The sequence below is a fragment of the Triticum aestivum genome, chromosome 7A, assembly GCF_018294505.1.
Source record: "Triticum aestivum cultivar Chinese Spring chromosome 7A, IWGSC CS RefSeq v2.1, whole genome shotgun sequence".
Classification (NCBI taxonomy): domain Eukaryota; kingdom Viridiplantae; phylum Streptophyta; class Magnoliopsida; order Poales; family Poaceae; genus Triticum; species Triticum aestivum.
The window spans coordinates 463,971,447-464,043,535 of record NC_057812.1 but is presented as its reverse complement, the minus strand read 5'-3'; the positions used below and the strand labels follow the sequence as shown (position 1 = coordinate 464,043,535).

The window sequence follows — 72,089 nt, the reverse complement described above, 5'->3', positions numbered from 1 at the left end:
GACTCAATGCCCGACCACTGCAGAAGATAGAGAGAAAATGAAAGGTGTTCCCTATGCTTCGGCCATAGGCTCTATCATGTATGCAATGTTGTGTACCAGACCTGATGTGTGCCTTGCTATAAGTTTAGCAGGGAGGTACCAAAGTAATCCAGGAGTGGATCACTGGACAGCGGTCAAGAACATCCTGAAATACCTGAAAAGGACTAAGGATATGTTTCTTGTATACGGAGGTGACAAAGAGCTCGTCATAAACGGTTACGTTGATGCAAGCTTTGACACTGATCCGGATGACTCTAAGTCACAAACCGGATACATGTTTTTATTAAATGGTGGAGCTGTCAGTTGGTGCAATTCCAAGAAGAGCATCGTGGCAAGATCTATGTGTGAAGTGGAATACATAGCTGCTTCGGAAGCAGCAAATGAAGGAGTCTGGATGAAGGAATTCATATCCGATCTAGGTGTCATACCTAGTGCATCGGGTCCAATGAAAATCTTTTGTGACAATACTAGAGTAATTGCCTTGGCAAAGGAATCCAGATTTCACAAGAGAACCAAGCACATCAAGAGACGCTTCAATTCCATCCGCGATCAAGTCAAGGAGGGAGACATAGAGATTTGCAAGATACATACGGATCTGAATGTTGCAGACCCATTGACTAAGCCTCTCTCACGAGCAAAACATGATTAGCACCATGATACGTCTCCGTCGTATCTACTTTTCCAAACACTTTTGCCCTTGTTTTGGACTCTAACTTGTATGATTTGAATGGAACTAACCCGGACTGACGCTGTTTTCAGCAGAATTGCCATGGTGTTGTTTTATGTGTAGAAAACAAATATTCTTGGAATGACCTGAAACTCCACGGAACATCTTAGAAAAAAATAAAAAATCCTCGCCAAAGATGAAGACCAGGGGGCCCACACCCTGTCCACGAGGGTGGGGGCGCCCCCCCCCCTCTAGGGCGCGCCCCCCTACCTCGTGGGCCCCCTGGATGCCCTTCGACGCCAACTCCAACTCTATATATTTGCTTTCGGAGAGAAAAAAATCAGAGAGAAGAAATCATCGCGTTTTACAATACGGAGCCGCCGCCAAGCCCTAAAACCTCTCGGGAGGGCTGATCTGGAGTCCGTTTGGGGCTCCGGAGAGGGGGATTCGTCGCCGTCGTCATCATCAACCATCCCCCATCACCAATTTCATGATGCTCACCGCCGTGCGTGAGTAATTCCATCGTAGGCTTGCTGGACGGTGATGGGTTGGATGAGATTTATCATGCAATCGAGTTAGTTTTGTTAGGGTTTGATCCCTAGTATCCACTATGTTCTGAGATTGATGTTGCTATGACTTTCCTATGCTTAATGCTTGTCACTAGGGCCCGAGTGCCATGATTTCAGATCTGAACCTATTATGTTTTCATGAATATATGTGAGTTCTTGATCCTATCTTGCAAGTCTATAGTCACCTACTATGTGTTATGATCCCGCAACCCCAAAGTGACAATAATCGGGACCACTCCCGGTGATGACCATAGTTTGAGGAGTTCATGTATTCACTATGTGCTAATGCTTTGTTCCGGTTCTCCATTAAAAGGAGGCCTTAATATCCCTTAGTTTCCAATAGGACCCCGCTGCCATGGGAGGGTATGACAAAAGATGCCATGCAAGTTCTTTTCCATAAGCACGTATGACTATATACGGAATACATGCCTACATTACATTGATGAATTGGAGCTAGTTCTATGTCACCCTATGTTATGACTGTTACATGATGAACCGCATCCGGCATAATTATCCATCACTGTTCCGGTGCCTACGAGTTTTCCATATACTGGTTCTCGCTTATTTACTTTCCCGCTGCTACTGTTACAATCACTATAAAATACCAAAAACATTACTTTTGTTGTCTTTACTTTTGTTGCTGCTACCACCACTATCATATTATTGTGCTACTAAACACTTCGCCGCAGATACTAAGTTTCTAGGTGTGGTTGAATTGACAACTCAGCTGCTAATACTTGAGAATATTCTTTGGTTCCCCTTGTGTCGAATCAATAAATTTGGGTTGAGTACTCTACCCTCGAAAGCTGTTGCGATCCCCTATACTTGTGGGTTATCAAGACAAATTTCTGGCGCCGTTGCCGGGGAGCATAGCTCTATTCTTTGAGTCACTTGGGATTTATATCTGCTGGACACTATGAAGAACTTGAAAGACGCTAAGACAACAATTTATCCCTCAACTACGAGGGGAGGTAAGGAACTACCATCTAGCTCTACACTTGATTCACCTTCTGTTATGAGTAAGCTAGCGACACCTAAACCTGCTTCCGCTATTCGTTCTGATATGTCGCATGTTATTGATGATGCCACTTCTGCTATGCATGATACTTATGATGAAACTGCTTCTATGCCTGATACTACTGTGCCCCTTGGTGAATTTCTTGATGAACAAATTGCTAGGGCTAGAGAAAAAGAAATTATTGAATCTGAATACGATGATGATAGTGACGATGAAAATATGCTTGTTATTCCTGAGGGTTATGTTTTTGATAAAGAATCTTCTTTAGCTATTTTAGCTTGCAGGGATAGATATGAGCTTAAGAGGTTATTAGTTAAATGGAACAAAGAATCACTTGGAGATAAAATGAAACCCGACCCTACTTTTGCTACTTCACCTATATGTGTTCCTGATAAGGATTATGAATTCTCTGTTGATCCTGATATAATTACTTTGGTTGAATCTGATCCGTTTTATGGCTATGAATCTAAAATTGTTGTGGCACATCTTACTAAGTTAAATGATATAGCCGCCCTGTTTACTAATGATGAGAGATCGCGTTACTTTTATATACTCAAAATATTTCCGTTCTCATTAAAGGGTGATGCTAAGATATGGTTTAATTCTCTTGATCCTGGTTGTGTGCGTAGTCCCCAGGATATGATTTATTACTTCTCTGCTAAATATTTCCCTGCTCATAAGAAACAAGCTGCTTTGAGGGAAATATACAACTTTGTGCAAATTAAAGAAGAGAGTCTCCCACAAGCTTGGGGGAGGCTTCTCAAGTTACTTAATGCTTTGCCTGATCATCCTCTTAAGAAACCTGAAATGCTTGATATCTTTTATAATGGACTAACCGATGCTTCCAGAGATTACCTGGATAGTTGTGCTAGTTCTCTTTTCAGGGAAAGAACACCGGATGAAGCTGAAATTTTATTGAATAATATGTTGACAAATGAAAATAATTGGGCACCTCCCGAGCCAGCTCCTGAGCCAGCTCCTGCTCCAATTACTGAGTCTATTCCTAAACCAACTCCGAAGAAGAGAGGTGTTCTATTCCTCAGTCCCGAAGATATGCAAGAGGCAAAGAAATCTATGAAAGAAAAAGGTATTAAAGCTGAAGATGTTAAGAATTTACCTCCTATTAAAGAAATACATGGTCTTAATATACCGCCTATTGAAGAAACATATGATGTCAATTCTTTATTTATTGAAGAACCTCCTGATCCCGATATCCCGACACAGGTGGTAAAGGTAAATTCTCTCTATAGATATGATAAAGCTGAAGTTCCTCCTACTAAAATTGCTCGTCAGTGCTTGGATGAGTTTGATAACTTTATGTTTAAGCAAGACGACTTCAATGCTTATTTTGGTAGACAATTAAAAGAAAATGCTTATATGATTAGACGCTTGGGTCATTATATGGTTAATATTAAAGGTTAACTTAAACTTGTTAGCAAACGTGCTTCTATGGTTACCACTCAAGTAGAACAAGTACTTAAGGCTCAAAAAGAAGTGCTTGATGAAATGAATAGTAAGAAAAATGATTATGCTGTTAGATTGGCTACTAGAACTGGTAGAATGACTCAGGAACCTTTGTATCCTGAAGGCCACCCTAAGAGAATCGAACAAAATTCTGAAAGAAATAGTATTGATGTTCCTGGTTCTTCTAAAAAGAAGAAGAAGAAAAATGATAGAACTGTGCAAACTTCTAGTGAACCTATTGCTGAACCACCTGATAATCCAAATGATATCTCTATATCTGATGCTGAAACACAATCTGGTAATGAACATGAACCTAATGAAAATATTGATGATGATGTTCATGATGATGCTCAACCTAGTAATGATAATGATGTAGAAATAGAACCTGCTGTTCATCTTGATAACCCACAATCAAAGAATCAATGTTATGATAAAAGAGACTTTGTTGCTAGGAAACATGGTAAAGAAAGGGAACCTTGGGTTCAGAAACCCATGTCTTTTCCTCCGAAACCATCCAAGAAAAAGGAAGATGAGGATTTTGAGCGCTTTGCTGAAATGATTAGGCCTATCTTTTTGCATATGCGATTAACTGATGTGCTCAAAACAAATCCTTATGCTAAATATATGAAGGATATCATTACTAATAAAAGAAAGATACCGGAAGCTGAGATTTCCACCATGCTTGCTAATTATACTTTTAAGGGTGGAATACCAAAGAAACTTGGAGACCCCGGAGTACCTACTATACCTTGCTCCATTAAAAGAAATTATATCAAAACTGCTTTATGTGATCTTGGAGACGGTGTTAGTGTTATGCCTCTCTCTTTATATCGTAGACTTGACTTGAATAAGCTGACACCTACTGAAATATCTTTGCAAATGGCTGATAAATCAACTGCTATACCTGTCGGTATCTGTGAGGATGTGCCTGTTGTGGTTGCAAACGTTACTATTTTAACGGACTTTGTTATACTTGATATTCCTGAGGATGATAGTATGTCTATTATTCTTGGAAGACCTTTTCTTAATACTGCAGGGGCTGTTATTGATTGCAACAAAGGCAATGTCACTTTTCATGTTAATGGTAATGAGCATACAGTACACTTTCCAAGGAAACAACCTCAAGTTCATAGTATCAACTCCATTGGAAAAATTCCATCGATTATAATTGGAGGTTTTGAATTTCCTCTTCCTACTGTCAAAAAGAAATATGATATATTTATTATAGGGGATGTGCATATCCCCGTTGAGGTAACTTAGTGTTATTCGAAATTTCTCCGGTTTCATGATTATCGGAATGAGTTTGTTAACAAGACTTGATCAACCTTGTTAGTGGATTCTTTTTGATGAGCATGAGATGGATGAAACTAGAAGCACCACCTTCTGTACCTTCTCTTTATTTTCTGTTAATTTGTAGAAATAAAGTAAAAATAGTTTTTTTGTCTGTTTCCTGGCTTATCCGTGTAATATAAAAATATCCCAAAAATAAAAGTCCTCGGAATGCCACGCCAATTTAATATGATTTTTTTGAGAATATTTGAGGATTTACTATGCAAAAATTACCGCGGAAGGAGCTGCCACCTGGCCACGAGGGTGGTGGGCGCCCCCCTTAGGGCGTGCCCCCTGCCTCGTTGGCCCACAGTGGCCCTCCTCCACTTATCCCAGCACCCATCTTCTTCCTCTGTCTCACACAAACCCGAAAAACCAACTCAAGCACGAGTTCCAGCCACTTTTGTTGTGATTTTCGATCTCCTTGCTCAAAGCACCTCTCGCAAAACTGCTTGGGGAGATTGTTCCTTGGTATGTGACTCCTCCATTGGTCCAGTTAGTTTTTGCTCTAGTGCTTTATTCTTTGCAAATTTGTGCTGCATAGGTGACCATGTTCTTGAGCTTGCATGTCAAATTTATATGGTTCTAAGTAGTTCTAATGCTTGATTTAGGCTCTAGGCACTTGTAGGAGTAGTTGCTATCAGTTTTATTGAAGTTGGTTCACTTTTGTTTGAAGTTACTAAAAAATTTAGATTATTTCAGAAAAATAATGAGGAGACTTTTGAGGGGTTCATCGAGCCGAAGCTCAAAGGATAAACAAAATGAAGAAGCTCAGAGGCCCAAATATAATTTGCCTCGTACCGCGGAGATCCGGCCGTGTGAATGGCCTTCTGATAATTTCTTGAGAGAGGCCGAGATTTATGAGGATTTCTATTCATTGATTAAGAATGCTGGCCTCACCGACTTCGTCCGTGACCAACGTCCACAGTATCTCTTACTCACAAATACTTTTGTGCAAAACTTCTACTTTTTCCCTAAAGAGTCACCTCCTTCAGTAGAGTTTCATTTATATGACGTTGTGAAGAAAATGCCATTGTCTAAATTTTGCGCAGTCTGCAACATACCTCCTGATGGTATCTTAGAGGAACCACCTCATAAAGAGTTGGAACCATTTATTAACCTTATCTCTGTGGGAGAAACCAGGAAGGTTTCTGATGCAAGAATCACTAGCATACACTTTCCTGTGTTACGCTATTTTGCTTTATTTGCTAGTCGATGCTTGATTGGTCGTGGGAACTGTGGGAACCTTAGTGTTCCTGATATTATTATTTTGTTCCATGGTTTATACCATAACAACACTGTCAGTATGGGCGGAATTATTGCTAGGCGGTTGAGTCTGAACTGTACTAAAGGCCCCATCTTTGGAGGCATTTATGCGTCTCGCCTTGCTACACACTTTAACATAGCTATTAGGCATTATGAGAAAGAAGAAAAATTGTTGCCTAATGCTTATGTAGACTATAATAGCATGATAGCCCATGATTTTCTTGTTAAGGACAGGAATGGAGAGCTCAAATATAAGTTATACTTTGATAAACATTATCCTGAAACTATTATGTTGCCCGCTCCTTCTTTGTTTAATTTTGTAGGACCCTACCTCGTTACGTGGGCTGCCGTCCAAGCTTACAAGAATCCTGCACTAGCCCCGAAACACGAACCACAAAATGAGCCTCCACGACAATCTGTTTATTCTTGGGATCCAGAGATGACTGTCAGCCAGTGGCAGTCAGAGTCTTCTTCTTCATCACAGTATGATCCCAACTATTCTTCATCGCAGTACGACCCCAGCTACACTTACGGGTATCCGCCAGGCTATCCCTGGCAATAGACCAACTTAGGCCAAAAGCCTAAGCTTGGGGGAGTACGTATTTCTCACCGACATTACATTTATGCTCACACACACTTTTCTATGCTTAATGCTTGTCACTAGGGCCCGAGTGCCATGATTTCAGATCTGAACCTATTATGTTTTCATGAATATATGTGAGTTCTTGATCCTATCTTGCAAGTATATAGTCACCTACTATGTGTTATGATCCGGCAACCCCAAAGTGACAATAATCGGGACCACTCCCGGTGATGACCATAGTTTGAGGAGTTCATGTATTCAGTATGTGCTAATGCTTTGTTCCCGTTCTCTATTAAAAGGAGGCCTTAATATCCCTTAGTTTCCAATAGGACCCCGCTGCCACGGGTGGGTAGGACAAAAGATGTCATGCAAGTTCTTTTCCATAAGCACGTATGACTATATACGGAATACATGCCTACATTACATTGATGAATTGGAGCTAGTTCTGTGTCACCCTATGTTATGACTGTTACATGATGAACCGCATCCGGCATAATTATCCATCACTGATCCGGTGCCTACGAGTTTTCCATATACTGGTTCTCGCTTATTTACTTTCCCACTGCTACTGTTACAATCACTACAAAATACCAAAAACATTGCTTTTGTTGTCTTTACTTGTGTTGCTGCTACCACCACTATCATATTACTGTGCTACTAAACACTTTGCCGCAGATACTAAGTTTCCAGGTGTGGTTGAATTGACAACTCAGCTGCTAATACTTGAGAATATTCTTTGGCTCCCCTTGTGTCGAATCAATAAATTTGGGTTGAATACTCTACCCTCAAAAGCTGTTGCGATCCCCTATACTTGTGGGTTATCACACCAAGACTCCATCGGTGTTAGAATCATTACAATGTAATCTAGATTATTGACTCTAGTGCAAGTGGGAAACTAAAGGAAGTATGCCCTAGAGGCAATAATAAAGTTGTTATTTATATTTCCTTATATCATGATAAATGTCTATTATTCATGCTAGAATTGTATTAACTGGAAACTTAGTACATGTGTGAATACATAGACAAACAGAGTGTCACTAGTTTGCCTATACTTAACTAGCTCGTTGAATCAATGATGGTTATGTTTCCTAACCATAGACATGAGTTGTCATTTGATTAACATGATCACATCATTAGAGAATGATGTGATTGACTTGACCCATCCGTTAGCATAGCACGATGATCATTTAGTTTGTTGCAATTGCTTTCTCCATAACTATACATGTTCCTATGACTATGAGATCATGCAACTCCCGAATACCAGAGGAACACTTTGTGTGCTACCAAACGTCACAACGTAACTGGGTGATTATAAAGGTGCTCTATAGGTGTCTCCGATGATGTTTGTTTAGTTGGCATGGATCAAGATTAGGATTTGTCACTCCGATTGTCGGAGAGGTATCTCTGGGCCCTCTCGGTAATGTACATCACTATAAGCCTTGCAAGCAATGTAGCTAATGAGTTAGTTACGGGATGTAGCATTACGGAACGAGTAAAGAGACTTGTCGGTAACGAGATTGAACTAGGTATTGGGATACCGACGCTCGAATCTCGGGCAAGTAACATACCATTGACAAAGGGGACAACGTATATCGTTATGCGGTTTGACCGATAAAGATCTTTGTAGAATATGTAGGAGCCAATATGAGCATCCAGGTTCCGCTATTGGTTATTGACCGAAGACATGTCTCGGTCATGTCTACATAGTTCTCGAACCCGTAGGGTCCGCACGCTTAACGTTCGGTGACGATCGGTATTACGAGTTTATGTATTTTGATGTATCGAAGGTAGTTCGGAGTCCCAGATTTGATCACGGACATGACGAGGAGTCTTGAAATGGTCGGGATGTAAAGATCGATATATTGGAAGCCTATGTTTGGACATGGAATGGTTCCGGGTGAAATCGGGAGTATACCGGAGCACCGGGAGGTTACCGGAACCCCCCGGGAGGTGTATGGGCCTTATTGGGCCTTAGTGGAAGAGAGGGAGAAGAAGCAAAGGAAGGGGACGCCCCCCCAAGCCCAATCCGAATTGGGAGGGGGGCGCCCCCCTTTCCTTCCTTCCTCCTCCTTCCTTCCTCCTCCTTCCTTCTCTCGTAAAACCAAACAAAGGAAGGGGGAATCCTACTCCCGGTGGGAGTAGGACTCCCTTGGGCGCGCCTAGAGAGGCCGGCCCCCAACCCCTCCTCCACTCCTTTATATACGGGGGAGGGGGCACCTCATGGACACACAAGTTGATCATTGATCTTTAGCCATGTGCGGTGCCCCCCACCACCATAATCCACCTCGGTAATATCGTAGCGGTGCTTAGGCGAAGCCCTGTTCCGGTAGCAACATCATCACCGTCATCATGTCGTCGTGCTGACGAAACTCTCCCTCGAAGCTCTACTGGATCGTGAGTTCGTGGGACATCACCGAGCTGAACGTGTGCAGATCACGGAGGTGTCGTACCTTCGGTGCTAGATCGGTCAATCGTAAAGACGTACGACTACATCAACCACGTTGTCATAACGCTTCCGCTTACGGTCTACGAGGGTATGTAGACGATACTCTTCCCTCTCGTTGATATGCGTCACCATGATCTTGCGTGTGCATAGGATTTTTTTTGAAATTATTGCGTTCCCCAACAATCTTTTGTCCTACCCTCCCGTGGCAGCGGGGTCCTATCAGAAACTAAGGGACATTAAGGCCTCCTTTTAATAGATTACTGGAACAAAGCATTAGCACTTAGTGAATACATGAACTCCTCAAACTATAGTCATCACCGGGAGTGGTCTCGATTATTGTCACTTCGGGGTTACCGGATCATAACACATAATAGGTGACTATTGACTTGCAAAATAGGATCAAAAACTCACATATATTCATGAAAACATAATAGGTTCAGATCTAAAATCATGGCACTCGGGCCCTAGTGACAAGCATTAACCATAGCAAAGTCATAGCAACATCAATCTCAGAACATAATGGATACTAGGGATCAAACCCTAACAAAACTAACTCGATTACATGATAAATCTCATCCAACTCATCACCGTCTAGCAAGCCTACAATGGAATTACTCATGCACGGTGGTGAGCATCATGAAATTGGTGACGGAGGAAGGTTGATGATGATGATGGCGAAGGATTCCCCTCTCCGGAGCCTTGAACGGACTCCAGATCAGCCCTCCCGAGAGAGATTAGGGCTTGGTGCCGGGTCCATATTGTAAAACGCGATGAATCCTTCTCTCTGATTTTTTTGTCCCTGAACGTGAATATATGGAGTCGGAGTTGAGGTTGGTGGAGCCTTAGGGGGCCCACGAGATAGGGGACGCGCCCCCCACCCTCGTGGACAGGGTGTGGGCCCCCTGACGTTGATTATTTCGCCAGTATCTTTTATATATTTCAAAAATATTCTCCGTGAAGTTTCAGGTCATTCCGAAAACTTTTGTTTCCACACAAAAATAACACCATGGCAATTCTGCTGAAAACAGCATCAGTCCGGGTTAGTTCCATTCAAATCATGCAAGTTAGAGTCCAAAACAAGGTCAAAAGTGTTTGGAAAAGAAGATATGATGGAGACGTATTAGGGGGCCGCGCCCCCACCCCTTGTCCAAGTCAGTTTGGGCAGGGGGAGGCACGTGCCACCTCTTGGCCCTTCTCCCTTCTCTCCACTAAAGCCCAATAAGGCCCATTACTTCTCCCGGTGAATTCCCGTAACTCCTCGGTACTCCGAAAAATACCCGAATCACTCGGAACCTTCCCGATGTCCGAATATAGCCTTCCAATATATCGATCTTTACGTCTCAAACATTTCGAGACACCTCGACATGTCCGTGATCTCATCCGGGACTCTGAACAATCTTCGGTACATCAAATCACATAACTCATAATACCAATCGTCATCGAACGTTAAGCGTGCAGACCCTACAGGTTTGAGAACTATGTAGACATGACCGAGACTCTTCTCCGGTCAATAACCAATAGCGGAACCTGGATGCTCATATTGGTTCCTACATATTCTATGAAAATCTTTATTGGTCAAATCGCATAACAACATACGTTGTTCCCTTTGCCATCGGTATGTTACTTGCCCGAGATTCGATCGTCGGTATCATCATACCTAGTTCAATCTCGTTACTGGCAAGTCTATTTACTCATTCCGTAATGCAACATCCCGCAACTAACTCATTAGTCACATTGCTTGCAAGGCTTATAGTGATGTGCATTATCGAGAGGGCCCAGAGATACCTCTCCAACAATCGGAGTGAAAAATCCTAATCTCGATCTATGCCAACTCAACAAACACCATCGGAGACACCTGTAGAGCATCTTTATAATCACCCAGTTACGTTGTGCCGTTTGATAGCACACAAGGTGTTCCTCCGGTATTCGGGAATTGCACAATCTCATAGTCAGAGGAACATGTATAAGTCATAATGAAAGCAATAGCAATAAAACTAAATGATCATTTATGCTAAGCTAACGGATGGGTCTTGTCCATCACATCATTCTCTAATGATGTGATCCCGTTCATCAAATGACAACACATGTCTATGGTCAAGAAACTTAACCATCTTTGATTAACGAGCTAGTCAATTAGAGGCATACTAGGGACACTCTGTTTTGTCTATGTATTCACACATGCACTAAGTTTCCAGTTAATACAATTCTAGCATGAATAATAAACATTTATCATGATATAAGGAAATATAAATAACAACTTTACTATTGCCTCTAGGGCATATTTCCTTCACCTACCCGTACCGATCCACTGCTTCCACCCTGATTGTGCCGCCTGCGTGAAATTTTTATATGCAAGTTCAGTGTGCTATGATGTTCTATATGATTGTGTCAACTATATAAGTTTTTACTGAGCATCAACAATGCATATGGATGAAAGATGTATTTATGAGCATCGACCCATGGGTCTCTCTATCTCTCTCACACACACACAAGTGGGACCCGTTGAATTAATTCTTCGCTCGTGACAGCTTTTAATTAGGTTCCACTGTACTCTAACTTTTTTCTTAAGTTATTAATTGAGCTCAGTGACTTCAAAAAGTTGTATAAAAGCCTTGTTTGAGCCTTTCCAAGGTCATTGAATGTGGACTAAGTAGCCATGTAAAGTTGTACTGTACTACACAAGCCTTTTTTTAACATGAGCAATGCAACTGGGCCGACAGTTGTACACATTATCCTAAAATAAGCGCAGCCTAGCCTATCTTTCTTTTAATAAAATTCACAGCCCAGTTCATTTTTTATATAATAAGATTACCAAGCCCAACTTAATTTTTTAATAATATTCGTATCTCAATATTATTTTCATACGAAATGCTCAGTCCAGACCATCATTGTTTTTTCACCCATCCCAGAAAATGGGTCCATTTCTACTAAAATCAAATGGCTTCTAAATTATCAGAAATGATAAATGTGCTACATGTACGCAATATTATTTTTTACCCAGCTCAATAAATAGGTGTATTCGAATAAATGATAAAATGCATTGTAAATTATCATAAATAGTATTTTTTTAGAAACAATTATCATAAATAGTAAATCGGCTATTATTTTTATTTTTAACCAACCCAGGAAATAGATTATTTTTCGAGTCAAAGCCCAGGAAATAGATGTGTTGGCAAACAAAATGAAATGAGCTGTAAAACCTAAATAAATGGGCTACATTCCGCCACAACTTTTGAAGCTAACTTTGTTGGCCCACTAGATGAAGCTTGCGCAAGGTGTTGTCCATTTAGTGAACAAAAAAATTTAATAGTCTAAAACAAAGAGTCAACAAATTATTCTGACATCTGTAGTCGTTGGATTGACATCCAACGACGATCCTGCTTTTTCAATCTTTGATCTAGTTGCTCTCGCGCCAGCCACAAAAACCATCGTCGGCTGGAGCACCTGCATCTGCCTCCCGTGGCCGGCTGTGCTGCTGCGCAGGCCTCACCGCCCACTCTACTCCCAACTATGGCCAAGTCATTCATGTACTCACCCACACCTTTTGTTATTCTCCAGCGAAGGCAGCCTCACCCGGTAGCCAAACCAGTCCCTCGTACTCCCCTCCGCCAGGGACTCCAGTGCCCCTTGTTCCATGACTCCAGATCGTTCCCATCTTAGGCCTCGCCGTCGTCCATCGCCTTGGTGCTCTCAGCGCAGTGTGGTCAATATGGTCAGGGAACGCCTTCCATTGAAGGAGGACTATATGTGGAGAGGCTAACAGTTGGGTCCACGGCTGCAGCAAGGAAGTGCCTCCTTATTACGCACAAAATAATGGTTCCTCCACCTAACAGCGGGACCTATCGGAAGGGCCTAAAAAACGTTTCCCCACTGATAGTCGGGACCCACCAGCTACATCTTCGTATGCAAGAAAGTGCGTCCGTATTACGGGCAAAAAATTGATTCTTCCCCCTAACAGCTAGGACCCACCAGCTATATCTTCGCGTGGAAGGAAGTACCTCCTTATCCTTCCTAGCAGCTAGGACCCACCAGCTATATCTTCGCACAGAAGTAAGTGCCTCCTTATTGTCCCTGACAGCTGGGACCCACCGGGTGGAACCGTACATCAGGTTGTCCGTCTGGTCGCGATCATGTACATACATATTGGTCGATCGGTCTCTCTGCAGCGATGAACCGTGTCCGAGTAAGGAGATGCACGTGTCGTAGTAGAGCACATGGACGTAGCATGTCACGCAGTCCCGTCTATATATATCGTGTACACATATGTACAGCCATGCTGCAAGAAATTAAATACAGCTACGTAAGTACATATGGGCGAGGTCTCGAACGACTACTCGCGCATACGTATGATTCAGGGCTCGTGTACATGGAGAGGCAACGGATAGCAGTGATGTTGTCCTGTTCATCGGCAGCTAACCGGCTGGGTCGGAACAGAGGAAACAGCGTCGTCTTCACTGAGATCCAAGTGACTGGGTCGGAACGTGTCCTTTTCATCGGGAGCGTAGCCACTAGGTTGGAACGCGTCCTGTTCATCGGGAGCCAACCGGCTTGGACAAAACAGCCGAAACGAGGTCTGGCATACCGAAGAATGGAGGAAACGGGCCTTCTGTTCGACCGCGTACGGTCGAAACGGGGTCCTGTTCATCAGGAAGGGTCTGGCGTACCGCAAAACAGTGGAAACGGACTTTTGTTCGAGCTCCAACGGTCGAAACGGGGTCCTGTTGATCAGGAGGGGTGTGGCCTACCGCAAAACGGAGGAAACGAACTTCTCTTCGACCTCCTACGGTCGAAATGGGGGTCCTGTTCATCAGGAGGGGTGTGGCGTACCGCAAAATGGGACTCCATGGGCTACTGTTCATCCACCGTCGACTTCCTCCAGCCTCCACCTGCTACTATTCATCCACCGTCTCCAGCCTCCACCAGACACTGTTCATCCAAGGGCTACTGTTCATCCAGCCTCCACGGGGTCCTGTTCATCCACCCCCAACCGGCTAGGGTGTGTGGCGGCCTGCTTGGGCTCCTGTTCATCCAACGGCAACCGCGTACTATATACCACGGGGTCCTATTCATCCAACGGCAACCGCGTACTATATACCACGGGGTCCTGTTCATCCAACGACAACTGCCTATACACACGGCTGGGGTCCTGTTCATCCAACCCCCACCGGGAACTGTTCATCCACGGCCAACCCAACCGGCTCGACTCACACCACGTCTCGACTTGTTCTACGTATCGCGCACGCAGCAGCAACGGACACTGTTCATCCCGAGGCAACCCAACCGGCTAGCTATTTCTCGCATGGGGGTTTGATCGGCTTCAGTAAGTATGCAGCAGCAGTGATCGATCGGGTTCAGTTAACAGCGTAGGAGTCTCGGCCAGGTTCAGTTAGGAGCGAAGGGATTGATCGATCGGCTTCAGTACGTAGCAGCAAGAGATCGCTCGGGTTCAGTTACAGCGACACGGATCGCACCACGCGCGCGTACGAGAGAAACGCGCAAATCACACTGCATCGCTCGGCCTCGACAACCCACCGTAACCAGGAACTCCCCGATTTTTTTCCTCGCCCGCGCTTCTACCACGATTTTCTCCGTCATGGACGGCCCAAAGAATGTCATGCAGGTGCGTCTCTGGCCCGCCCAGGACGAAAAGCCTATTTTCTGTCATATTTTTTTATCATAGAAGTAGGAGCCCACCACATCTATCATGATACCGGGTTTTGTCATAATTATCGTCATAGTCTCATAGAAGTTTCATAAGCATGACAGAAAAAAATTCGTTCGGCCCAAAATGTCACAGATGTGTCTTTTTTTGTAGTGAGACGCTCCAGGCGCCGGATAGTCACCCAGTGATTGATCCAGCACATATTCTTTCTTAGCACTCTTGAGAACATCTCTCGAAGTATGGATCCAATCCTTAGTTATGATTTGTAGTCAACTTTTCTTTCTCAAACAAGGGTGCTAAATTTAAACTATTGCAAGCCATTAATCTAGAATAATAAACAGAAGATTCAACTTAGACATTTTCATAATTAAATTTGCGCTAGTGTTTAAACAAAAATTAATATAAAGTGCACTCAAATCAATATCTCTCATAATTGAAAGTGGGTGATTTAAGATCCAAATCTAGTTCTTAGTCATTGATGTGGACATCACTGATGACGAGAATTTCGACCGATGGGCAAACTAGTGTTTTTGCCACTCTATCTTTTGCCTACTTTGCTTATGCCACTCTAGAATTTGACATGTCACTTTTTCCACTCTTAGAGCGTGTTCTGATCTCCTCCCACTCCACGCTTCACAAATTCCTGGAGCGGAGTCCAGCCAAAAGAAATAGCACCAAGAAGTTGGCTTCGGGAAGCTGTGATCGCTAGTAGTGCAAAAATCTAGAGCAGCTTCGGCCCAGCTTCACCGAAACAAGAATCTGAGTTCACCCATATTACAACCAATATGCCACCGCCTAAGAAAACGTTTCAGTTGAGCTCCTCCACGTACAGAAAAGAATCACTCGATTGAATCATTTTCCTCTCCTCTCACCCTCGTTTGCTGAGTTGGGCTTCCTGTTCACTGAGTTGGGCTGCCTCCGGCCAGCCCAAAGGGGCGCCCGACAGGCCTGTTGCCTACCAGTTGGGTTGCAATGCTACGAGAAGCTGCCGATGGAGCCGGATGTTTATGCGATCGCTGCGTGGAGTTAGAAGTGAGGAGGAGAAGCTGGTTATGAGAAGTTTTGAGAAGCTAGAGGAGATCCAAACACGCCCTTAGTTTTTGACAATACATCACAAATGTCATTTTGTGGCAAAAGCAATAACTTTTCATTTCACTTTGGTCACTCTTAGATTTTGACAATGTTTCACAATGTCCACTCTAACATTATTGCTTTTGCCATGGAATGGCAATTGTGGTGTATTGTCAAAAACTACAAGTGGCAAAAGTGAAATGTCAAATTCTAGAGTCGCATAAGCAAAGTGGTCAAAAGCTACAGTGGCAAAAATAAAGTTTTCCCTTCTTTTTTGCTGCCCCCCCCCCCCGTTATTTACATGGTCTAGGTAAGGGTGAAAGACTGCCAAGTGGCACTAGGCCCATGGGCTAGTGACCATAGCAGGTGCCTACGGACGAGTGACCATAGCAGGGGTATAAGCGGGTGTGTGCATGAGAGTTGAAGAAAATGTGTGGCTATTTAAACTGAACTCATTGTACTCGTTTGACATTGATAACGAATGAAAATGTTTAAATCCCTCCTACATCTCTCGTCTTTCCCTTGGTTCTTTACGTGCTCATCCCTAATTTACCGATTTCCAATTCAATCATGAGACCCAACTTGTGGCCTCACACTTCTGTCCCTTCTATGATATGCATCCATCAACTCCTGCAACACCGATTTCGGGCATCATTGTATTCACGTTAGGCATTCCTCTAAACTCGATCGCATGCTTATTACCCATCAACATCTCGTGTGATCCTTGATACGTCCATTTTACATCATGTTTTCCTACTGTTATTTACAATGTTTTTATGCATAATAATGCTTTATGGAGTAATTCTAATATCTTTTCTCTCATAATATGCAAGGTTTACACAAAGAGGGAGAATACCGGCAGCTGAAACTCTGGACCTAAAAAAGCTATGTTAGAGATACATATTCTGCACATCTCCAAATTAATGAGCTGAAATTTTACGAAAAATTATTTTGGATTATTTAATAATTATTGGAGAAAAGAACTACCAGAAGGGGTCCACCTGGTGCCCACAAGACACCAGGCGCGCCCTGGTGGGTTGTGGGCAGCCCAGCCCACCTTCGGTGCCCATCTTTTGGTACATAAGGTCTTTTGACCTAGAAAAAAATAAGGAGAGGACTTTCGGGACGGAGCGCCACCATCTTGAGGCGGAACTTGGGCAGAAGCACTTTTGCCCTCCGGCAGAGCAATTCCGCCGAGGGAACTTCCCTCCCAAAGGGGGAAATTGAAGCTATCGTCATCACCAACATCCCTCTCATCTTTGGGAGGCCAATCTTCATCAACATCTTCAACATCACCATCTCATCTCAAACCCTAGTTCATTTCTTGTATTCAATCTTTCTACCAGAACCTCAGCTTGGTACCTGTGGGTGACTAGTAGTGTTGATTACATCTTGTAGTTGATTGCTATATGGTTTATTTGGTGGAAGATTATATGTTCAAGTCCATTATGCTATTTAGTAGCCCTCTGATCTTGAGCATGAATATCATTTGTGAGTAGTTACTTTCATTCTTGAGGTCACGAGAGAAGTCATGTTGCAATTAATCATGTGAATTTGATATGTGTTTGATATTTTAATGATATGTATGTTGTGATTCCCTTAGTGGTGTCATGTGAACGTCTACTACATAACACTTCACCATCTTTGGCCCTAAGGGAATGCATTGTGGAGTAGTTATTAGATGATGGGTTCCTAGAGTGACAGAAGTTTAAACCCTAGTTTATGCGCTACTTCGTAAGTGACTGATTTGGATCCATATGTTTAATGCTATGGTTAGATTTTATCTTAATACTTTTCTCGTAGTTGCGGATGCTTGTGAGGAGGTTAATCATAAGTGGGAGGCTTGTTCAAGCAAGAACAGGACCCAAGCATCGGTCCACCCACATATTAAATTATCAAAGTAGTGAACGTGAATCAAACCAACATGATGAAAGTGACTAGATGAAATTTCCATGTGTCCTTAAGAACGCTTTGCTTATTATAAGAGACCGTTTTGTCCAGTCCTTTGCTACAAAAAGGATTGGGCTACCTTGCTGCACTTTATTTACCGTTATCATTATTTGTCCGTTACAAATTATCTTGCTATCAAACTACCTGTTACTGATAATTTCAGTGCTTTTAGAAATCGCCTTGCTGAAAACTACTTGTCATTTCCTTCTGCTCCTTGTTGGGTTCGACACTCTTACTTATCGAAAGGACTATGATTGATCCCCTATACTTGTGAGTTCTTTAAACATGTTCCAAGTGAGTAAAATTTGGTCAATAATCAATATAAGATACATATGTCATAACTTGGTTACTGGGGGAGGGGGGCTGTTGGAGTGGCCGGACCTTACCCTAAGGTTCGGCTGGGAGTCAAGAGTGGTTTTGGGGTGAAAGCTTTAGTGATCGAGGGGGTCTATGTCGGCAACGATGGCGCCCACAAGTGTCGTTTTTCCTTCATGGAGGCGTCCCTGAAGATCTCGCACAGTTCTCTCCGTGTTGTGGACATGTAGGCGATGGAGGTCAAAATTGGTCGGCGTCGGCTATGTTGTTTCATTGTTCCTTTCTGGTCTTAGTTGGATTTTGTTTGGTTGTCACTTAATCGATCAAGCCATTGTGTGGTTTCGTCCTAGTGTTTTTAATAAATAATGGTCATCTTTATTCTTTTTCATGAAATCACATGGAAATTGTACAAACCACCAACTATTGGTGTCAATTTTGCACAGAACACCTACTTTAAGGGTTTGTTGCATGAAACACCACGTATTGATGCCATCCATTGGAGAGAGGTCTAATCAAGAGTTTAGATACATTGATGTGATTTCGAACGGTTGGGTCCCACCCGTAAGTGCACGCATTACGAAGAAACCCGGGCACATCAACAACAGGTCAAACCGAGGACTTCCAATTGCAGTTTCAATTGGCCCATTCAAAAATTTGGCATGAAATTCAACATTAAAAAATGCAAATATGCAGCAATTCACACATGTATCCGGTATTATTCTTGGAAAAACGCAGCTCATTCGGACCAAAGTTTTGATAGATATTGAGAGTTTTAATTGTTTAATTCAAATTTGGTTCAAAATTCAACTTTTTTAGAAAACTAAAATTTTAGTAAACCATAAATGTATAGAGCATTGCTCTAGAAAAATCTCAACTCATTTGGACTAGAAGTTTGGAAGATATTGACAATTTTAGTTCGATCGTTCAATTTTTTCTTTTGAAATTTTAACATTTTGAAAAAAAAAAGTAAAAAGATTGCAGTAAACCTTACATGTACTCGATACTAGAATCCGTCCCCCCCCCCTCTCCTCCCTCCCCCGGCCCCGTTCGCTCGCTCGCCTCCCCTCCCCCCTCACGGGCGACGGGCGAACCCTCGACTTCGCCCCTCTCCTCCGCCCCCCGTCCTTCTCCCCTCCCCCCCCCCCCCGCCGCCGGCTTGGTCCGACGGGCCCTGCCCGTGCGGTGCTGGCGAGTCGTTCCTTCCTCGTGCGAGCGTTTGGGGGCGCGGGGGCCCCCTGACGGTGGCGGTGCTGCTCGGCGGCGGCGATTCCGTGGGCCACGGGTGCCCTTGACGCGGTGACGCGGCCGTTGGTTGCGGGCGGCACGGTGGCGCTGGCGGCTGGCAGCGCCTGCTCGGCCCAGATCTGGACCCTTTTGGGCCCGATCTGAGCTGGCGTGGGCTGGTGGCTCGGCGTGCAGCAGCGTTGCTCCGTGGTGGTGGCGAGTCATCGGTGGTCTATGGGCGGTGTTGGCTTCATGGGCCGGCGTGCTGCAGGGTGGGGATAGAGACTGTCCGGACCCATTTGAGTCCGACCGGGCCGTCAGGGCCTGGCAAGTCCTTGTCATCGCGTCCGATCGGCTTCACGAGAGCGATGGAGGTTGTCCTCTCCCGCCGGTCAATACATGGTATTCTGTGTAAAACCCGTAAAGTGTTCACCGACACCGATAGCCGATGGCTTGTGCAATTTCCTAGTGGACATGGACGTGTATGTGCTCGATATAAGAAGCGACAGAAAGAGAAAACGACATCAAGTTTTATATCAGTGACACGGTTACAACGCGGAAAACCTAGCATCGCCAGGTGACGGCCCGCTGTACAAGCTCCGCAGGACCGTTCAAAATGGCTCGATAAAAATACATGTATGCCATGTATGTCGTGAGCAAAGCATCCAATGCGACCAAAGGTGCACATGTCACTAGATTGAGCTGATGGCAACGTCCTCTCACATTCCAACGCGTCAATCTCCTGTGGATTTCCACCGGAGAAACAAAAGAGGGAGTCAAAGATGGCAGGCCATTTGCAAATATCTATTTCTGAGTCTGGGCTTATCTGCACCTGTTAAAAGAAAATTCTAAATAAGTATTAAAAAGTTCAAAAAAATCGTTTTTTGCTTGGAAGATGATTTAGTTATGAGGTCCGTATCAAATTTCAGCTCATCCGAACATATGAGTAGCTCTAAAAAAAAGGTCAAAACAGTACATGAACAGTAAATTGTTTCACGGACCCCAAATTTATCTTTTTACCGATAACTACTCAGATATTCAAATGAGCTAAAATCTGAAGCGGATCTCACACACCTAAGCATCTTCATGAAAAAAATGATTTTTTTATATTTTTCTAGTAATTTAAAAAAATTACTGTCCACCATGGGAGTGGATGAGCTCGGGAGCCAAACAAACAGCCACACTCGGCCATTTGCCCATTTGTAAAACGATCTACGTACCAGTCAGATGCAGCATATAGGAGTGTTGCTGGAATTCAGGTTTAGCTTGATCCCCACTTTTTTTTCACGGTGCAACCGGATAAACTTCTTTGTTTCGTTTTCCTTCCTTAGGTGGCTAGGCCAAACTCACCCCACCAGATTTCACCGGTGAGCCCGTGAATTCGCCTCCCCTCTGTCTGCCGCTCGGGTGTTCGGTGGCGGGGAGGGGAACCCCGGTGTCTCAGCTCTGATTAGTAGTTTAGGTTAGGGTTTTTTAAGTCCTCACATGTGCAGTGCTCGGGCGGATGACGACGATATTTCGTCGAGTTTGTCTTCTGAGCTCCAATCCTCCCGAGTTCGTTTGTCTGGACGTAGTTGACGGAGCTTTGGCGTAGATTCATGTTGTCTCCTTGGAGTGGTAGGTTAGGGTTTCTCGTCATGCGGCAAGATTTGATGTCAGGTGCTTCAGATTTATGTAAGGGTTCAACAACGACGACTGTGGCTTCAGAACACTATTTCTTGAAGACTTCCTGACAGTCATCGACAAGGTCAAGTCAGCTCCGGTGTGAGAGCAGCCATAGGGGTCCGGCGACGGCTCGTTCTTGTGGCATCAATGGTTGTTCAATGGTCATGGAATCTTGATGTAATTTTTATTATGCTTAAGGTGCTTTGTACTTTTGATGAAGTTTGATAATAGATCTAGATCATTTTTAGAAAGTTTGTAAATATAGATCCACCATGTACATGTACGTGGGGTCCACATGCGTGTATCGGGGACATTGGCATGTACACAAGTGCAATTCAACACCACCTTCTTAACGCGAACCAACATGTGATTGGATTGTTAGGACGGTAGTGCTTGGATTTAGTCTAGGTTTTTCGGCGTTGTGCGTTTAGTGGGAGTAGACGTTTCCGTTTACTATGAAGGTGTTTATGAGAATTTCGCCAATCTCAAGATAATGTGTCGGCTCAGTCTCTTCGAGATGTTCATATGAATGGGATGTGCGTGCGTGCGCATTCACAGAGGTGAGTGTATTTACGTAATTATGAGCGTCTGCGTCCGTATCGTGTTAAAAAAACAGCACCTTATTGCCAATCGCCTCAGTTTTGATTGTAAATTTGCACGGGCACCAAGGTGCGGGGCACACACCTGCCTAGTCATGTCCGACCATCCCATTGCTTTAATATTCGTACACTTGTTTAGTTTGAGGTCTTTGATTACTGTAGAGGTAATATCATCGGAAGTCATAAAACTTGCGCTCGATGTTCAGTTTAGTGCTAAAACTTTAAAAATACGGATTTGGAGTCATCCAACTTGCGTTCTCGTGCAAATACGGTCACATCACTCGTATTCAGACATATTCGTGCTTATGTGGCACGCCAACGTGGCTATGGCCCACCTGTCAGTGACGGGAACGGCTTTTTTTGCAAGATAGTGACTGGAACAGCTTGACGCGTATCTTTTTTGCAGAAACACCCCTTGGTCTGTATTTAAATAAGCAGAAGCCCCTCAATAACATGGTGGGTCCCACTTAAAAAATGAGAATAAAAAGTGCATGCGGGCATTTGAAATCACGCTAGCAAACCACTGCAGTACCTACATAGTCGTGCCTATAAAGAGGTGCACTTGTTTTTACATTAGTAGACACGGTTTCTTTTCCCCACACAAAAAAGACATAATTGTTTTTTTAGATACCTTTTTTTTCAGGGTTCGGTCAAAAGCCGGATACAGGACAATCTCGGCCTTTTTCATAAAAAATTAAAATTTAAAAGCCACATCAAAATGTATAATGTTTAACCCATAACATACAAAACTTTTTCATGAGCGAGTTTTTCTTTTTTATTCCTTTTTTTCCGGAAGGCGCCGGAAAATCTGGGTTCCAAAATATCTTGCCAATTCCATTTTTTTAGCCCGAAATTTCAAAATGAACTAACATATAAATATATTTGGTTTAACAAAAAAATGTCAGAGAGAAAAAGAACCTGAATACGAGTAGTTGTCGTGGGCCATATATAAAACTTAGCGTTTCTCTTTATGGGGACTAATAGCTACTGGCGAGGGCATGACTAACGGGGGCGCGCGGAGGAATATGGGGGCGTGGTGGCGGGTTCGACTCCGAGCAGAGCGAGGACGAGGACGAGGACTACGAGGTGGATCTCGGCCAGAGCTCGCGAGCGCGGTGAATGTCGAGCGCGCGGGAAGACGCAGTTGCGGCCTCTGTGCCGGCGAGCGCAGCACGGGTGAGCGGGCGGGCGGGCTGGCAGGCGCGGGCGCGCGGGCAAGCTCGGCTACTACTGCTGCACCCCGGTGAGCATTGATGCGGCGCGGCTAGAGCGCGAGCTCGCGAGCGAGGGAGGCGCAGGCATGGGCGCGCAATCGTAGTTCAGACGAACGTTTTGGGGATGGTCGGCCGTGTTGGGCGCCTCCAACAAAAGCCGGACGCAACCACCCATTATCACTTCAGACGAAATCCGGATAAAACGAACGTTCATTTGGGATTGTGCGATGGAGTTGCCTAAGAACACCCAGTGGGTCAATTTATCTTATTGATCGAGACAAACTTGATAGCACTGACGGCAGGTTGAATCAATTTGTCACTCACTATGCGCTGGGGCTTTTATTTTCTAACTAAAGCAGTTTAGTTTTACATGTTCATCGTCAATCCGCACTAGTGCGATGGACGTACGTAGGACAATTTTACTAACAGGTCGCCAGTTCCAACCCATCTGCGCCAGCATTTTCTCATTATATGTGATGGCTTTTGCAAAATTAAATAAATTGTGAGGGTGTTTTCTGCATAAAAAACTGGCATGACCCAACGCGTTGCACACTCTCAACCATTGACATGTGGACCTTCATCGGGCTAGTGCGCCACGTGGCAAGCCCATACTGCGATATACGAGAGGAGGCACCGTATTTGCACGCCGAGACAAGTTATGTGATCACAAATTCGTATTTTCAAAGTTTTAGCACCAAACTGAACATCGAGCGCAAGTTCTATGACTCTCAATGATATTACCTCATTATTGTAGAGAGGATCCATCTATGCATGCTTCTTTTAGCAGCTTGTACCATAGCTGCATGTGCCATTCATCCCATCTTTCATGTCTTTTTCATTTCATCTTTAAATTTCATTCTATTATATATTTTTTAACCGGAGGTCCAAAATAAGTTTTGTTTGCATTTTTGTTTTTGTCGCGATGAGAACTTTCAAACAAGACCAACCTTGAATATGTTTCGACAGCTTTTAAAAAAAATCTAAGTTTTAAATATTGAAATGTAACATTAAGTTTTACCAAGTGTCATATGCTTTTATGGTTTTAGGGTTCCGGGAGTAGGGTTTTAGTTTTAGTTTTTAAAATTTACTAAATTTATCATTGTTCCTATTAAGTTTTAGTAGTTGAAACTTGCTCGGTCGCCCAATTTGCCTCGCGACCCGGAAAGTCGTTGGATTCACAAGGGCACACCAAGTTTTAAGTTCCAGTTTTTGAAACTTATGATTTTGTCATTTGCTTGTACCAAGTTTCAGCAGTTGAAACTATTTAAAAAAAACTCATCAAAAAGTATTCAAAATGCATCTTATTTGAAAGTGTCGTCACGAGAAACATGAATATGCAAAAAAAATTGGACTTTCGGTGTAAAAGATATAACAGATTCAAATTTGTAAATCAAAAGAAATTTTTTTGAAACATGGGATGGGTGAAGCCACGACAAGCTGCAAGCATCGACCCATCTAAGGTAATTAAGAGTCGAAGCACATGCAAAGACCAAACCATTTGTCAAATCACGAAGCAATCGGGTGGCTGCATATTTGCGGCCGCCCCGCACCTTGGTGCTACACATTCTCTCAGTTTTGCCAAGGATGTTGGAGAAAACAAATGGTAATAAAAATATCTAAAATTTAGATGCTCGAGAACAAACTTGCCACCATTCGAATAGATTACTTATGCAAGTGTCACGACCCAGGGGAGAGGGGAGATCGGGATGAGAAAGGGGATCGAGATGCAGAGGATGAGAGGAGAGCTTGGAGAAGGGGAAAGGAGAATTGAGATCTTTTTCCATTCATACCCAGCATCTCGTCCACGGTACAATATGTAGCCGCCCACCTGGGCCCTCTCACACCCACACACGGCCTCAGGCCCAACACACACTGCCTACATGGCCTCTGGCCCAACACACACACACTAGCTCTGTTGCAGTTTAGTTAGTTCAGTTAATTGAACTGCACTTTCAGTTCGCTGCGGATGTATCATCAGCAGGCGTGACACTGTCCCCTCCTTGTGAAGCAGCTTCCTCCCAGATGCAAGCCGATGGGTAACGTTGTCATAGGATGTCGTAATCCTCCCAGGTGGTGGCCGCCGGTGGCATGTTGGCCCATTGGACAAGCAATTGGACGACTGGAGCGTCTCCCTTTTTCATCATGCGGCGATCCAGGATGGCAATTGGTTCAAACTCGCCAGCGACGAGGTCCGGTACCCTGGGCAGTTCCGCAAAGACTGGAGTATAATCAGGAGTGAAAGGCTTCAATTGGGAGACTGTGACGCCCCTGATTCAATCGTACACTAATCATACACGCAAACGTGTACGATCAAGATCAGGAACTCACGGGAAGATATCACAACACAACTCTATAAATAAAATAAGTCATACAAGCATCATATTACAAGCCAGGGGCCTCGAGGGCTCGAATACAAGAGCTCGATCATAGACGAGTCAGCGGAAGCAACAATATCTGAGTACAGACATAAGTTAAACAAGTTTGCCTTAAGAAGGCTAGAACAAACTGGGATACATATCGAAAGAGGCGCAGGCCTCCTGCCTGGGATCCTCCTAAACTACTCCTGGTCGTCGTCAGCGGGCAGCACGTAGTAGTAGGCACCTCCGGTGTAGGAGTCGTCGTCTAAGGTGGCGTCTGGCTCCTGGGCTCCAACATCTGGTTGCGACAACCAGTTAGAAGGGATAGGGGGAAAAGAGGGAGAAAGCAACCGTGAGTACTCATCCAAAGTACTCGCAAGCAAGGAGCTATACTACATATGTATGCATTGGTATCAACTGGAATAAGGCTATTATATGTGGACTGAACTGCAGAAAACCGGGATAAGGGGGGATAGCTAGTCCTTTCGAAGACTACGCTTCTGGCAGCCTCCGTCTTGCAGCATGTAGAACAGAGTAGACTGAAGTCCTCCAAGTATCATCACATAGCATAATCCTAACTGATGATCCTCCCCTCGTCGCCCTGTGAGAGAGCGATCACCGGTTGTATCTGGCACTTGGAAGGGTGTGTTTTTATTAAGTATCCGGTTCTAGTTGTCATAAGGTCAAGGTACAACTCCAAGTCGTCCTGTTACCAAAGATCACGGCTATTCGAATAGATTAACTTCCCTGCAGGGGTGCACCACATAACCCAACACGCTCGATCCCATTTGGCCGGACACACTTTCCTGGGCCATGCCCGGCCTCGGAAGATCAACACGTCGCAGCCCTACCTAGGCACAACAGAGAGGTCAGCACGCCGGTCTAAATCCTATGGCGCAGGGGTCTGGGCCCATCGCTCATTGCACACCTACACGTTGCGTACGCGGCCGGAAGAAGAACTAGCCCCCTTAATACAAGAGCAGGCTTACGGTCCAATCCGGCGCGCGCCACTCAGTCACTGACGTCACGAAGGCTTCGACTGATACCACGACGTCGAGTGCCCATAACTGTCCCCGCGTAGATGGTTAGTGCAGATAGGCCAGTGGCCAGACTCAGATCAAATACCAAGATCTCGTTAAACGTGTTAAGTATCCGCGAACACCGACCAGGGCCAGGCCCACCTCTCTCCTAGGTGGTCTCAACCTGCCCTGTCGCTCCGCCACAAAGTAACAGTCGGGGGCCGTCGGGAACCCAGGCCCACCTCTACCGGGATGGAGCCACCTGCCCCTTCAGCCCCCAACTCCGAACAGTACCACAGGTAATGTAACTGTGTAAAGTATATAGTATTTTCCCGTGATTACCTCCCGAAGTGATCACGGCCCAGTAGTATAGCATGGCAGACGGACAAGAGTGTAGGGCCACTGATGGAACACTAGCATCCTATACTAAGCAGTAGGATAGCAGGTAACGGTAACAACAGTAGTAGTAAGGACATGCTATGCATCAGGATAGGAATAACGGAAAGCAGTAACATGCTACACTACTCTAATGCAAGCAGTATAGAGAAGAGTAGGCGATATCTGGTGATCAAAGGGGGGGCTTGCCTGGTTGCTCTGGCAAGAGAGAGTGGTCGTCAACACCGTAGTCGAACTGGGTAGCAGCGACGTCGGTCTCGGTGTCTAGCGAGAGAAGAGGGGGAAGAAACAATAAATACAATGCAAACAAATGCATGACGATGCATGACATGACAAAGCGTGGTGCTAGGCGTGCCCTAACGCGGTACGAGGTGGTACCGGTGAAGGGGGAAAACATCCGGGAAGGTATTCCCGGTGTTTTGCATTTTTGGACAGATGAATCGGAGGGGGAAAGTTGCGAGTTCGGTATGCTAGGGATACGTGGCGGACGAACGGCCTGCGTATCCGGGTTCGTCTCGTCGTTCTGAGCAACTTTCATGTTGAAAATAATTTAATCCGAGTTACAGATTAAAAGATATGATTATCTAAAGATTTTACTAATTTCTAGAATTCAATTAATTATTTAATTTAATTTGAAACAGGATTAATGACATCAGCATGATGTCATGTTGACATCAGCAGTCAACAGGGGTTGACTAAGTCAAACTGACATGTGGGTCCAGTAGGACCCACCTGTCATACTCTGTTTTAGGTTAACTAGGATTTAGCTAAACTAATTACTGTTTAATTAATCTAAGTAGTTAATTAGATTAATTAAACAGGATTAATTAACTTAATTAATTAATAATTTTATTTATTTATTTTCTTCTTATTATTATTTTTATAAAAAACGTTCTGGGCAGGGCCCATGTGTCATAGGCCCACGGGGTCCATGTGGGTTAGCGGGCGCGCAAGCGTGCGGGTGCGGACGAGGGGGCGCTGGAGGTGCCCGACCCGGACGAGGGCCAGCGGGCACGAAGGGGCGCCGGGCGCCGGAGATGGCACCGGCGAGGCCACGACGGGGCAGCACCGGGGCTGGGCGGCGCAGGCTGGGGGTGGTGCGACCGGGCCAGTGCGGGGCAGCACGGCGATGCGGGACCCGAACAGCACGGACGCGCAGTGAGCGGCGCCCGCTGCGGAGCAGCAGCAGCAGCAGGGCTGCACAGCGGAGGGAGAGCGGCGGCAGGTGAGCGGGACGAGCCGAGCGGGGCTTGGCACACGCCCTGATGGCGACGGACGTGGCGGGGCACGAGCGGGGCGGCAGTGTCCGCGAGCACGGGCGAGCACGGCGGCGCCACGACGAACTAGCAGGCGGGTGAGGAAGGCAGAGAGGAGAAGGGGAGGGGGCTCACAAAGCCCTGTAGTTGAGCGAGGCGGGCGCGGGGAGGAGTCGGGGTCGGGCGATGGGTCGGCGTCGCAGATCCGGCGAGGAGGAGGTCAAGGACGGAGGAGCTCGACGTCGGGGCGGCGCCCGATGACGGCGCTCGGGGAGTGGACGAGGAGGCGAGGCGGCGACGGTGGGGAGGGGGACGATGACGGGCGGCGGCGAGGTGGCCTCGACCGGTGGCGTGCGGCGAAGGAGAGGGGTTCGCCGCCGGCGGGTGGCGGCGCCAGGGGCGGTTGGAGTGCGGTGACGGGGTGGGAAGCCGACGTCGGGGCGCGGTCGTCGGCCCGATCCCGATCCAGAACTGGATCGGGGGGGAGGGGGAGAGAGCGAGTGGGGTGCGGGTGGTTGGTTAGGGTTTGGCTGGGAGCAGCGTGGCCTAAGTAGGCCAGTAGGTGGGCCGGCCTGGCTAGCCCAGTGGCCAGCTGGGCCGGTTGGCCCCGGGGGAGGGTTTGGTCTTTTTTTTAGTTTTACTTTTCGTTATTTTTCTTTTCTGTTTTATTTTAGTTACATATTAATTTTAGTTTAGTAAAATATGACTACAACCCCTAAAATAACGTTTCAGAACAATCCACTACTGTAAAAAGGTATGGCCCGATATAAAATAGTTTAGTATTTTATAAAATACCAAAGGCGTTTAAATAGTTGTTTTTGCTACTATTTGAACAATTTTAGTGCATTTAATCCTTCTACAAAAATGTGGTTCCTCCACCATTATGACTTAGGATTTATTTGTCGCATTTTGAACATTTTAGTGTTAACGTTTGAAAACTTTTGATGTTTTGCCTTTGTTTCAAATTTGAATTTGGATCGGTTCTGAACTAACGCGAGATTAACAATAGTAACCATGGTGACGTGGCATCATTAACGTGTGATTACTGTAGCCTAATTATCCGGGCTTCACAGTTCTCCTCCACTACAAGAAATCTCGTCCCGAGATTTAAGAGGTGGTGTAAGGGGGGAAGTTGTGGTTGCGAAATTCTAATGGATCTTCTCGGTCTTGGTTGCTCTTCTCGAAGAAGTTGATCCCTTTCGTTGATGTCTTTATTTCTCTGCTCCAGCTCATCATGATGAAGTCGTCATCCTTTCTTCCGGAACTTCATCATACTTACATAAAATGATAAGGGGTAACTCGAAAGAATGGAACTCTCCACGGTTGCTTATCCGGTAGCTAACATCGGGGAAGGTGGCGGAAAGTAACTCTTGAACTGAAACTTAAAAAAAATCGAGAGCAAAGTAAGAAGTTACCATGAGAAGTTTAAGCGGGTAGGCAATCGTTTGATGCATGAACAAAGTGGGAAAGGGGTCCAGAGCAATGAGAATAAGTATTGCGTCTGATACAAAAGTAGATTTCTAAGAAGATGACCCATGAATTACATATGAGGCCACGCGCGAGGAACAACCTTGCGAAGAGGGGTTGTACAGAAGAGTCAGGTTTCGATCCTGTGGAGTTGTGGGTTATGAGCCCACCATGTGGGTTGAAGGTAGAAAGGGTGATGAAATCTTGCACGATCATATAAGCAAGTCAAGTCAGAGGATAGCCTGTCGGTCATGTCGGCAACAAGATAGGTACCAAGGGCGAGGGACGAAGAGAACCATTTTCCTGCTCGTTGAACGAGGTGGACCAATGGGCAAAGTTCTCGTCCATCGGTGGTTACTAGAATGTCATCAACAATAGTAACAGGTTCTTACTAACAAAGTTGTACACCAAGGTGCTTACAAAAGCAGTGACTTATTACTGCTTAGATCATATAAACCTCAAGAAGGTTAAACAAAACAATGGAAAGAAAAATGTGATTATTAGATTAAACAGAACAATGGAAAGGAAAATGTGTTTAAACACATATATCAGGAGTATAACCTTCCCAAGGACAAACAGAGCATGATATCCATGTCAGGATATAATGTAGAAAACTCTTTAGGTAGGGGAGAGAAATTTCATGATATTACCCATACATCGGTGTTTGGATAATTGAGCAGGAAACATTTAGCATTGGGCTTCAAATGTTCTTGTTGAAAATCGGAGTACCATAGACATGCTTCGAGATAGTATTGACATGGTCTTCAAGCAAAGATCGGACTTCGGATACACAAAGGATCCATCAGGATAAACTTATTAAACAAGGCATTCAATTTCCTCATGGAAAAATGATTTAACCTTGTTAAAAGGAAACTATAACACTAGGTCCTCTGGTCAGGTGTGCTAGGCATGACATAACCTTACCAAGGCATATAGGGACCAATGTTATAACTCTTGAAAATATGTTCCAACCATCATATCTGACCGAGATTCAGATCTAATTGGTGTTAGGATACCTTAGACTCAGGATGGCTGAGAAGAAAGGTGCAACACAAATTGTCGAGGTGACATTGTAAGATTCTCGGGAATTGAACTATGGAAGCGAGTTCCGAACCAAGAGTTCATCAGTAAACCAACAATAGGATGAGGAGGTGGCTGATGGAATCAGCGACAATTCATCGAGATTAACAAAACATGGATTTCCACAACTATGTGAACCAGAAGATAACATTTGTCAGATCAAATGGTATAATGATGTATGCTCGAGGAAAACATACACAATTAAACATTGGTTGAAATGTGCGCCCAAAATATAGGCATAGGTAGCATGATCAGTGTTAGAATGGTGATTCGATAACCAATGGTCTAAGAATGAAATGGCGACCATTAACTTCAAAGCAATAGGGTGGCTAGAAGTTTCGCATTCACACGTCATAGTTCAATTGTCAATTTCCCGAGTAAGAAATAACACGGGGAGCAAGGAATGAACTACGATGGCAAGAAGTATCACTAGTATCAAGAATTTTTAAGAGGTGGTGAAATTCTCACGACATTCCTAACATAAAATATGGTAATACTCCAAGGTAAAGAAGAACAAATGCTTGATAGCAAGAAACTCAAGGTATTACATGAAACATGAACAAGTTTGTGTAGGAGTGAGGGAAAATAAAGTAGCCGATGATAACACAATTCATCGAGGGGCAAGGATGGTATTTCTTATCAAGAATTCGATAGATATCTCGAAAGAACCCAGAATGTTGATGATCACGACACCATTGTCGAGAGATTTTATGAAGATGTAATCGATCAGAGATGACATCAAGTCAAAGGAATGATGAAGCCAAAAGTTATTGGAACCATAGATACGACACAAACTCAAAATCAAGCTTGTTGTTTGAGGTGAAATGATAAGACAAGGAAGATCGACGTAAGCTTAGCTCATCATCGAAAGTTGTGCTCTGGGAATAAGGACCATGTAGCACAGTTTAATCTTTAACATGACAATGATGATGTAGCCAATCGGCTGGGAATGACATCAGCGAGTACAACTCGCAGGTAATAAGGATTACAAAGAGTAGTTGAACCGTAGGGCGGACTTGATTCAGTTGTCGGTGTTTCGAGTGACAAACAACTCAAAACCCGGAGAAAATTGGAATCAGCGAGAAATAATAGTTGATGAAGAACTCACAAGAAGTTACGTAGTTCGGTGATATTCTCGAGATACCAGAGTGTAATACTCGACGGTAGAGCAGAGTAGACGGTGTACACGTGAAATGATCTGCAGAAGACAAGTACTTCATCTTGTCTGAGAAATGGAATCAAAGGAGAACAATCATGGTCGGAACCATGGTTGCAAAGGACCAAACATGGATACTAGATGAACTTATATCAAGGAAATAGTTATTATTACAAGAAGTTTCCATGATAGGATCTACATCGTGTCCATGGGCATGAACCCAATGTATAACCTTCCATTCACCTCTCGCTTTTCGAAAATGACATTGGCTGTTGAAAGTTTTACCTGGTGCAATACCAGATAAGTATGACCCGTGAAATTTCGGGTTCACACAGATTAAGGAAGGCATAGGTTCAACCCATCAGGGCATCGTAGAAACATATACCATAAACTTCAGGAGTAAATAATACAAGCTCGAAAGTAGAACATGGTTGACAAAGCAAAGGATACAACTTACCAAAGGCATTATGTATCTGAGGAAAGGCTCACAAGCTTATTGAATATGAACGACGTTGTCAGATAAAATCCGACAAAGGGTCTGGTGGTCCATAAGGGATCTGATGTGAGCATCGGTACTCAAACCAAAGGAAGAAGGAATGCGAGGAAATCAGATTATAGAAATAACTGACTAACTCAAGCTCAAATGCAAAGGAATTATTAATTCCAAGACAAGGGGTCAGAAGCAATGCTCTGATTAGGGATGGATAAGATGAATAGCCCTAGGGGTACAATCGATGACAATTTGATTGGTTGAGATCCAGCTCATGTTTAAAATGGCGTCTGAGCTGGAAGAAAGAATTCTAAGATTCTTCTGAGGATTGCAAGCAATCACAATTGAATCAATGGACTCAAAATTATAATGACAATGGATGCCAACAAGATTACTAGACTTATGGGATTAATCGTAATGCTTGTAAGCAAGAATTTCAAAAGCAATAAGCTGCTAAGGATTTTCGGAAGATCGAATATTATTTTGAAGAACTTAGTGAAACACATGAACAACTAGGGATGGGCGGATACTCGGTAAGTGAGAGAAATTATCCGTAGGGGTGTATATGTGGATAATGAACTGCAAGGCAGTAGATACAGAGTATTCTCGGAACAATAGAGAGAATTTCCAAGGTATCTTATAATAACAAGATCAACTGGGAATGAAGTTATGGACAACAAGTGTATGTAGCTTTCCATAGGGATTATCGGTGGTATGGAATTGCAACGACGAAGGGCACAAGGGTCTCGGGAAAGCATCAGAGAAGTGTCTTCAAAATCTTCTGGTGCAACTGGCGATCATCTGGCCTGAAGGGGCTCTCCGGGTGAAAGTGATAATGAGATCCTAATGTTAGATTTAGCAAAATTCATTTAACCCGAATAGAAGAGAGATCAGAGTTCCAGAGTATAGACAAGCAGTAAAAGATCCTAACACCACCCAACGGCGACGTGGGCCCGTAAGCCACACGGCCATGTTAGTAAAAGTTTTTCAACGACTAGACTCGACTTTGGCCAAGGAGTTGGGAAGGGGGATTCCTACAGGCAGTCGGCTCTGATACCAACTTGTGACGCCCCTAATTCAATCGTACACTAATCATACACGCAAACGTGTACGATCAAGATCAGGAACTCACGGGAAGATATCACAACACAACTCTACAAATAAAATAAGTCATACAAGCATCATATTACAAGCCAGGGGCCTTGAGGGCTCGAATACAAGAGCTCGATCATAGACAAGTCAGCGGAAGCAACAATATCTGAGTACAGACATAAGTTAAACAAGTTTGCCTTAAGAAGGCTAGAACAAACTGGGATACAGATCGAAAGAGGCGCAGGCCTCCTGCCTGGGATCCTCCTAAACTACTCCTGGTCGTCGTCAGCGGGCAGCACGTAGTAGTAGGCACATCCGGTGTAGTAGGAGTCATCGTCGAAGGTGGCGTCTGGCTCCTGGGCTCCAACATCTGGTTGCGACAACCAGGTAGAAGGGATAGGGGGAAAAGAGGGAGAAAGCAACCGTGAGTACTCATCCAAAGTACTCGCAAGCAAGGAGCTATACTACATATGTATGCATTGGTATCAACTGGAATAAGGCTATTATATGTGGACTGAACTGCAGAAAGCCGGGATAAGGGGGGATAGCTAGTCCTTTCGAAGACTACGCTTCTGGCAGCCTCCGTCTTGCAGCATGTAGAACAGAGTAGACTGAAGTCCTCCAAGTATCATCACATAGCATAATCCTAACCGATGATCCTCCCCTCGTCGCCCTGTGAGAGAGCGATCACCGGTTGTATCTGGCACTTGGAAGGGTGTGTTTTTATTAAGTATCCGGTTCTAGTTGTCATAAGGTCAAGGTACAACTCCAAGTTGTCCTGTTACCGAAGATCACGGCTATTCAAATAGATTAACTTCCCTGCAGGGGTGCACCACATAACCCAACACGCTCGATCCCATTTGGCCGGACACACTTTCCTGGGCCATGCCCGGCCTCGGAAGATCAACACGTCGCAGCCCTACCTAGGCACAACAGAGAGGTCAGCACACCGGTCTAAATCCTATGGCGCAGGGGTCTGGGCCCATCGCCCATTGCACACCTGCACGTTGCGTACGCGGCCAGAAGCAGAACTAGCCCCCTTAATACAAGAGCAGGCTTACGGTCCAATCCGGCGCGCGCCACTCAGTCGCTGACATCACGAAGGCTTCGGCTGATACCACGACGTCGAGTGCCCATAACTGTCCCTGCGTAGATGGTTAGTGTGTATAGGCCAGTGGCCAGACTCAGATCAAATACCAAGATCTCGTTAAACATGTTAAGTATCCGCGAACACCGACCAGGGCCAGGCCCACCTCTCTCCTAGGTGGTCTCAACCTGCCCTGTCGCTCCGCCACAAAGTAACAGTCGGGGGCCGTCGGGAACCCAGGCCCACCTCTACCGGGATGGAGCCACCTGCCCCTTCAGCCCCCAACTCCGAACAGTACCACAGGTAATGTAACTGTGTAAAGTATATAGTATTTTCCCGTGATCACCTCCCGAAGTGATCACGGCCCAGTAGTATAGCATGGCAGACGGACAAGAGTGTAGGGCCACTGATGGAACACTAGCATCCTATACTAAGCAGTAGGATAGCAGGTAATGGTAACAATAGTAGTAGCAAGGACAGGCTATGCATCAGGATAGGAATAACGGAAAGCAGTAACATGCTACACTACTCTAATGCAAGCAGTATAGAGAAGAGTAGGCGATATCTGGTGATCAAAGGGGGGGCTTGCCTGGTTGCTCTGGCAAGAGAGAGTGGTCGTCAACACCGTAGTCGAACTGGGTAGCAGCGGCGTCGGTCTTGGTGTCTAGCGAGAGAAGAGGGGGAAGAAACAATAAATACAATGCAAACAAATGCATGACGATGCATGACATGACAAAGTTTGGTGCTAGGCGTGCCCTAATGCGGTACGAGGTGGTACTGGTGAGGGGGAAAACATCCGGGAAGGTATTCCCGCTGTTTTGCGTTTTCGGACAGATGAATCGGAGGGGGAAAGTTGCGAGTTCGGTATGCTAGGGATACGTGGCGGACGAACGGCCTGCGTATCCGGGTTCGTCTCGTCGTTCTGAGCAACTTTCATGTTGAAAATAATTTAATCCGAGTTACAGATTAAAAGATATGATTATCTAAAGATTTTACTAATTTCTAGAATTCAATTAATTATTTAATTTAATTTGAAACAGGATTAATGACATCAGCATGATGTCATGTTGACATCAGCAGTCAACAGGGGTTGACTAAGTCAAACTGACATGTGGGTCCAGTGGGACCCACCTGTCATACTCTGTTTTAGGTTAACTAGGATTTAGCTAAACTAATTACCGTTTAATTAATCTAAGTAGTTAATTAGATTAATTAAACATGATTAATTAACTTAATTAATTAATTAATAATTTTATTTATTTATTTTCTTCTTATTATTATTTTTATAAAAAACGTCCTGGGCAGGGCCCATGTGTCATAGGCCCACGGGGTCCATGCGGGTTAGCGAGCGTGCAAGCGTGCGGGTGCGGACGAGGGGGCGCTGGAGGTGCCCGACCGGGACGAGGGCCAGCGGGCACGGAGGGGCGCCGGGCGCCGGAGATGGCACCGGCGAGGCCACGACGGGGCAGCACCGGGGCTGGGCGGCGCAGGCTGGGGGGTGGTGCGACCGGGCCAGTGCGGGGCAGCACGGCGATGCGGGACCCGAACAACACGGACGCGCGGTGAGCGGCGCCCGCTGCGGAGCAGCAGCAGCAGCAGGGCTGCACAGCGGAGGGAGAGCGGCGGCAGGTGAGCGGGACGAGCTGAGCGGGGCTTGGCACACGCCCTGACGGCGACGGACGTGGCGGGGCACGAGCGGGGCGGCAGTGTCCGCGAGCACGGGCGAGCACGGCGGCGCCACGACGAACTAGCAGGCGGGTGAGGAAGGCAGAGAGGAGAAGGGGAGGGGGCTCACAAAGCCCTGTAGTTGAGCGAGGCGGGCGCGGGGAGGAGTCGGGGTTGGCGATGGGTCGGCGTCGCAGATCCGACGAGGAGGAGGTCTAGGACCGAGGAGCTCGACGTCGGGGCGGCGCCCGATGACGGCGCTCGGGGAGTGGACGAGGAGGCGAGGCGGCGACGGTGGGAAGGGGGAAGATGACGGGCGGCGGCGAGGTGGCCTCGACCGGTGGCGTGCGGCGAAGGAGAGGGGTTCGCCGCCGGCGGGTGGCGGCACCAGGGGTGGTTGGAGTGCGGTGACGGGGTGGGAAGCCGACGTCGGGGCGCGGTCGTCGGCTCGATCCCGATCCAGAACTGGATCGGGGGGTAGGGGGAGAGAGCGAGTGGGGTGCGGGTTGTTGGTTAGGGTTTGGCTGGGAGCAGCGTGGCCTAAGTAGGCCAGTAGGTGGGCCGGCCTGGCTAGCCCAGTGGCCAGCTGGGCCGGTTGGGCCCGGCGGAGGGTTTGGCCTTTTTTTTTAGTTTTACTTTTCGTTATTTTACTTTTCTGTTTTTATTTTAGTTACATATTAATTTTAGTTTAGTAAAATATGACTACAACCCCTAAAATAACGTTTCAGAACAATCCACTACTGTAAAAAGGTATGGCCCGATATAAAATAGTTTAGTATTTTATAAAATACCAAAGGCGTTTAAATAGTTGTTTTTGCTACTGTTTGAACCATTTTAGTGCATTTAATCCTTCTACAAAAATGTGGTTCCTCCACCATTATGACTTAGGATTTATTTGTTGCATTTTGAACATTTTAGTGTTAACGTTTGAAAACTTTTGATGTTTTGCCTTTGTTTCAAATTTGAATTTGGATCGGTTCTGAACTAACGCGAGATTAACAATAGTAACCATGGTGACGTGGCATCATTAACGTGTGATTACTGTAGCCTAATTATCCGGGCGTCACAGAGACGTGGAATACCGGATGGACGCGACTTTCCGGAGGCAACTGCAGCCGGTATGCCAGGGAGCCAATGCGCTCGGTCACCAAGAACGGGCCATAGAACTTGTATGAGAGCTTGCGGCAGGGGCGGTTGACGACGGAAGATTGAGCGTACGGTTGGAGCTTGAGCAGGACCTGCTCTCCCACATTGAAAGCGCGCTCCGCATGGTGTCGATCCGCCTGCTTCTTGAAACGTGCATGGGCGCGCGAGAGCTGGGCGCGCATCAGGTCGGTGTGCGCGGCCCAGTCCAGGTCACCAGAGGACGCGTCGACGGGCAGCACAGAGCTGAGTTGAGGAAGGCCGCCCAGGTTGGGTTCTGTGCCGTAGAGCGCCTCGAACGGGGAGCACTTCAGAGATGAGTGGTGGGAAGAGTTGTACCAAAACTCAGCTGCCGGCAGCCACTTGCGCCATCGATGCGGGGTGTCATGGACGGCGCACCGGAGATACATCTCCAGGCACTGGTTGACGTGCTCCATCTGCCCGTCCGTCTGCGGGTGATAGGCGGTGGAGTACAGCAGCTTGGTGCCTGCCGCGGCGAGCAGTTCGCGCCACATGGCACTAGTGAAGATCTTGTCCCGATCAGAGACGATGGAGAGAGGCACGCCGTGCAGCTTGATGACGTTGTCTCAAAATGCGCGGGCGACGTGGACCGCGGTGAAGGGGTGCCGGAGCGGCACAAAGTGCGCGAACTTAGTCAGGCGATCGACGACGACCATGATGGAATCGTACCCTTCAGATTTGGGTAATCCCTCGACGAAGTCCATGGTGAGGTCTTGCCATGGCGTTGTAGGTATTGGAAGGGGTTGGAGCTTGCCCTCCTGGTGCGTGTTCTCATGCTTGGCATGCTGGCAGACAGTGCATTGGCGAACAAAATCCTCAACGGCACGCTTCAGACCTGGCCAGGCAAAAAGTTTGCGCACTCTGTGATATGTTGCTTTGGCGCCTGAGTGACCTCCCACGGCGCTATGGTGGAGAGCAGTGATGAGTTTGGTCTTAAGAGCTGAGTTGGCGCCGATCCAGAGTCGACCGCGTTGCCGGATTACGCCTTGCTGCAGGGTGCACCCTTGATCGTCAGTGTTGATGACAGCCAGCTTGGTGAGCAGCTCTTGAGAGTCGAGGTCGGTCTCGTAGGAATTGGCAACTTCTTGTAGCCATTGTGGTTGGCACATGGACAGTGCGTCGAGCTCCAGGAGATGACCGACGCGGGACAGCGCAACGGCAGCACTGTTGTCGACGCCCTTCTTGTAACGGAAGGAGAACTGCAGCCCCACCATCTTAGACATGGCTTTGCGCTGGAGATCGGTTACCAGTTGTTGATCGTCAAGTGCACAAAGACTCTTGTGGTCAGTGACGATCTCAAATGGAGCACGATGCAGGTACGGCCGCCATTTGTCGATGGCCATCATGACGGCGAGAAATTCCTTCTCATATGTGGATAGCTTCTGATTGCGTACTCCCAGAGCCTTGCTGAGGTAGGCCACTGGATGGCCATCTTGCATAAGCACCGCGCCCACGCCGGTATCGCACGCATCCGTTTTGATGGCGAACGGGCGATTGAAATTGGGCAGCGCCAACACTGGCGTGCTCACCATGGCGCGCTTGAGCATGTCAAATGCTTGCTGCGCTTTGTCGTCCCAGAGAAACCCTTTCTTCGTCAACAGTTGCGTCAGGGGCTTGGCGATGATGCCGTAATGGGGGACGAATTTACGGTAGTAGCCTGTCAGCCCCAAGAAGCCGCGCAGCTCCGTGGGCGTGGTGGGCACGGGCCAGGACTGCATGGCGCTGGTCTTGCTATTGTCCGTAGCAACTCCCTCTTGTGAGATCACATGCCCGAGGTATTCAATGCTTGTTTGTGCGAACGAACACTTGTTGGCCTTGGCGAATAGTTGATGCTCGCGGAGGAGTTGCAGAGTGAGGCGAAGATGTTCCTCGTGTTCCTGCAGGTCAGTGCTGAATACCAAGATGTCGTCCAAAAATATGATGATGAACTTACGCACATAACGGCCGAACATTGTATTCATCAAGCATTGGAAGGTTGCCGGAGCATTGCAAAGGCCGAATGGCATCACCCGGAAGTGGTAGTGGTCGTGGTGTGTCTTGAAGGCAGTCTTTTCCTCGTCCTCTTCCCGCATTCGAATCTGATGGTATCCAGCACGTAAATCAATCTTGGAGAAGTACTTGGCGCCGGCCAATTCGTCCAGGAGCTCGTCAACTAACGGGAGGGGAAATTTGTTCTTCACTGTTGCAGAGTTGAGTCGTCGAAAATCGACACAGAAACGCCAACTGCCGTCCTTCTTCTTGACCAGCAGGACCGGGGCAGCGTAAGGGCTCATGTTGTGCGCGATAACACCGGAGTTGAGCATGTCCTGTACTTGCCGCTCGATTTCATCTTTTTGTGCCGGCGAGTAACGGTAAGGTTTGGTGTTGATAGGCGTAGTGCCTGGCTCCAAATGAATGCCATGGTCATATTGAAGACGGGGTGGCAAAGTAGTGGGTTCAGCAAACACGTCTTCAAATTCAGATAACACCTTCTGAATATTTGGGGGAACAGGTTCAGGTTGGGTTTTTTCCGTCTGCTTGATGGTAACCAGGGCTGCTGTCCAAATGTCATTCACCACTTCCATGCGATGCAATTCATAGTCATCCAATTCCGCTATGCGAGGCAGGTCTGAAGATTTTACTCCCTGCAGGTGGACAGTTTTGCCATTGACGTCGAATTGGATCGTCTTTAGTTGCCAGTGACAGAGCATGGAGCTGTGCGCTAAGAGCCAGTCGATGCCAAACACTCCACCATACGCGCTTAGCGGCAGAACCCGGAGATCGGTATGGAAAGTGTGCCCTGGGACCTGCCATGCCAACTAGTGAACAATTTTGTCACAATGCAATCTCTGACCATTGGCCACTCGAACTGTAACCACGGGTAACTTCTCTGTTCGGGCAGCGATCCAGGCGGTGAACGCTTCACTGATGAAACTGTGTGAGCTTCCCGAGTCCATCAGTAGCAGCATAACCTGATCACCCACTTGTGCGCGCAAGCGAATTGTAGCAGGGCCTTCCTCGCCAAATACAACATGTTCAGACAGAGAGCAACATTCAGGCTCTTGCGCCCCTGGTGCGTCCAGCAGCTGCAATGCATGCACCGTGTCATCAGACAAAATCTCGCCGAAATCACCCACTTCTATCATCAAAATCTGTCCAGTGAGTTTGCACTGATGCTCGCGGGAGTATTTGTCACCACAGTGGAAACAAAGGCCATTGGCACGCCTGAATTCGCGCAGTTGACGTTCCCTGGCGTACTCATCCCCACCCTGTCGCAGAGGTGCCGCTGCTCGTGCCGGTGCGGGAACTGGTGCTGCTGGGGGAGGAGGACGACCCACTGGCACAATGCGATGGCGCGACAGACGCTGTTTCTCGAATTCCTCTTCCTGGATGCGCGCAAACACGGCTGCTCGTGTGATGCTGGAGGGGCTCTGCAGTCGCACCCCAAGCCGCAGCTCATCTTTAAGTCCCAGCAGAAACTGTGATATGAAGAACTGTGTGCTCAGGGTCGGGTCCAGGGACAAGAGATGATACATGCGGGTCTCGAATTGCTGTCGATAATCCTGCACACTCCCTGTCTGGCGTAACTGAACCAACTCATGCATCTGTGTTTCGAATTCTTCTGGCCCGAATTCCTCCTCGATTGCTGCTCTGAAAATCGCCCAACTGACCCCGGGATGCTTCTGTCGGTATGCTTGCAGCCACATTGCCGCCAGGCCTTCCATGTACAGCGCGGCGGTGGTCACCCAATTGTGCGGCGGCACACGGTACAGCTCGAAGTAGGACACGCACCGCTCCAGCCAGATGCGCGGTGTGGTGCCGTCGAACCGAGGGAAATCATGCTTGGGCGGCTTCGTGTAGTAGTCACCCTGGCGCTCGCGCTCGGTGGGCGACGGGGCCCCGGCAATCAGCAGCGGGGGGCCGTGGTTGACGAGCCGTGCGAATGGGAGCTGCGTCGCGCCGTCCGTGTAGAGGTGGGTCGGTGAGGGGCGGATGGGTGGTGGAGGTGGTGGTGGTGGTGCACGCGCGGAGGAGTCCGCGGTTGCTGACGGAGACGAGGTGCCCGCGCCGTGCGTGGTGACTGGATCAGGTGCTGGCGGGGTCTTGCGGGCCTCATCCACGTCGGCCTGGGTGAGGTCGATCTGCTTGGCGAGGTGCTTGAGTTCGTCGGAGACTTGGTTGTTGTAGGAGAGCTGTGCTTGGTGGCGCTCGTCGGCAGTTTTCTGGTTCGCGTCGAGACGGCGGATGACCGACTCGAGCAGGTTCTGCAGCTTGTCGGTCGTCTCCGACATGGCGTCAAGCACCCGACGAGTCTGGGCCGAGGGTTTGGAGGGCGGCGCCCTGGTCTCGCTCCAAATCAACCGAACCCCGAGTAGGATTTTGTGCGAACTTGCCGGAGCGGCTCGCACCTAACCCGGTGGATGTTACCGGCGATCGAGAGGGTGTGAGACAGCGGCAGCGGCGAGGTAGTGAGCAAAAAAATTGGCTCTGAATACCAGATTTGTCATGACCCAGGGGACAGGGGAGATCGGGATGAGAAAGGGGATCGAGATGCAGAGGGTGAGAGGAGAGCTTGGAGAAGGGGAAAGGAGAATTGAGATCTTTTTCCATTCATACCCAGCATCTCATCCACAGTACAATATGTAGCCGCCCACCTGGGCCCTCTCACACCCACACACGGTCTCAGAACACACACTGCCTAGCCGCCCACCTGGGCCCTCTCACACCCACACACTGCCTCTGGCCCAACACACACACACACTAGCTCTGTTGCAGTTCAGTTAGTTCAGTTAACTGAACTGCACTTTCAGTCCGTTGCGGATGTATCATCAGCAGGCGTGACAGCAAGTTACATCTATGTGTCTCCTATGTGTTCAAAATATCTGCCCCACTCTTTCTCACTCCGTATGTTGTTCACACTCGCACATCATTCAGTCCTTTGTTTACATAGGAGCATTGAAATCTCAAGAACATAAATGTTTGATATGACTGTAAAAAAGGGTTCGATTATATCTGAATAGATTAGTTATATAAGTTACATACCCATCGCAAACTTGATATGTAAACTCTATGGTGTCTAGTGTCTACCATGTGTTGAAAATATCCGCCCCACTCTTTCTCTGAATGTGTGTCACACTCGCACATCTTTCAGTCCTTTGCATAGATAGGGTGTTGAAATCTCAAGAACATAAAATGTTTGATACGGCTGTAAAAAAAAGTTTGATATATTTAAATAGGCCTAACAATCAGTGACATCTAAAAATCCTTCCTCACATTTTCACATTCTCCTTGAAGTAACAATCAGTTATCCAGACAAAATGAAAAGAAAAGAAAACACCCTAGGAAAAAAATCCAGTAGATATCGGGAATTTACGGGGAGCAGATCCTACGTCCAGAACAAGAATAAAGCATGCACCGATGCTTCAAAAAAAAAGCATGCACTGAGGAAAAAAATACGAGGAAAAGTTCCGGTTTGTGACGTTTGCTTCTGCTCGGAAACAACTGGTTCGTTGTGATTTTGCCCGGAAGAAGCCACCATCAGATACCACCTCTTCTCAAGAAGAAAGATTAAGCGTGTGAAGCAGGCATGGATCGTCATCAGTTGAGCGGTAGCTATCCGAAAGGGACGCGAGGCCGGCTTTCAGCTTAGCTGCCGCTGGTATGAAACCAGAGACTAATTCCAACCGGAAGCAGGGCTGCCAACTACAAAAGACACCATCATGACAAGAAAGTTGTGCCAACGCAGCCGCTCTACGCCTGCAGTTCTCTCCGTCCGCCGGCTATCTACTTGTCAATGTCCCTACGTCGCTGCATTACAATTCAACATATTTATGTTTCTCTCCTAACACGTTGAGCCGTTGCGACCTACATTTCACTATCATGTATTGCGCGCATTCTCAATGCACGTTAGAGAAATACTCCCTTCGTTTTTTTTATTCCGCATATAAGATTTATCTTAAATCAAACTTTGTGAAATTTTACCAAATTTCTATATAAGCATCAACATCTAGAATAGTTGAGGTGTACGATATGAATTAAGTCCTTGATGCATGTAATGATATCGTTTTGATGATGTCAATGTTGATCTTTTTTTCTCACAATCTTGATGAAATTCTATGAAGTTTGATTTAAGACAAAACTTATATGCAAAGAAACGGATGAAGTATTAGATTATAGCAGGGACACAGACTTTGAGCTCTTGGGTGCCCGTGAACCCTATACGAATAGTAATGAAAAAATACCAGGAAAAATGATAAAAATCTGAAATTTTAGGGTATCAAACCTGGTCGACCATTTTATTCACGTATGATGTTTCGTGAAGAAATGGTGTCTATGGTATTCTCAGGAGATAAGTAAAAAAAATCTATTGTATTAAAAAACTGTGGGAATGAATCCTGGACTGTATTTTCTTCGGAAAGGCCAGGTGCTAACTTGTTTTTTTAGACACAGGTGTGGAGTTGTTGTGTCTGTGTTCTTTTGATGCTTCGTTCTGAGTCAATGAAATCCAACTCGATTTGTATACGCCCGCAAGCTGATTAATGACAGCCCATTCAAGTTTGACACGAAAGGGCCTACGACATCCAACAGGGGTCCTCCTATTTGGCGCACTCGCTGCGGGAGTCACACAGCGCGCAACCCTGCTCCCCTCGCGCGCCCATTTGAGCCGGCCCATGAGTGGCGGTGCGGCGCCCCCTATTTTTTTGTTTTCATTTTTTATTATTTAAATAATTCAGGATTTCGGAATAGCTCCAAATTTAAAAAGAATGAGAATTTTGAAAAGTTCGTTGAGCCAAAAAATGTCCCAGAATACAAGTAATATGCACGAATTTTAAAAATGTTCGTCATTTCAAAAAATGCTAGTGAATTTGGATATTGATGAACATTTTTAAAAATTATGGTGAACAAAATTTGAATAAGATCAATATGTTTTTGAGTTAGGTGAATTTTTTTTTGAAAAATTGATGAACAAATTTTGAATTCCATGATCAAAATTTGAATTTTATGAACAATTATAGAAATTTATGAATATATTTTTGAGAATGATGAACAAATTGTGAATACGATGGACATATCTTGAATTTTGATAAAAGTTTTTTAAATACGATGAACAAAAAATGAATTCGATAAATATTTTTTTACATTGATGAACATTTTTTGAATGCGATGAAGAAAAAAATGTACGCGAATTTGGAAATAAAATTCGCAAAAACACGTGAATTTTTTTAAAAATAAAAATAAAAATAAAAACGAAAAAAATAAAAATAAATGTAGAAAACGAAAAAAGAAAAGAGGGAAAAAACGATAGAAAAACCGTAAAATGGGCAGGCCCATACGACATCCAGCGCGTCCATCCTTTTTTTTTTTGAGATCCTTCAGCGCGTCCATCCTAAAGCACGTGATTCAGCCCACGAAAGTCCACTTCCTCTCCAATCCGACCCACAGAGCCCAACGGAAAGCTTTCCTACCTCATCCTCTCGTCATCGTCATCCCCTTCCTTCCTTCCTCCTCGCAAAACCAAACCGAAAGCAAACGACAACACGCGAGAAGAAAGGAGAGGACGATGGTGAGGAAGAGGAAGGAGCTGCTGTCGTCGGCGCCATGGCGGACGGGGGAGGCGGAGGAGGACGACGAGGCGTCCAGGATGAGCCGCGAGGGGAAGGTCACCGTCACCAGCAACCCCGGGGAGACGCCCACCATGAACATGCCACGCAGCAAGCGCCCGGACCTCGACCTCGCCGTCGACGACTTCGAGGAGGACGAGATCGACCCCGAGCTGCGCTACTCCTTCCAGCGCAACAGCAGGGTATGCCCCGCCCGCGCCACGCACCAATCTCTTCCCTCCCCCTTCCCCTATGCTTCTTCCTTGTTTATTGCTGTTAGGCGATTCGCTCTAGGTGTTCGACAGATTGTGAACTCGCGGAGGCTGCAGTCGTAACAGAAGGATTTTCTTCTGGATTAATTAGCAAGTTGAGGGTTCAATCAACTGGTAATGGACCTAATGGTAGTAAAACTGAAACAATAGATTTAGTTTTTTGGATAGAGGCACTTCAAAACCATCTGAACATTGCTGGCCAAAATTCACAAGATCGCACTTCACCTTTTACCGTCATAACCCTAACCACAATAATTAAGACAAAGGGTCCGGTCAATAGCAACACAAATTTGTAAATTGTATTAGATGAAATAAACAGCTCCACAATTGCCAGCTCTTGGTTTCTCTCATATCATGGTTTCCATCTTAATTCAGGTGACCATATTATTTTACTCAAGATTATCAAGAAAAAATAGTAAATAATTTGCCGCTGACAAGCACAGTTGTGTAAATGGAAGGCCATGTCCGAGTATCCTCTACCCTACATGGCTTTTATCACAGTTTTTCTTGAATCTGTGCTAACTTGTTCATGATTCCTACCCATAGAAACAGGGATCATGGGTCGACGCCACATCCCTTGACCTGTGATCGATCACCCCAGTCAAGGGTTAGTGTCGAGTAAGTAGGGATCACCGTGGGTTGGCGGACTTAACACCACGCAAAACAGTTGCTCTCGATCCCAAATGAGAACTCGCACTATGCAGTCGTTGTTGTGTCACTTGGCGCTCCTCATCCTGCTATTACCATGGTGGCACCATGACCATGCTTGGATGTTGCCCGCCCCTTTCCTGCGCTGAGCGTACCTGTGGTTGCCTTTGATTCTTTGTCGGACAACCACAGCGGTGCTTCAATCTATCGCTGGTGGATGGAGGGGTCGGAAGTGACAGCAGGATGGGTGTTGGTGGGAGCTGAGAGACTGATGGTTAGAATATAATTAACACATGGTGTTCAGGACTTGGTGGTTGAGGGTAAGAATAAGATGCTAGGGCTGGAGTACGTGAAAATAAGAAAGATGTGTGTGCTGTGCTAGGCCAACCCAGCAAGTCACATGCCAACTTTTTCCATTTGTTTCACAACTTAGACATTTGATCTTCTATAATTGTTTGCTATATCAAAACTTTTAGCCTCTAAAAATTGGCGTGAGTAAAAAAAAATGGTACTAGTAATCTCAGTGAAAAAAACAATGTCCTACCATGGCCGTCGACCCGGAATTGTTTGGTTTGCGACCCATCCTCCCAAAGAGGTATACCCCTTGTTGCACCTTAACCCGGAGAGGAGGGGTTGCAAACAGGCGATCCTGATATTGTGCATAAGAACTATGACAGAAGATATTGACTTCTTATTTGGTAAAAGATAGAGATATTTTCATTGTGTGTGATTCCTAATACTTCATTCACTTTGTGTGGTCCTAATGTTTCATTCACTTCGAAGTTTATGTAGATGTCTAGATGAATAAGCAAATCAACAAATTGCTCCTATCGAGGATAATTGATTTTGAAATAAAGGAATCTTGTACTTATTTTGTTCGTCGTTGGTTAATTGTCTGACAAGAAGCCCTTTGTTTTGCAGTTCCTGCGGAGAGTTTTCACGGTGGACACACTTGTCAAGCCTCTTCCTCCTGTGATGGCATACAGTGTCTCCCGTAACGTGAACTTTTTCTTCAAGATCTTCACGCAGTTCTGGGGTGAGCTCAGTCAATGGCAAGATAGTATTGTATTAACCTGGTTTACTCTGATCCTATTCGTTTGTTGTTCTGTAGAACGCAATTCAGCATTTCCTCCTAGTGAATAAATTAACTACTCCTATAAAATAACACTGTTATTGATTTCAAGCCACTACATCAAGATAACTTTATCTATATAGAATATGTGCCAGATAAATTGTGTTGTTAATCTAAAATATGTGCTCGATGCCCAGATATCATCAAGATAAATTGTGTTGTTAATCTAAAATATGTGCCAGATGCCCAGATACCAAGATAACTTTATCTATAATAGTTCACTTATGTAACGTGCCCCTCGTTGTTTTCTCAATTACAACACAATTGCTTATTTCTGCTTTGACTGCATCTCTTGCAGATGAAGAAGGAATTGCCAATGCACAGAGATCCCTTGGACTGGGAAGCGAGGATAGCTCCCGGCGGTTTCGCTGATCACCGACGTGCCATGGAACAAGTTGCTGCGCTAGGCTCTGGAGGACCTGTTTATGATTCTGAATACGGGTGTGGTCTGGCTAGTTTCCAGGACTTGTTTATGCTTTATAAGGCGGGTGTGGTCTGTCTAATTTTGAAGTTTCATGCATTTTCCACTAGTAAAAATGGTTGCATTATATGCAGATCTTTGTTCTCAGAAGTCTTTTGTTTTCGTCCAAATTTGTAAAAGATAAAAGTTAGTGTTTGTGCCCAAATTCCCATATTTCTGAAAGAGATTATGGTCCTTCATTGGATGTCATGTTTGCATCCACGTCCTCCTAGCTACACTAATCATTGGAGATTAATTTGTCTATCGAGAAAATAGAACTGATGTTCTTGGTAAAAAATAGAGGAATAGAAACCGGCGGGAATCGAAGGACACATCCCTGTTTATAAGGGGAAATGGCTACTATTTAACAGGTTTGTTTTTCTCAGTCAAACAAAACAAATAGGACCATATCTTGCTCCTTTTTCCTCATATACCTCTTCCTATGGCAGAAAGCAAATCAACATTTGTTGGACCAGCAAGGCTCCCTAACTAGAAACCATAAACTATGCGTCTCTAGGGATCTATTTCAGCATGCATAACCAAGCATTTCTCTCCTTTGTTCTAACAGACCCTGCAACTTGCCAAGCTCTCCATTGGCTGCTTTTGGTGTTCCTAGATTCAGAGCCAAAGGCAGGCAGGCAGGCAGTGGTCCTGGATGGTTTTGCTCTCCTCTGCCTTGGGCATTTGCATCATGCATCATACAAAAGTGTGCTGTTCAGACGCCATTGGCTACCGACCTGTAGCAGCCAATTGATGATTACTAAGTACTTGTTGTCATTTCTTAGTACATCCACCATGCAGCATAATAACAAAGACAAAGAGGAGAGAAAATTCAATGCACCATGGCAGACATGAGCAAGTGCTTGCACATTGTGCCACTAGCATATTTCTAGTCCTTCTGTTAACTTTTCTATGTGCCTAGGCATATAGACTAGGTATAGGTTTGCATATCATCTCTACCTTAATCTATGTAAAACTTAGATAGGTTGAACATGGTCGTTAAATTAACATTACAATCTTGCTAAATCTCAGTCTATTGAGACTGGTTATGTCTCAGTCGATGCTATATCCGATTGAGATCTGTGCAAAATTTTCTTTTTAGTTTTTCCTTTTTCTTTCTTGCAAATTATGTCACTTGACTGAGGCTTCGTTAAATCTCAGTCGACCGAGACTTAGCCACACCCTTAGCATAAATGTGGTTGCAGACGACGACAACAACAACAAAGCCTTTCAATCCCAAACAAGTTGGTGTAGACTAGAGTTGAAATCCATAAGATGTCTAAACCAAGTCATGGTTTTGGCACGTGGATAGTTTAACTTCCATGCACCCCTATCTATGGCTAGATCTTTTGATGATATTCTAGTCCTTGAGATCTCTCTTTACGGACTCCTTCCTTGTCAAGTTTGGTCTACCCCGCCCTCTCTTGATATTATTAGCACGCCTTAATCGTTCGCTATGCACTGGCGCTTCTGTAGGCCTGTGATGTATATGCTCAAACCATCTTAGACGATGTGGACAAGCTTCTCTGTCCATTGCCGGTTAGCGGATTAAACCGACCAGATATCATGAGCCAAAATATGAAAGGAGTAAAAGTGGCCTAGTTCTTGTGTGATATTGCTCAATAAGATGCTTCATTAAACTAGAGCCCTAACTACAAGAATCTTGGAGGAATTCGATCATGGATTGCTTCGCGCAGCTGCTGCGCACCTTGGTTATGAAATGAGGGCTAATGCGCTTGTATAGTTTAAGACATAAATATAATATCTGATAAAGGTAACTTTTTCACCCTAGGTAGAAATATAACAGCAATCTGTAGCCGTGAAGCCATGAGCTTAACTTTGGGGATATAAGCAGTATTATTTGCAGCCTGCTTTTAATCTGATGATGTTACCTAATATGATTGGCGGGCTTCATTCTTGATTCTCCAAGTTGTTCATTACCATGAGACTCATTTTAATATTTGGATGATTTAAGAGAGGGCTATACTTTTCAAGAGCCAATGCTAATATTCCCTGATTATTTAAGATTGCTGAACTCGTTGCGTATTTGTGACAAAATGCGCTTTACTTTGGTATAGTTTCAAATATATTCCTTGAAACAATCTTGTTGTTGATGACACTAGTTAGTTATGTATATCTGTAGAGACAGGGCCATGATAGGCAAGATTGCTATCTCAACATAGAGTAATTTTAAAATTGGGCTTACAGCAGCCACCTAATAAGGCCAAAGAACCATGAACAGAAAGTGGCCCACAAATAATAACATATCCATGACTAGCTAGGAGTATGGTACTAGTATACATCTTTAACTACAGTAGCAGCATGTTATGCTGGTGGATTAGAGAACACTGGAAAGAGCTAGCATCTAAAAGGTCTCAGGTGTCATAGGCCAAGCATGCAGCTGGGAGGAGATGACATGACAGCAATCTTTCTCTTGGGAATGTCCAATGAGCACTCACCCTCCTTTTCCCTTTCATTAATCGAAAGGCAAATTAATTGGAATCTGTTGAAGCTTTATGCCCTAAACCACTAGCATCTACTATGAAGCATCCCACAAGGAGATGTCTCAACAGGTGGCAGCCTCCCATGACTCCTCCATTTCACTGATGAATCCAGACTGACATCTGGGAGAAGTAGTTTTTCTTGTTCTGATCTCCATACACCCTTTATGCAAAGTCTTTAGGGATTGACTCTCCAGCACTTTGTTTGTCTACCATTGATGTGAATGAAGGTGAGCTCTTGAAAACCAAAGAACAAATTACATGCGATCCAGGCAATTAAAGATCTTGCAATCTGAATCAAACAAGAGACAATGGGGTTCTTGAGGTTCACAAATCTCCAGAATTCAGATTCATGCACACCTTCAAAACCGGGGAAGATACATTTAGTTTCTAGAACCACTCATATTTTTTTATTTTCAGCGCATAATGTAGAGATCAAAAGAATTACTCTATGTTTATGCCAGGGTGTATTTTTAACGAGGAAACATCGTTTTCACCAACAAGGTACTATATATTCTCATTCGGAAGAAAAAAGAGCAACTTTCATGTGTCCTCAAGTTACCCTGTGTTTGCTTAGCCTTGCTTTGTGTGTGCCAAAAAGAAAATATTAAGAGGGTGATAGGGATGAAGAATTTTTTGCAGCACTATCAAGTGAGGTGTTTAAAACTGCAAATTGTTGGGTACAGATGCTTTGTCCAACAAAAGAGATGGAAAAGAGGGGTTATTGACATGACACCAAATGAGCATCCTGTTTTGATTAAGCTAGCAAAGCTAGCTATCTTTATAACAAGACATATAGTCGTAAAGCAAACAGAGGAGGAATTCATAGACAGACATTAGCCACCTAATGTTGCGGCAAAGAAGGTCAGCAAATTGTTCTAAAAAAACAGAAAAAATGACAATACATCTAGCACTTATCTGATCTCTTTACAATGCTTTTTCTTCGTCTATTTCCTTAGTTCATCATACTTAAGCCCACAGACCAAATTTACTACTTCCTCCGATCCAAAATAAGTGTAGCCGTTTTGAACTGGGGTTAGTTCAAAACTACGACACTTATTGTGGATCGGAGGTAGTACTATTTAACACCTGTTTTTTGTTGTTTTGATCTGAAATTTCACTAGCTGGTGCCTATTTTGTTGTTGTTCTTGTGCCCAGCCAGGTTGACTTCAGAAAGCTCATCCTAACCGGCAGTCATGTCGATTGACGGTCACGATCGATGACCGTTCCATGAACCGCCACATGTCTCATCTTCAAGAACTCAATAGAAGCCAAGTGTAATAAAGGGTGGAGTACAACATGTGTGCATCGCCACACATGGATTCCAAGGTGCCACACCAACTTTCTTCCCTCCCATCTGTTAGCTTGACCGCCCAAATGCCTCAAGCACTGATTGGTAGGGGACGATGTAGGCCTAGAGAGGCAAGTATTATTATTGTGTGGGATGCCAGGGGAGGGGGGAGGGAATTGGTTCCTGCTCCCACTATAAAAACGACATCTCTATCCTCACCTGTGGTTTAAGCAGGACAGTAGTCTCACATAGAGAGAGCTGCAAGGGTGCAACCGCAGCAACCTCGAAGCTAGTCCAAACTAGTGGAAGGTTGTGTGCAATCTATCATCATCTTCGTCTCTGTCTGTCTGTATCCCTTACCAATCCATCCATCCACCCATCCATCATCATCCATGGCGAGAGGCAAGGTCCAGCTCCGGCGCATCGAGAACCCTGTCCACCGGCAGGTCACCTTCTGCAAGCGCCGCGCGGGGCTCCTCAAGAAGGCCAGGGAGCTCTCAGTCCTCTGCGATGCCGACATCGGTATCATCATCTTCTCTGCGCACGGCAAGCTCTACGACCTCGCCACCACCGGGTATGACTAGGATGTGCATGCACTTCCTCTCGGCTCTCTTGATTTGCTCCTTCAACCTCGAGCTCATTCATCTCTTTTTGTCTTGGTCTTGAGCAGAACCATGGATGGGCTGATCGAGAGGTACAAGAGTGCCAGTGGAGAAGGCATGGCCGCCGACGGCTGCGGCGACCAGAGAGTGGTAATTAAGCTTCTTCACATGTCCTCTCCTCTTCATGTACAAGTCTAAGTCACACATGAGACTTTTAAGTGGGCATGTCAGTTCTAAAACTTGGTGAAATTCTAAAACTTGACCATGTTTGTCACTAGGACCCAAAGCAGGAGGCAATGGTGCTGAAACAAGAAATAGACCTTTTGCAGAAGGGACTGAGGTACTCCATCCTGCTTACTCATTTCGCTTTGCTTCTACAAGTCACATTATTTATGCCCAAGTAAAGATTACATTAGCTCACAAATGGAGATGAAGTGATACACGTTTCCAGCATGTCTAGTTTATTTCATAAGCACAAATATAGTTTATTATTTCCCCGCAAAAAAATAGTTTAATATTCAAAGCTGCCCTGGTAGTGGCGGACCTTCAACGCGATTTGAGACGGGACTAAATGAGTCTTAAATAGAGTTGAAAGGGCTAATCTAGTGTGTTACGTTAAATTTGGCTCAAATAGTTTTAAATATTACTCCCAAAATAACTGACTATGTACTAACTAGTACTACAAAGTTGAGTCATTTATATTGGGACGGAGGGAGTACAAAATTAGTATAGAGTTAAGTCACTTATGTTTGGAAAGAAATAAATTTGATTCTTTTTGGGGGTGGGGGGTGGGGGGCATGGCCCCCTTTGGCCCTCACTAAGTCCGCCACTGCACCCTGGTAACCCTGAAATATTTTGTTTACTTGCACAAAAACATCTCAAAGCAACACAAACTTGTTTGTAAGTAGCACAAACTTAGAAACCTGCTTTTGCTCTTACATTTAGTTGAACTCCCTCCACCAACCAAACAAAACTATTGATTGAAAGGAAAAGGCTGTGACGTGAACATCAAAGTCTTCTAGCTATACTTCGATGAACTCTGAGACTTAATCTTGGCAAAATGAAAACCATGGCAGGTACATCTATGGAAACAGGGCAAATGAGCACATGAATGTTGACGAGCTGAATGCCCTGGAGAGGTACTTGGAGATGTGGATGTTCAACATCCGCTCCGCAAAGGTAATTCAACACAAAGCCTATAAATTATTGAAAGAGAAACTCTTTTGGGCACCACTAAAACTTTCTTATCTAACAGATGCAGATAATGATTCAAGAGATCCAGGCACTGAAGAGCAAGGCAAGTCAATTAATAACAGTTCAAATCTATAAATACCCAAATATCATTGACAATTTGCTGAAAGTAGAGTTAGATTCTTTATATGCAGGAGGGCATGTTGAAAGCTGCCAACGAAATTCTCCAGGAAAAGGTACCAATTGTACGTATATTGACACATGGAACTGCAAACTAGAATTTTGTGTTGTAGACCGCCGTGCAAGCATGGTTGCTGATACCAAAAAATGTGTTCCTGGTTGCAGATAGTAGAACAGCATGGACTGATCGACGTAGGCATGACTATAGCAGATCAGCAGAATGGGCATTTTAGTACAGTCCCAATGTTAGAGGAGATCACTAACCCACTGACTATACTGAGTGGCTATTCTACTTGTAGGGGCTCAGAGATGGGCTATTCCTTCTGATGGTAATAACGCCCTGAGGGACTATTATTAGTGTGTAATATGGTGGTTAATACTAAACAAAGCTTGCTTTATGTATGGTTTGCTCTGGTACTACTCTGTAATATTTATATATAGGCCATATTCCCTCAGGAGTGCCCTTAAGGCCTTAAGTAGTGTACTGTACTGTGCTTTTACATTACCTAAAGAACTCTTGAGGAGCTCTGATGTTGCTATTTCACATAATCAAGACCTTTGTTGGTGTGTTGCTTCGAATGTTGAGATGTTGCAAACTTATTATCCCTTGAGTAACTTGTTTTTACATGGGCACATTGTTTATTTGAATTTGATGCATGATATTAGCTTGGTTCATTAAGCAAATGTGACATGCAAATAAAAACTGTTAGCATTAGGCATGAGAAACCATGCTGGAAAATCACTAGTATCAGATAATTTGACGAGGCATATTTAAAACCAAGTACCAAGGATAGATCCAGCGGCAGCTGAGTTAGAAAACACAGTCTAATTAAACTCGGGGTAGGTGAATGTGCCTACTTACAGAAGTGTTGATACCTATGAAATGCTGATACAACATAGTTTCTCAGGCAATAAATGCAGTGACGCTTACAACATGACATAGCATCAAAATAATGACCCAAATAAACACGCAGTTATCAAGTCAGGAAAGCTGGTTCCAGAATTCTCCTATGCAATTGGAATCATAATCACTTGCAGTAGGAGAGACCAGTCTCTGAACCCCAGAGATCATAATTCCAGGCCTCAAGACCTACGCTCATATTCATACTGGAAACCTGAGTGGAAATGGTTTTGAAGAAAGTAGGCATCCCCGATATTATTTTTACGGTCATTGAATACTTACAGATCATGTGCGAACTGATAGACTGAAAAGTACTGGCATTTAGTTTTCCACAGGTGCAAACATGAACATCGTAGAGAAACTAAGAGCAAACCCATAGTAGAGAAAATAAAATACATTGTCCAGTTGATTGCCAATATGCACCTTATTGGAAAAAGACTAGGAAGTAAAAACTAGAAATCCCAAACTGGAGACATCATTGTCTTGTCAAACCAGTATGCTGAAACAGGCATAAGCTTATGCAGAAGTCTTCTTCAATTCTTCTGGCCTGCTCACAGAAGAAGATTTGCAGCAAGTTTAGAATAATCTTGGAAATGTTTGGCAGCGGAAGTAAACAAAATACTTTCATGCAGGCAATTTGATCAACAATGGTGCGTTAGCAAGTACTATCATCAAATTAACAATCATATTTCATCTTATACCTTACTACTACTAATTCACATAAATAGCTTTATGATAAATCCCTAAGACCTTCACATCAACACTACTGGAGATACTATCAGTATAATGTTCTAGTAGAGCTAAACGGAAACATACAAAACTAAATGGAACATTGTCATACTGTCACTCAACAATCACACTGCCAGAGTCACTATCATATAATGCTTTAAGAAAGCTAAACAGAAACATGCAAAACTAAATGAAACAGTGTCATACTGTCACTCAATTACAATCACAATGCCAATCACTATCATATAATGTTCTAAGAAAAATAAACAGAAATACGCAAAGCTCAATGAGATATTGGCATGCAGCTGTACGCAGCCACTTGACCATGGCAATTCATACTACATGATTCACTCTTATATAATATAATTGTTTTGTGAGAGCTAAACAGAAAAATGTCAACCTAAACGAAACACTGTCATGCATTTACTGGACTATGATCAGGTGCAAGTTGATGAGTATCATCATGTTGAAACTGATACAACCACATCATACCCTTCTAGCGTTCCTAGTTCACTCAGACAACACTTCACCAACACCATATAATTGCAGTCCGAAAAATATCATCAATACCACATAATCACAGCCCAAAATCCAAATTCACTCAAGTGGCATAACATCAAGACCTCCCAGTCAAAACTTCTGACCAGGAACCGATGGAATCACTATCATAATGTTCTCTTACAAAGTGGCATGGCATACATGTATTAACATGCAACATGCTGCCTTTTGGAATTGAATCACACAATGAGGATAAACAGAAGGAAGTAGTATGTGGAATGAAGCCAGAAGAAAGCAACACACCTGAGACCTTGTCCTCCCACCAGTAGATGAACCTGAGGTTGGCCCCCTGCTTGTCCATCTTGTAGAGCTCGTACCAGTGCTCGGCCACCTCCGACCCGAGCACGGCGCCAGTGAGCGCTCCGAACCCGGTCGCCAGCACGACACCTGCAGGCAAGGCAGTCAGACACGGATCAATTCCCCGCCGCATCTCGATCAGCCACAGCAGCAACGACGACGTAGGCAGGCCAAGAATCAAGATCGATCGAGAGATTTTCGTACCGTGCGGGCTCTTGGAGTACTTGAAGGCAACGCCGCCGAGGTGCGCGGCGCCGGCCAGGGCCCCGCCGAGCGCGAACTTCCTGGACTCCCTCAGGGCCTTGAGCTGGAAACGGATCTCCGTAATTTAGAAAGGGGAGGAAGAGAGGGATCGGGATCGGGTTGCGGAGAGGGTGCAGGGTAGGGTTGGGAGATACCTGCGGGCCGTAGACGGGGTCGGAGGCGATGAACTCTTCGACGTCGGCGTCGGACCACTTGGGGAGGGGCTGGTCGCGGCCGTAGACCTTCTTGAAGTAGTCGAGGAAGGCGAAGTTGCGCGCCCAGTGCTGCTTCACGCCCTCAAAGTGCTCGCCGATCCCCATCGCCGCCGCCGCCGCTGCTTCGCTGCGATTCGATCGGTTCCACGGTGAGCCTTTCTCGTTTCTCTCCTTGGGGACTTGGGGAAAAGGTTTTTTTTTTTTTGAGAAAGACTTGGGGAAAAGGTTAGAGAAGGAAGGCTAATAAATGGGCTGGCTAAGACACCAGATGGGCCAGAATGGTCTACATGAGATGGCTAGAGAAGGTTAGTAATGGGCTGGCTACGACCCAGATGGGCCAGAATGGCCTACATGAAACTACGGGGATGAGTTTTTTCACAAGAGCTTACAAATTGTGGGTCTGTTTGGTTGATGCCCTAGGCTTCATGCCAGGCAAAAAGATGCCTGGTAGCCTGGAGAAATGGGAAAATATGTCTGGCTTGCCTGTGTATCTGCTGTTTGGTTGAACGCCTTGCCTGGCACACATAGTATACACAATAAGAAATCAGCATGTCAGGTTGAGTTGACCGGCAGTTAGCATGCAAACCATAAATAATCACATGCAGGTGCACTAATTAGTCCCGAGTGGCATTAGCCTGGAAGCCAGGCGTCCGAATTCATCGGCCCAAGCCAGGCTATCAGTTCTAGGCCAGGGAGGTATCCCAAATTCCAAGCCTCTAACCAAACAATATGTAGGCACATCTCAGGCAGGTCTCAGGCCATGCAATTGTTCTCCGGGGTTGCAACCAAATACATCCTGTACTACCTCCATTTCTTAATATAAGATGTTGGATTAGTTTAAAATTACCCAATTGATAAGTGTCACACGTGTGGCATGAAGCACTCTGCCTCTGATGTTTTTAACAATTAAAGTTGTCATCCACAAAGAAAAAACAAACCCGAAAAACTAAAACTTGCCATCCGAAAAATAAATTTGCCATGCTTGACAATTAGAGTTGACATTCTCGTGTCACTAAATTTGTCATAAAAAACTTTCGGAGTTGTCATGTGTTCGTGCCACACATGTGACACTTATTAGGGTCCTAAAATTAAACCGCCCCAACATCTTATATTAATGAATGGAGGTAATAGTTTTTTTGTGTGTGAGAGCTTACAAAATGTAGTTGGCCACTCAAAAGAATATACAAATCATAGTCTTTTTTCTTTTGAAAAGAATGTCTTGTGGCTCGTTTATTGCAATATCGTTACATTGGTTATTACAAGAGGCGTGACAAACATGAGTGGATCACCGTCCCAAAAATAGACTACACTTTGAATCATAAGCATGCCTTGCGGTAGAATGAGCCACCTTATTAGCACTCCTTGAACAATGTAGGAATGAGACTGTTCCAATTATCTGAGCTCTCACAAAAACTCATCTATAGTTAGGACTTCCATATCACCTTTGCATAGCTGAATAATATCCAAAGAGTCGGATTCGATGATAACTGGGGAGCACCCTAACTGTTCCAGGAGGGCAAGACCATTTTCCATTGCAAAGGCCTCTGCAGAAGCTGCATTAGCAGTTTGAAATAGCTGAACAATGACACCTACAATAGCCTCAACGTGATCATTGCATAATACAACACTCGTAGCACCCATACCATCTTCAAAATAAGCAGCATCGTTGTTCAGTTTTATAGGATTCCTGGGGAAGTTTTGACCATAGTATTTCATGATTCGAACTGATGAGTAATTTGATGAGAAAGCTTGTATAGCAGATGCAAACCTCGCCGGGGAGGCCTTTGTTTCTCCATTAACCATCTCACTTCTTTGCCACCATATGTACCAAGCTTCCACTGAAACTAATTCTTTAACTCGTATGTGACCAAGCACAGTAGATTTATTTAGAGGATTGCACAGAATTTCCACAGGGACAATGGATCTCGACTGGTCAGCTGTGAGCGCTTGTTCAGTTATATAAAAAATGCCAAGGGATGTATATACTTCATGCACACGATTGCATGTGACATGTGTCTAATATCTTTTGCCCCCGCATGACAAACTGGGCATTGAGTATAACCGGAATGTGCCTCGCCACTAGAATCGTCATGCTAGGAACTGTTCCATGGCGTGCCCTCCACAAAAAGTTAATACTTTACTGGGAACATCTAGCTTCCATAAGATATCCCATACTAGTTTTGGTTTTGCCGAGCCATGATCATTCTCCCTTCTCATTCTATTACCGGATTGGTGATCTCATTCAGGGTAATAGGCCGAGCGAACAAGGAAAGAGAAGTATTTTGTGTTTGTTCCACGTGATGGAATCATTTGTCATATACATGCTCATTCAATGAATTTTTAGAATCCTTTCAGCATCAGTTGAATGAAATATGTCTCTAATCAAAGCTTCATTCCAGCGGCCACTTAATGGGGGAATCAATTCATCCATCGTTCTGAGCAAAACTTTGACAATTTAGGGTGAGTTCTCGAAGGGTTGTTTGGGAATCCAATTATCATCCTAAATGTTTTATGTTATTTCCTGAGCCCACTCTCCAAATATGTGCACGTACATTCAAAACGTTTGTGAACAACCACAATGCTCTGCCAAGTGAAAGAAAAACCTTTCTTTATTCCCTCTTTCAATAAGTTCCCATCCAAAAAGCATTTTGCTCGAAGGACATGAGCGCACAAAGTCTCAGGATTTTAGATTCATCTCCAACTTTGTTTTGCTAGCCTGACAAGATTAAAAGCATGGAGATCACGGAATCCCATTCCACACATTTTCTCTGGGATACGTAATATCCACCACTTAGCCCAACGCATTTTTCTTTGGTCCTTTGAACCACTCCACCAAAATCCTACCATGACATCATCATCTCGCTAAAAGCTTTTTTGGTATCTTGAAAAGAGACATAGCAAAAATAGAAATGGACGGGATGACATATTTGAATAGGATTTCCTTTGCTCTCATCAACATAAGTTTCTCCTTCCAACCCTTAATAAGCCGAATAATTCTCTATAGCAAACCGACAAAGCTTGTAGTCCTATCAAGTTCCATGATAGATGAAAGACCAATGTACTTATCTTAAAGAGCCTTAGTCATAATATTTAGTTCAACACACACTTGAGCTTTGACAACACCATCCACATTGGAGTTGAAAAAGATACTACCCTTTGCTTCACTCACCATTTGTCCTGATCTCTCATAATAGTGATCAAGAGCCCATCTCAATGAGGTTGCATTAGTCAAATCCGCCTTCAAAAGTATAGGGAGTCATCAGCAAATAGTTAATGAGAGATTGATGGTGCATTTCTGCACACTCGAATACCTTCGATGCCTCAAACCTCCTCTTTTTGAGCCAGAACACTCGATTAACCTTTCACACAAATCAATAATAAATATGGTGATAAAGGGTCTCCCTGAAGGATTCCCCTAGGAGGGACAAAAGAATTCGTTTGTTTGTCATTATATCTTACTTTGTAATTGACTGTTCTCACACAAACCATTCTCAAATGCACAAATTTATTATCAAAACCCAATCTTTGCATCATTCTTTCCAAGAAAATCCACTCAGCACAATCATAAGCCTTGTGCATATCCAATTTTACTAGATAGTACCTGAAATCTTTCTTATCATTATTTATCATGTGCATACTTTCGTATGCTAACAGAATATTGTCCGTGGTTAACCTTATGGGAACAAAAGCACTTTGGACAAATGATATTACCTCATTTAGGGTACCTTTTAGGCGGAGCGCATCATCTTGGAAATCACTTTGTATAAAACATTAGATAAACGCATTGGGAAATTCTATTCAGGTTATCAATCTTTGGAATATGAACAATTACTATGTCATTCCACCCTTTGGGATTTATTTATTCTTTATTGCCTCTAGCACTTTGCTTGTCAAGGCATCACAATGCCAACATGTCCTAAAGGAAACAACATGTAGACCATATGTACCCGGGGATTTCAAAAGCCCAATGGAAAACAATGTGTTCTCTACATCTTCTGTTATATATGGCTTCAAGAGGGCCTCATTCATTTCCAAAGAGATCCGATGGACAACCATTTCAATGAGGGTGATGTCCCATTCACGAATTTCTAAAGGTTAGCAAAGTAATCATTAATAAGAGGATGCAAATAGGTTGTACCTTCCTTCCAAGAACCTTGGCCATCTTTCAACCGGTCAATGTGGTTCTTTTTATGGAGGTCAGAAGCAAAATTCTGGAAATAGGAAGTGTTACTATACCCATACTTCAACCAATCAATTGCTCCGCGCTTTGGCTAGTGGATATCTTCAGGTTCCAGGAGCTTCTCAATTTCACTAGCAAGACCTTTGTGTTTTTTTATTAACCTCCGCTGCCAGCTCACCTCTTGTAACCTCCTCTAACTCCTTTTGAGCCTTTCTTAGGATATTTTTTGTTCTCTTCAAAGTGTTTCATTTCCAGCTATGCAACCTAGAGTGGATCAAAGCTACTCCCTCCATCCATCTATATAGGGCCTAATGCGTTTTTCGAGACTGTCTTTGACTATTGATAAGATTAATAGTATATGAGATGTATAATGTGAAAATGATATCATTGGAAGCTCTTTTCACATACAAATTTAACGGTATGCTTTGTGTAACTTGCATGTCATATATTATTGCTCTATCATTTAGTCAAAGTTAGCCTCGAAAAATGCATTAGACCCTATATATATGGATAGAGGGAGTAACGGCCTACCATGCTTAATCTTTGGGCTTGGGGGCAGATACGTCACAAGCTTCTTCAACAATATCTCTGAAGCTCGCTTCTTTGAGTCATCTTGCCTCAAATCTAAGCACTGAAGGGCGCTACAATCCTGAGCCGAAGCTTCACCAAAAAGCATTAGTAAAGGTTGGTGATCAAAATTTTTAGTACTTTTTATCCAAAAAGGCTTTCGCCCTGCTTAATAGATAAAGCATCGACCCAACATACAAACAACAAAACAGAAAAAGAAATGATATCGATACATGATACTACAAGAGCAGCTAACACACTTCAAATGTACCAACAGCAAGCTTGAGCATTGAAGCTCTCAATGAAACCAAGAACCTACCATGGATGCGGACAAGGAGCAGCTTGCCGCCAGAGGAGGACCATGCTCCGTCAACTCCCATGAGGCCAACCATATTGGTGTTCCATGATCCGCCTTTGCCTCCGAAGAGGACCCCCTGCCCTCTCGTCCTAGATCGGAGGATGTCGCGCCATCAGCAGGCAGAGCCGCTGATACGTCTCCAACATATCTACTTTTCCAAACACTTTTGCCCTTGTTTTGGACTCTAACTTGCATGATTTGAATGGAACTAACCCGGACTAACGTTGTTTTCAGCAGAATTACTATGGTGTTATTTATGTGCAGGAGCAAACGTTCTCGGAATGACCTGAAACTTCATGGAGCGACTTTTCAGAAAATAAGAAAAATACCTGCAAAAGATGAAGGCCAGGGGGCCCACCACCTCTCCACGAGGGTGGGGGGCGCCCCCCTAGGGCGCGCCCCCTACCTCGTGGGCCCCCTATTGCCAATCCGACTCCAACTCCAACTCCATATATTGTGTTTCGGGGAGAAAAAATCAAAGAGAAGAAATCATCGCGTTTTACGATACGGAGCTGTTGCCAAGCCCTAAAACCTCTCGGGAGGGCTGATCTGGAGTCCATTCGGGGCTCTGGAGAGGGGAATCCGTCGCCATCGTCATCATCAACCATCCTCCATCACCAATTTCATGATGCTCACCGCCGTGCGTGAGTAATTCCATCGTAGGCTTGCTGGACGGTGATGGGTTGGATGGGATCTATCATGTAATCGAGTTAGTTTTGTTAGGGTTTGATCCCTAGTGTCCACTATGTTCTGAGATTGATGTTGCTATGACTTTGATATGCTTAATGCTTGTCACTAGGGCCCGAGTGCCATGATTTCAGTCTGAACCTATTGTGTTTTCATCAATATATGAGTGTTCTTGATCCTATCTTGTAAGTCTATAGCCACCTATTATGTGTTATGATCCGTTAACCCCGAAGTGACAATAATCGAGATACTTATCAGTGATGACCGTAGTTTGAGGAGTTCATGTATTCACTATGTGTTAATGCTTTGTTCCGGTTCTCTATTAAAAGGAGGCCTTAATACCCCTTAGTTTCCGTAAGGACCCTGCTGCCACGGGAGGGTAGGACAAAAGATGTCATGAAAGTTCTTTTCCATAAGCATGTATGACTATGTTCGGAATACATGCCTACATTATATCAATGAACTGGAGCTAGTTCTGTGTCACCCTAGGTTATGACTGTTACATGATGAACCGCATCCGGCATAATTCTCCATCACTGATCCATTGACTACGAGCTTTCCATATATTGTTCTTCGCTTATTTACTTTCCCGTTGCTATTGCTATCATCACTACAAAATACCAAAAACATTACTTTTACTACTGTTACCTTTTGCTACCGTTATCACTACTATCATATTACTTTGCTACTAAACACTTTGCTGCAGATATTAAGTTTCCAGGTGTGGTTGAATTGACAACTCAACTGCTAATACTTGAGAGTATTCTTTGACTCCCCTTGTATCTAATCAATAAATTTGGGTTGAATACTTTACCCTCGAAAACTGTTGCGATCCCCTATACTTGTGGGTTATCAAGACTATTTTCTGGCGCCGTTGCCCGGGAGCATAGCTCTATTCTTTGAGTCACTTGGGATATATATCTGCTTATCATTATGAAGAACTTGAGAGATCCAAAAACTAAGATCTATCCCTCAACTACGACGGGAGGTAAGGAACTGCCATCTAGCTCTGCACTTGATTCACCTTCTATTATGAGTAAGTTTGCGACACCTACACCTGCTTCTGCTATTCGTTCTGATATGTCGCATGTTATTGATGATGCCACTTCTGCTATGCATGATACTTATGATGAAACTACCTCTATGCCTGATACTACCGTGCCACTTAGTGATTTCCTTGATGAACAAATTGCTAGGGCTAGAGAGATTGAAAATATTGAATCTGATGATACTGATGAAAGTGATGATGAAGAATCACTTGTTATTCCTAAGGGTTATGTTTTTGATCAAGAAGCTTCCTTCGCTATTTTAGCTTGCAAAAATAGAAATGAACTCAAAAGGTTATTAGCTAAATGGAGTAAGCAATCTCTAAATACTAGAATGAAACCTGACCCTGCTTTTGCTGCTTCACCTATCTTTCATGGTTATGAATCTGAAACTGTTGTGGCACATCTTACTAAGTTGAATGATATAGCCACCCTGTTTACTAAAGATGAGAGAACTTGTTACTTTTACATCCTTAAAATATTTCCATTCTCATTAAAGGGTGATGCTAAGATATGGTTTAATTCTCTTGATCTTGGTTGTGTGCGTAGTCCCCAGGATATGATTTATTACTTCTCTGCTAAATATTTCCCTGCTCATAAGAAACAAGCTGCTTTAAGGGATATATATAATTTTGTGCAAATTGAAGAAGAGAGTCTCCCACAAGCTTGGGGGAGGCTTCTCCAATTACTTAATGCTTTGCCTGATCATCCTCTTAAGAAAAATGAAATACTTGATATCTTTTATAATGGACTAACCGATGCTTCCAGAGATTACCTGGATAGTTGTGCTGGTTCTGTTTTCAAGGAAAGAAGACCAGATGAATCTGAAATTCTATTGAACAATATGTTGACAAATGAAAATAATTGGACACCTCCGAAGCCAATTCCTGAGCCAATTCCTAAACCAACTCCGAAGAAGAGGGGTATTCTATTTCTCAGTCCTGAAGATATGCAAGAGGCAAAGAAATATATGAAAGAAAAAGGTATTAAAGCTGAAGATGTTAAGAATTTACCTCCTATTGAAGAAATACATGGTCTTAATTTACCGCTTGTTGAAGAAACATATAATCCAAATCCTTCTCCTATTGAAGAAACTCATGGTCTCGATAACCCGACATAGGTAGTAAAGGTAAATTCTCTGTATAGATATGATAAAGCTGAAATCTCATTTACTAAGTTTGCTAACCCATGCTTAGATGAGTTTGATAAATTTATGGCTAAGCAAGAAGATTTTAATGCTTATTTCGGTAGACAATTGAAATACAATTCAAATATGCTTGAACACTTGGGTGATTATATGGCTAATGTTAAAGGTGAACTTAAACTTATTAGTAAACATGCTTCTATGGTTACCACTCAAGTAGAACAAGTACTTAAAGCTCAAAATGACTTGCTCAATGAATTGAATAATAAGAATAATGATAATGTTGTTAGAGTTGCTACTAGAACTGGTAGAATGACTCATGAACCTTTGTATCCTGAAGGCCATCCTAAAAAGAAGAAAAAGAAAAATGATAGGACTTTGCATGCTTCTAGTGATCCTATTATTGAAACACCTGAGAATCCAAATGATATTTATATTTCTGATGCTGAAACACAATCTGGTAATGAACCTAAAACTAGTGATAATGCTAATAATAATGTTCAAGATGATGCTCAACCTAGTAATGATAATGATATAGAAATTGAACCTGCTGTTGATCTTGATAACCCACAATCAAAGAATCAACGTTATGATAAGAAAGACTTTGTTGCTAGGAAACATGGTAAAGAAAGAGAGCCTTGGGTTCAGAAACCCATGCCTTTTCCTCCCAAACCATCCAAGAAAAAGGATGATGAGGATTTTGAGTGCTTTGCTGAAATGATTAGACCTATCTTTTTGCGTATGCGATTAATTGATATGCTCAAAACAAATCCTTATGCTAAGTACATGAAAGATATTATTACAAATAAAAGAAAGATACCGGAAGCTGAAATTTCCACCATACTTGCTAATTATACTTTTAAGGGTGGAATACCAAAGAAACTTGGAGATCCCGGTGTACCAACTATACCATGCTCCATTAAAAGAAACTGTGTTAAAACTGCTTTATGTGATCTTGGAGCTGGTGTTAGTGTTATGCCTCTCTCTTTATATCGTAGACTTGATTTGAATAAGTTGACACCTACTGAAATATCTTTGCAAATGGCTGATAAATCAACTGCTATACCTGTCAGTATTTGTGAGGATGTGCCTGTTGTAGTTGCAAACGCTACTATTTTAACACTTTGTTATTCTTGATATTCCCGAGGACGATAGTATGCCTATTATTTTTGGAAGACCCTATTTGAATACTGCAGGGGCTGTTATTGATTGCACTAAAGGCAGTGTCACTTTTCATGTTAATGGTAATGAGCATACGGTACACTTTCCGAGGAAACAACCTCAAGTTCATAGTATCAACTCTATTGGAAAAATTCCATCGATTATATTTGGAGGTTTTGAATTTCCTCTTCCTACTGTCAAGAAGAAATATGATATTCTTATTATTGGGGATGTGCATATCCCCGTTGAGGTAACATAGTGTTATTCGAAATTTCTCCGATTCCATGTTATTCGGAATGAGTTCGTTAACAAGACTTGATCAACCTTGTTAGAGGATTCCTTTTGATGACCATGAGATGGATGAAACTAGAAGGCACAACCTTCTGTACCCCACTTTTACTTTCTGTTATTTATATTAAATAAAATAAAAATAAATATTTTTCTGTCTGTTATCTGATTATCCATGCAATATAAAAATACCTCGAAAATAAAAGTTCTCCAAATGCCCTAAAATTTAAATATGATTTTTCTAGAATATTTGAGAATATTTGGCACTAAGAACACAACAGGGGGGTCAACCACCTGCCCACGAGGGTGGAGGGCGCGCCCTACCCCTCTGGGCGCGCCCCCTGCCTCGTGGGCCCACGGTGGCCCTCCTCCACTTATTCCTGCACCCACACACTTCATCTTCCTCCCACAAACACGAATATCCAGCTCAAGCACGAGTTCTAGCTCATCTTGCTGCCATTTTCGATCTCCTTGCTCAAAGCACCTCACACAAAACTGCTTGGGGAGATTGTTCCTTGGTATGTGACTCCTCCATTGGTCCAATTAGTTTTTGTTCTAGTGCTTTATTCATTGCAAATTTTTGCTGCTTAGGTGACCCTGTTCTTGAGCTTGCATGTCAAATTTATATGGTCAAAAGTAGTTTTGATGCATGATATAGGCCCTAGGCACTTGTAGGAGTAGTTGCTATCAATATTATTGAGTTTGGTTTACTTTTATTTTGAAGTTACTAAAAAATTCAGAATTTTTCAGAGGAAGAAATATGCTTAGGAAAATGTTCCAAGGTGGTTCTTCAAGGAAGCAAGGACCCAGGCTTGCAATGCGTGATGCTGATGACGAGCCACCAAGAAACGCTCTTGTGTGTCCTTGTGAATGGCCCTCTGAGAACTTTATGGATCGAGCGGGAATTAAGGAAGAATTCAACGCATATTTGCGTAACGCTGATCTCGTGAGCTTCGAGGAAGAGAAGTACAGCCAGTATCACAACCTCACCAGTACCTTTGTGAGGAGGTTTGAATTTTCAACTTCACGTAATTCTCCATCTGTCCTGTTTGATCTTTATGATAAATCTTACACTATGGACTTAGAGGATTTTACCACTGCATGCAAACTTCCACAATGGGTAGTATAAGGGATCCTCGCAAATATGAATTTAGAGATTTTCTTGCTAGCATAACTGTGGGAGAATCTAGAGATATTACACAAGCTACCATAGGGAGCATTCACTTTCCTGCTATACATTATTTTGCTCTCTTCATAGGTAGATGCATCAATGGTAAAGGTGAGGCATGTCACATGTGTGTCCCCGATCTCATTATTCTTAGGAGTGCTGTGTTAGGGGACCAATCTTATAATTTGGGAGCCATTGTTGCACGTAGGTTGCATCTTAATAGATTTAATGGAGATTTCTTTGGAGGAATTTATGCAACCCGCATAGCTAATTTTCTTGGTGTAGCCATACACGAGGATGATATTGAATTACCACCTGCTTACCTAGACTTTAATGCTATGGTTCACCACCAGTTTGTTGAGAGGAATGAATCACCTCTCCAGTATCGACTAATCTTTGACAGATGCCATGCTGTCCATATTACTCTCCCTGCGCCTGCCTTCTTTGATTATCAGGCAAAAGGAAGATATACTATTACCAGAGAGGAGGCAGATGAGTACGAGAGGAGAGCGGAGGCCGCTCGTCGCCACGCTGCAGCTCAGCAGGCGATAGCCGCTGCATTGCAGTACGACCCCAACTACTATTATGGATATCTGCCAGGCCAGCCATGGCCATAGACCAACTTAGGACAAAAGCCTAAGCTTGGGGAGTACGTATTTCCCACCGACATTACATTTATGTTCACACACTCATTTCTAGATGTCGGTGCTCATACTTTTTCATTGTATCATCCATGCTAGTTTATATTCCTTTTTATGCTTTCTTCTTGTGTGTTTAATAAACCTTAAGAAAAACCAAAAAAATAGTTGTAGCTTTTAATTAGTTTACTTTCCATGCTTGTAGTAGTAATTAAAAAGAAAACCCAAAAATATTTCCTGTTCTTCTTTTACTTGTTGGGAGCTCTCCCGTGTAAATAGTTTTATTTCTTTTCTTTGGGGGTCGACAGAAGAAGACCATAATTAAATTTTTGAAGTGGCTCTTATATGCATTATTGTTTATTTGACAAAAGAGCCCATATTGCCTTGTCTTCTCCTATTTATTGAATGCCTGCAGATTCCAGCTTAGTCCAATGCACATGCACTATTATTATTATTCACACTATTCGGTCGTGCAAGTGAAAGGCAATTATGACGATATATGATGGACTGACCGAGATGAGAAAAGCTGGTATGAACTCGACCTCTTTTGTTTTTGTAAATATGATTAGTTCATCGTTCCTGATTCAGCCTATTATGAATAAACATGTTTGCAATGACAACTAGAGATCATAGTTTCTTGTGCCATGCTTGATTAGGTGAGTTATAATGGTTTACCTTGCGTGCCAACATGCTATTGAGATGGTTATGATGTGGTATGATAGGGTGGTATCCTCCTCTGAATGATTTAAGTGACTTGACTTGGCGCATGTTCACGCATGTAGTTGAAACAAAATCAACATAGCCTTCATGATATTTATGTTCATGGTGGATTATATCCTACTCATGCTTGCATTCGGTGTTGATTAATTTTAATGCATGTTCATGACTATTGTCGCTCTCTAGCTGGTCGCTTCCCAGTCTTTTGCTAGCCTTCACTTGTACTAAGCGGGAATACTGCTTGTGCATCCAAACTCCTTAAACCCCAAAGTTATTCCACATGAGTCCACTATACCTACCTATATACGGTATCTACCTGCCGTTCCAAGTAAATTTGTATGTGCCAAACTCTAAACCTTCAAATAAATATCCTGTTTTGTATGCTCGAATAGCTCATGTATCAACTAGGGTTGTCTGTATCTTCCATGTTAGGCGGGTTATTCTCAAGAGGAGTGGACTCCGCTCCTCACTCACGAGATAAATGGCTGGTCACCGGGATGCCCAGTCCCATGCTTTATGCAAACTAAATCAAAATAATTGCAAACAAAACTCCCCCTGGGACTCTTGTTAGTTGGAGGCACTCGTTGTTTCGAGCAAGCCATGGATTGATGCTTGTTGGTGGAAGGGGGAGTATAAACTTTACCATTCTGTTTGGGAACCGCCTATAATGTGTGTAGCATGGAAGATATCGCCATCTCTTGGTTGTTATGTTGACAATGAAAGTATACCGCTCAAAATATTATTCACCTCTGTTTCAAAACCGAGCTCTGGCATCTCTACAAATCCCTGCTTCCCTCTGCGAAGGGCCTATCTATTTACTTTTATGTTGAGTCATCATCCTCTTATTAAAAAGCACCGGTTGGAGAGCACCGCTGTCATTTGCATTCATTACTGTTAATTTACATTGAGTATGACTTGACTGGATCTATTTTACCATGAATTATAATGTCTAGTCAGTCCTTGGTCTTTAAAGGTGCTCTGCATTTATGTTTTGCGGTCTCAGAAAGGGCTAGCAAGACACCACCTTGTTATATCATATTATGATTATTTTGATAAAGTGTTGTCATCCGAGATTTATTATTATGGCTCGCTAGTTGATTATGCTATTGATATGAGTAAACTTGAGACCTATGCGTTATTGTGAATGTGGTTAGTTATAATCTTTGCTGAAAACTTGAATGCTAGCTTTACATATTTACAACAACAAGAGCAAACAGAGTTTGTAAAAGTTTTTCTTTACCACTTTCAGTTTGTCAACTGAATTGCTTGAGGACAAGCAAAGGTTTAAGCTTGGGGGAGTTGATACGTCTCCAACGTGTCTACTTTTCCAAACACTTTTGCCCTTGTTTTGGACTCTAACTTGCATGATTTGAATGGAACTAACCCGTACTGACGATGTTTTCAGTAGAATTACCATGGTGTTATTTATGTGTAGGAGCAAATATTCTCGGAATGACCTGAAACTTCACAGAGCGACTTTTCAGAAAATAAGAAAAATACCTGCAAAAGATGAAGGCAAGGGGGCCCACCACCTCTCCACGAGGGTGGGGCGCGCCCCCTACCTCTTGGGCCCCATGTTGCCTCTCTGACTCCAACTCCATATATTGTGTTTCGGGGAGAAAAAAATCAGAGAGAAGAAATCATCGCATTTTACGATGCAGAGCCGCCGCCAAGCCCTAAAATCTCTCGGGAGGGCTGATATGGAGTCCATTCGAAGCTCCGGAGAGGGGAATCCGTCGCCATCGTCATCATCAACCATCCTCCATCACCAATTTCATGATGCTCACCGCGGTGCGTGAGTAATTCCATCGTAGGCTTGCTGGACGGTGATGGGTTGGATGGGATCTATCATGTAATCGAGTTAGTTTTGTTAGGGTTTGATCCCTAGTGTCCACTATGTTCTAAGATTGATGTTGCTATGACTTTGCTATGCTTAATGCTTGTCACTAGGGCCCGAGTGCCCTGATTTCAGATCTGAACCTATTATGTTTTCATCAATATATGAGTGTTCTTGATCCTATCTTGCAAGTCTATAGTCACCTATTATGTGTTATGATTCGTTAACCCCGAAGTGACAATAATCGGGATACTTACCGGTGATGAACGTAGTTTGAGGAGTTCATGTATTCACTATGTGTTAATGCTTTGTTCCGGTTCTCTATTAAAAGGAGGCCTTAATATCCCTTAGTTTCCGTAAGGACCCCGCTGCCACAGGAGGGTAGGACAAAAGATGTCATGGAAGTTCTTTTCCATAAGCATGTATGACTATGTTCGAAATACATGCCTACATTATATCAATGAACTGGAGCTAGTTCTGTGTCACCCTAGGTTATGACTGTTACATGATGAACCGCATCCGGCATAATTCTCCATCACTGATCCATTGCCTACGAGCTTTCCATATATTTTTCTTCGCTTATTTACTTTCCCGTTGCTATTGCTATCATCACTACAAAATACCAAAAACATTACTTTTACTACTGTTACCTTTTGCTACCGTTATCACTACTATCATATTACTTTGCTACTAAACACTTTGCTGCAGATATTAAGGTCCAGGTGTGGTTGAATTGACAACTCAGCTGCTAATACTTGAGAGTATTCTTTGACTCCCCTTGTGTCGAATCAATAAATTTGGGTTGAATACTTTACCCTCGAAAACTGTTGCGATCCCCTATACTTGTGGGTTATCAGCCGCTCACCTCCTAGTATGCATGACATGTACCAATAGGTTGCTGGGGAGAGGACGGCAAACACGATGACCTCACCTCGAAAAGCAAAACCCCATACATTGTTAGCGTCTCCTACAAGGACCTACGTCGCTGCAAGTCGCCGAGTGGGAAGACCACTCAAGTTATCTCGATGGCCCACCTCCAATGCCAAATCCCCGATCATCACGCCACAGAACCAAGGTGGCACCTTCAAGAAGAGAAACGACACTGGAGCACCGTTGCCACACAATCCGGAGATTTTGAGCTTTCACCTGGGACATGTAGCTAGGTAGAGGGTTGGACCTGGATCTTGATGCCACCTACAGGAAGAGGAATGGCACCCAGAGCATCGCCTTCATTGTGGCCGCCGCCGGCCAGGGATTTCCCTGATCTAGAACCCCTAGCCCCAAAAGCTCCACTAACCACCAGATCCGGAAAAACGGAGGTCATTGGCATCCCAGTCTGGAGGGGAATGGGGAGAGCGAGGGTGGTGACCACCATCTTCAGATCAGCTACAAGGGGCAATAGGGGAGCCACCTAAGGAAGATCCCCTCCAGCTGCCGACCTGCTATCTGTACGACCAAGGACGACACACCACAACATCTGCACCAGTGATCTGCCGCCAGGAAGAGGAGGCACACTCCCCGGCAATGGCGGTAACCATGAATCGACGCTCCACGCGCAACCCTGTTTGTTGCCATGCCAGATATGGCGCACCGCCGCCCTGTGCACCGACTGCTGCTATGGACAACATCGACAAGGATGAAGTTGCCGCATTCTAAGACTAGTCATAGTGGGGAGTAACTTAGAGTAGTAACATGCATATGTTACTAGTCTATGTTACTACTGAGGGAGTCCTGGATTAGGGGGTCCCCGGACAGCCGAACTATATCCTTTGGCCGGAATGTTGGACTATGAAGATACAAGATTGAAGACTTTGTCCCGTGTCCGGGTGGGACTCTCCTTTGCGTGGAAGGCAAGCTTGGCAATTTGGATATGTAGATCTCCTCCCTTGTAACCGACTCTGTGTAACCCTAGCCCCCTCCGGTGTCTATATAAACCGGAGGGTTTAGTCCGTAGGACAAGAACAATCATAATCATAGGCTAGCTTCTAGGGTTTAGCCTCTACGATCTCGTGGTAGATCAACTCTTGTAATACTTATATCATCAAGATCAATCAAGCAGGAAGTAGGGTATTACCTCCATCGAGAGGGCCCGAACCTGGGTAAACATTGTGTCCCCCACCTCCTGTTACCATCCGTCTTAGATGCACAGTTCGGGACCCCCTACCCGAGATCCGCCTGTTTTGACACC

The 72,089-nt window shown here is 44.4% G+C and overlaps 3 protein-coding genes across 4 annotated transcripts; 2 read left to right on the top strand and 1 right to left on the bottom strand.

Moving 5' to 3' along the window:
* Positions 1-44,771: 44,771 nt before the first annotated feature.
* Positions 44,772-47,607, top strand: LOC123147587 (uncharacterized). Its single transcript, XM_044566853.1, has 3 exons — positions 44,772-45,093; positions 46,732-46,846; positions 47,241-47,607. Exons 1-3 carry the CDS (start codon positions 44,851-44,853, stop codon positions 47,312-47,314), a joined length of 432 nt encoding a protein of 143 aa, XP_044422788.1. The 5' UTR covers positions 44,772-44,850; the 3' UTR covers positions 47,315-47,607.
* A 3,804-nt stretch (positions 47,608-51,411) lies between these two features.
* Positions 51,412-53,794, top strand: LOC123147585 (MADS-box transcription factor 26). 2 transcript variants are annotated; one of them, XM_044566850.1, is made up of 7 exons: positions 51,412-51,768; positions 51,865-51,946; positions 52,075-52,136; positions 52,873-52,975; positions 53,052-53,093; positions 53,182-53,232; positions 53,333-53,794. In XM_044566850.1, exons 1-7 carry the CDS (start codon positions 51,587-51,589, stop codon positions 53,492-53,494), a joined length of 684 nt encoding a protein of 227 aa, XP_044422785.1. In that variant the 5' UTR covers positions 51,412-51,586; the 3' UTR covers positions 53,495-53,794. The 2 variants fall into 2 exon arrangements, with proteins under 2 accessions (XP_044422785.1, XP_044422786.1); XM_044566851.1 differs by having other exon boundaries at positions 51,414-51,768; positions 53,182-53,223.
* Positions 53,795-54,296: 502 nt separating this feature from the next.
* LOC123147586 (succinate dehydrogenase subunit 6, mitochondrial) lies at positions 54,297-56,333 on the bottom strand. The gene is made up of 4 exons (XM_044566852.1): positions 56,051-56,333; positions 55,857-55,959; positions 55,599-55,742; positions 54,297-54,615 (listed from the first exon to the last, which is right to left on the bottom strand). The coding sequence occupies exons 1-4, from the start codon at positions 56,213-56,215 to the stop codon at positions 54,602-54,604; spliced, it is 426 nt and encodes a 141-aa protein (XP_044422787.1). The 5' UTR covers positions 56,216-56,333; the 3' UTR covers positions 54,297-54,601.
* Between the last annotated feature and the right edge of the window lie 15,756 nt (positions 56,334-72,089).

Excerpts from the sequence above, each read along its gene's own strand:
- LOC123147586 (XM_044566852.1), bottom strand. The coding sequence starts at position 56,215 with ATGGGGATCGGCGAGCACTTTGAGGGCGTGAAGCAGCACTGGGCGCGC. Across the intron at positions 55,960-56,050 it reads ACCCCGTCTACGGCCCGCAG|CTCAAGGCCCTGAGGGAGTC; the intron begins GTATCTCCCAAC and ends ATCCGTTTCCAG. Across the intron at positions 55,743-55,856 it reads GTACTCCAAGAGCCCGCACG|GTGTCGTGCTGGCGACCGGG; the intron begins GTACGAAAATCT and ends CCTTGCCTGCAG.
- LOC123147587 (XM_044566853.1), top strand. The coding sequence starts at position 44,851 with ATGGTGAGGAAGAGGAAGGAGCTGCTGTCGTCGGCGCCATGGCGGACG. Across the intron at positions 45,094-46,731 it reads CCTTCCAGCGCAACAGCAGG|TTCCTGCGGAGAGTTTTCAC; the intron begins GTATGCCCCGCC and ends TTTGTTTTGCAG. Across the intron at positions 46,847-47,240 it reads GATCTTCACGCAGTTCTGGG|ATGAAGAAGGAATTGCCAAT; the intron begins GTGAGCTCAGTC and ends CATCTCTTGCAG.
- LOC123147585 (XM_044566850.1), top strand. The coding sequence starts at position 51,587 with ATGGCGAGAGGCAAGGTCCAGCTCCGGCGCATCGAGAACCCTGTCCAC. Across the intron at positions 51,769-51,864 it reads TACGACCTCGCCACCACCGG|AACCATGGATGGGCTGATCG; the intron begins GTATGACTAGGA and ends GGTCTTGAGCAG. Across the intron at positions 52,137-52,872 it reads CTTTTGCAGAAGGGACTGAG|GTACATCTATGGAAACAGGG; the intron begins GTACTCCATCCT and ends AAACCATGGCAG.